The 70,583-nt window shown below is 34.8% G+C and overlaps 7 protein-coding genes across 25 annotated transcripts in view; 4 read left to right on the top strand and 3 right to left on the bottom strand.

Annotated features, from left to right (window-relative positions):
- Positions 1-4,184, top strand: part of LOC6644793 — a 4,549-nt gene extending 365 nt beyond the window's left edge. The window contains exons 2-4 of one of the 3 annotated variants that reach the window (XM_023176995.2): positions 2,007-2,091; positions 2,200-2,675; positions 3,951-4,184. In XM_023176995.2, coding sequence (XP_023032763.1) covers positions 2,007-2,091; positions 2,200-2,675; positions 3,951-4,049 — 660 coding nt within the window. In that variant the 3' untranslated portion in view covers positions 4,050-4,184. Of the gene's footprint in view, positions 1-2,006; positions 2,107-2,199; positions 2,753-3,950 lie in introns of all 3 variants that reach the window. The other 2 variants (XM_023176994.2, XM_023176996.2) reach the window with 2 other exon arrangements.
- Positions 4,185-10,635: 6,451 nt separating this feature from the next.
- LOC6644794 (troponin T, skeletal muscle) lies at positions 10,636-20,390 on the top strand. 13 transcript variants are annotated; one of them, XM_015177948.3, is made up of 10 exons: positions 10,647-10,729; positions 13,192-13,239; positions 14,249-14,293; positions 16,526-16,549; positions 17,149-17,521; positions 18,351-18,569; positions 18,631-18,723; positions 18,790-18,870; positions 18,976-19,054; positions 19,890-20,231. In XM_015177948.3, exons 2-10 carry the CDS (start codon positions 13,217-13,219, stop codon positions 20,141-20,143), a joined length of 1,191 nt encoding a protein of 396 aa, XP_015033434.1. In that variant the 5' UTR covers positions 10,647-10,729; positions 13,192-13,216; the 3' UTR covers positions 20,144-20,231. The 13 variants fall into 13 exon arrangements, with proteins under 13 accessions (XP_015033441.1, XP_015033439.1, XP_015033434.1 ...); XM_023176874.2 differs by having other exon boundaries at positions 14,252-14,293; positions 19,890-20,143; XM_015177950.3 differs by lacking the exon at positions 18,976-19,054 and adding an exon at positions 19,545-19,623 and having other exon boundaries at positions 10,648-10,729; positions 14,252-14,293; positions 17,149-17,518; positions 19,890-20,390.
- A 3,432-nt stretch (positions 20,391-23,822) lies between these two features.
- LOC6644536 (protein-tyrosine sulfotransferase) lies at positions 23,823-34,262 on the bottom strand. The gene is made up of 7 exons (XM_015177901.3): positions 34,038-34,262; positions 31,927-32,057; positions 29,282-29,522; positions 29,002-29,181; positions 28,325-28,461; positions 28,098-28,258; positions 23,823-23,916 (listed from the first exon to the last, which is right to left on the bottom strand). Exons 1-7 carry the CDS (start codon positions 34,197-34,199, stop codon positions 23,885-23,887), a joined length of 1,044 nt encoding a protein of 347 aa, XP_015033387.1. The 5' UTR covers positions 34,200-34,262; the 3' UTR covers positions 23,823-23,884.
- A 24-nt stretch (positions 34,263-34,286) lies between these two features.
- On the bottom strand, positions 34,287-46,361 carry LOC111518876. 2 transcript variants are annotated; one of them, XM_047011498.1, is made up of 2 exons: positions 46,341-46,361; positions 34,287-34,924 (listed from the first exon to the last, which is right to left on the bottom strand). In XM_047011498.1, exon 2 carries the CDS (start codon positions 34,920-34,922, stop codon positions 34,800-34,802), a length of 123 nt encoding a protein of 40 aa, XP_046867454.1. In that variant the 5' UTR covers positions 34,923-34,924; positions 46,341-46,361; the 3' UTR covers positions 34,287-34,799. The 2 variants fall into 2 exon arrangements, with proteins under 2 accessions (XP_046867454.1, XP_023032743.1); XM_023176975.2 differs by lacking the exon at positions 46,341-46,361 and adding an exon at positions 45,810-46,121.
- A 1,902-nt stretch (positions 46,362-48,263) lies between these two features.
- On the top strand, positions 48,264-58,235 carry LOC6644537 (probable citrate synthase, mitochondrial). The gene is made up of 3 exons (XM_002067576.4): positions 48,264-48,549; positions 56,002-56,979; positions 57,055-58,235. The coding sequence occupies exons 1-3, from the start codon at positions 48,505-48,507 to the stop codon at positions 57,424-57,426; spliced, it is 1,395 nt and encodes a 464-aa protein (XP_002067612.1). The 5' UTR covers positions 48,264-48,504; the 3' UTR covers positions 57,427-58,235.
- A 591-nt stretch (positions 58,236-58,826) lies between these two features.
- Positions 58,827-64,122, top strand: LOC6644538 (transmembrane GTPase Marf). Of its 4 annotated transcripts, none has more exons than XM_047011645.1 (9): positions 58,827-59,125; positions 59,458-60,146; positions 60,210-60,499; positions 60,568-60,906; positions 61,114-61,125; positions 61,387-62,313; positions 62,383-62,553; positions 62,641-62,882; positions 63,633-64,122. In XM_047011645.1, exons 2-9 carry the CDS (start codon positions 59,831-59,833, stop codon positions 63,832-63,834), a joined length of 2,499 nt encoding a protein of 832 aa, XP_046867601.1. In that variant the 5' UTR covers positions 58,827-59,125; positions 59,458-59,830; the 3' UTR covers positions 63,835-64,122. The 4 variants fall into 4 exon arrangements, with proteins under 4 accessions (XP_046867601.1, XP_015033444.1, XP_046867602.1 ...); XM_015177958.3 differs by having other exon boundaries at positions 58,828-59,125; positions 62,686-62,882; XM_047011646.1 differs by lacking the exon at positions 61,114-61,125 and having other exon boundaries at positions 58,828-59,125.
- A 3,149-nt stretch (positions 64,123-67,271) lies between these two features.
- LOC6644539 (serine/threonine-protein phosphatase 6 catalytic subunit) lies at positions 67,272-69,257 on the bottom strand. The gene is made up of 3 exons (XM_002067578.4): positions 69,013-69,257; positions 68,552-68,839; positions 67,272-67,777 (listed from the first exon to the last, which is right to left on the bottom strand). The coding sequence occupies exons 1-3, from the start codon at positions 69,175-69,177 to the stop codon at positions 67,319-67,321; spliced, it is 912 nt and encodes a 303-aa protein (XP_002067614.1). The 5' UTR covers positions 69,178-69,257; the 3' UTR covers positions 67,272-67,318.
- Positions 69,258-70,583: the final 1,326 nt, after the last annotated feature.

Below are 70,583 nucleotides of genomic sequence, written 5' to 3'. Positions count from 1 at the left end.
AAAAAAACTAAATTTCTATTGGTTGGGAAATGCAGTCTGAATCATTGTGATTTCCGGTCCGGAATCCCTTCCCCCGCCTCTATTCACGAGTATGCACTCTGATTCTTTTTGTATATTTGTAAATATATATTGAACGTTTGATTGACAATTTTAGTTAATAATTTGGACTCTGATAAGTTTTGGAATCTGTAAGACAGTTTTATAGTGCTATATCATCTCTAATCTGTACAACAGACAGACAGATGGCGCCAATGTGCCCCGCCTAGACACATTTTACAGATGCATTTGGGTCAGCCTACAACAAAAATAAAAAAAAAAAAAAAAATAACAAAAACCCCATCACAATGAACTCCATCATCATTAGCATCATCATCATCAACTACTTTGTTTGCAATTTGATAAGCCTCCTCCATAGGCAACCCCTTCACTCCCTTCACTTCACTCCTCTGCCCCCTTGAATTCATAATTCTCTAAAAACTCTCAGCTTCTGGCTCAGCAGCAGCAGCGGCTTATTCGGGCATTGATAGCAACATGATACCAAAACTAAATAACTGACATACGCATTACTTATGTTACTTCCCGCCCACCCCCTCGCCCCTCCTCTTTTGGGTTAGTCTTATCACAAAGATAAACTGCAGTGCTTGCAGGTTTTCAAATAAGCGGAAGTGTTGCAGTTACCAAAAACAAGCTGAAAAAACCAAAAAAAAAATGAAATAGATTTCTCATGGATCTTGTGATCTGCCATGCCATTTCTCTTGCCTCTTATCTTATCTATTTCTCACGCACTGTAAAACCCGTTAAGAATATACATATGTATTTACCCTTGAACTTTCCTTCATGTTTTTTCGCATGACAATTCGTTATAGAACAATTAACGTACATACGTCAAATAAATGGCAGCGACTTGGCTTAAAAGTTACGCTTATAAATGACTCATGGCCTAGGCATTAAGGCCAATTCATAATGTTGACGGCGACAGCGTGCAAATTGGTCAATTGGCGTCTATATTGACGCTGACGCTGATGCCAACAACATCGGCACCTGGCACGTGTCGTTTGGTGGACGACTAAAAAATTGTTAACAATATTAGTAACAATGCGGATGACGCACATAATATTTGTCACTTGGTTGTTGTTGTTGTTGTTTTTCTTCTCTTTTTTTCCTTTCTTCTTTTGTCTTTTGCTTTCGATCGCATGATAAAGATAAATACATATTTTCACTAAACGTGTCTCTTCTTCTCGTTGTCACAGCTGTTTCTAATGGCTCCCATAAAGATATGTTTTTTTAACATTAGAATTCTAGAGACATTTCATATTCTTTAGTACGTATATTTAAGTTAGTTTGTTAGTTAAAAGCGCAATCAAACTGCATCTATGTATAGATTATTTTATTTGTTATGGATACCCTAACTGCGGGTCTATTAGCTTTTACTGCACATTACTTAACTTTTTTTTATCCCCATGAAGCCAATTTTACAATTTGTACTCGCTTTCTACGATATATTTTTTCCTTAATTTTTCAATATTTATATTTGCTGCGCCAGAAAGTATGCTATGAATGTCTATAGAGTTGAGCTCTTGTGATTCATTTGACATTTAAATGTAATAAAAGTAGGTAATGTTTCTTTACTTTGAATTTAAAGTGACATTTTATTTGAAAAAGTTTATTTTTACAATTAAATACTTTTAAATTGTTTTAATTCAGACTTGTTCTCAAGCAATTTTGCATAGTTTTTGAATCTGATTCTCTTAATTTCATGTGAAATGTCAATGTTCACAATCTTCCTAATTTTTTGGGCAACAATCTCAACAAAACAAATGCAGTGAATTCGATTCTCCATCCTAAGGAAATCTTTGGGCAAAATCGTAAATGATAATAAACCTGAATCTCTCACAATTGAACGGTCAATGCTTAAGATGCTTTTCGTTAAACGAGAAACTGTTGTGAAATATTGTAAATTTTAGTGTAAAGCAGCAAATTAAAACCCGTAAATTTTTGATTTTTAGCATCAGGTATGGAATTTAATGGAGTTCGGTAATGCAACCTATGACTATAGTGAAGTAGATGGCTCTGGCGAGTCTTCGGGACGGGGTAAGTCGAAACGTTGTAAGTATTTAAAGACATTTCCAATACATAGATTGAACATTATTTATTGATTTTGTGTTGTATGTTTTTGTTTTTGTTTTTTTTTGGTTATAGCTGGCATTCCCATGGCTAAGGGTGCCAATTGCTCACCACAACCGACAATTGTTGAGCTGAAGCCGCCACCGGGTAGTGATTTTCATTATACACCCGCCTGCACACGTATCAATCGTTGCAATGGCTGCTGTAGCTCTGCCCTCATCTCCTGCCAGCCGACTGTGACGGAAACCGTTGAGATGCGTGTGAGGAAAATTGGTGCCGGCATTAAACCGGGAATCATTGTTGTCTCTGTGGAGCAGCATGTCTCATGTAAATGCGATTGTCGCATCAAGGCTGAAGATTGCAATAATACGCAATTGTATCGCAAGGATTTATGTCGCTGCGAATGCCAGAATACAGATGCCAGGGATAAATGCCTAAAGCAGACGGATCACAAATATTGGGACGATGCGAATTGTACATGCGGATGTCGATTATATCAGAGTTGCACAACTGGAACAATTTTCGATGAATCGCAATGCAAATGCACTGATGTGAGTGTCCCACAAACGAACGATAATGAAGGATTACGAAGATAATGATGATGATGATGATAATAATGATGATGATGGTAGTGTTGCGTTAATGGAGAATATTTGATTGTTCTGTCTGTCCTGGTGTTGGAAGTTATACACACATGTGTACATATATGTATATAGAATTTGTTCTAATTGGTTGATGGTTATTTGTTATCTATCTAACGATACTTACAAATCAAAATGTTCTTTTATTTATATACGCAAAGTGTATGTAGTTTACGTTCATAGGTTTTCATGTCAAAGTATCTCAATTTAGACAGACCAAAGAATCTTTTAGTCACATTTGGGTCAATGTATTAAAATCAGTTAAGTGATTGAGTCATTTATATGTTGTTTGTTTTAGTTAGACTAGAATTTGTTTTAGACTTTACACCTTTTTGTTTTGTTTATTTGGCCAAATTACATTCTAAATGTTACCAAATCAACATAGGTTTTACTATGACGATTTGTTTTGTAAATTGCATCAATTTGTCTGACTTTATATGTATTATAAAAAATGTTTTTTCACTGGTCATTGTATATGTGATTTGATATGTCTTTTTGTTTTTTCTCCTCAACGTTTCTCTCTATGTTTCATTTTAGATCAAAAATTTCGAGCTATATTCTTAGAAAGCAACACACATACACTAAGACACACACACACACACACACAGACATAGCCTAAGCATACACTTAAATACAGACACACACATACTTACTTTAATGGCGAATCCCCTTGGTAAGGGGAATGGGGGAAAGTAGATCCGCCACTGTCTTACGTTTATAGTTTTCTAACAGTTTTTGTTGTTGTTGAGAAGAGAACAAAAACAAAACGCATGTAAATATTTTAAATTTTAAAATTTAATCAATTTGAACAAGAAACAAAATTTCGTTTTATTTTTTTGTATTATGTTTGGTTTTGTGAATTGGTTTGACATAAATTTTCAATTAAAGGCAAATGTAACTTAATTAATGTACTGCATACACACACACACACACACACACAGACACACTTAACTCGAGTCGAGGCCAAAAAAACAGACACAACAATTTTTGTTGCATTGTGTGAGTATTTTAATGTGTCCTTTATGAAATGTAGTTATCTAAATGTCTAAACAACTAACAATCATTGGGTTTACTCTATCTATCCAGCCTTATCCATACCCTTACCTATATACCCTTACCCATATCATGCCAATTGTAACTGCAAAAACTTACTTATATTGCGTGTTTTTGTTTATTTTGGTTTAGCCTTCGGCAACGGCAACCAGCCAATTTGTGGATCGGAAACGTTTCATTGTCCAGGCTGTGCCCGTGGAGACCGATAATAGTACACTGTACAGTGTCTAGGAGAAGTAATATGGACCTAACTGTGGATTGCTAAAGGCACAAAAGGATAACACTTTTGCAGGATCCATCTGCCATATCGTACTGAAAACAAACAAACTACTAACACACACACACACACAAAGAAAACAAAACAAAAACTCTACAATATATTATTTATAGAAAAACAAAAAACACACACAAACAAAAAATGTTATATACCCATTATATATATATATATGTTATATATGTACTCCCCTCCCACTCCCGCTTTCCCTTCTAGTATGAACATTTATGTACTCTTTCAGTATTTGAATACGTTGTTTGTTTCTTTATCATTATTTTTGTTTCTTAATCTTTTAATAATTTTAAGACATGTTTCTTTGTCGCTTCATGTTAAATTCACTTTTTAAGTTTTTCCATTTTTATGTGCAAAAAAAATAAAACAAGAAATATGGATTTTGTTCCAACATTCCAAAAGAGAAGATAAAATAATGATAATAAGCAAATGAAATGTCGTTAATGTGGCTTAAATCATGCAATTATATGTAAAGCATTTTGAAACCTATTAAAATATATATATATGTACATATATTTGTACCTTTTGTATAAGAAAATTCTAAAACAAATTTCGTTTCGTTTGCCATTGAAAGATTTTCAATGGTTTAATTTGATTTTATTTCAAATCCCTCATCCATCACACCTTAAACAATGAAAAGTGAATAACTTAAGGGATAAATAATAAAGCAATTTCAACAAATCAGCATTAATATCTATCTTTCATTCCACTTTGACTTTAAATATACTTGATTTACCAAATTTATAGCAAAATTTGCCTTTTATTCGTATCTGAAATAAATAAAAGAGTTTCTAGCTATCTTTGATGTTTAAAAGTGGCACAATATAATATTGAAATGGTTCTAAAAAAGTGGCTTTTCACATTTTTAAGAGCTTCCTATTTATGCATTATAGAGATGGATTTAAAATAGATAGAACTAGAAGTGTCATCTATTCATCACCAGTTTCGGGAATTACATTTTCCGCACTTAACAGCAAAATGGAACTGGAAAACTACAAAGGAAAGATATTAAGTACTGATATTAACTGATCGAGTCGAGTTTTACAATTTATTCTTCTCAATCTGCCTATTTGAAACACGCCAATAGAAAATCAACTTCCGTTTTTCCTGTGGACTGTATTTTAGGACAATTTTTAACCGATTTTGAAGAGGGTTATACCTTTTATATCAAGCAAACACTTGAGAAATTGAGAACAAAAGCTTCCTTAACATAGAATGAGAAATTGAGTTTTAATTAGATTTTAAGTTTGTTCTTGGGTTTCAAAATTAGCAATTTTATTTCTTTAAATTTAGTTAATCAATTTTAAATATCATGTTAAATTAATATTATCATTTTCGTAAAAACGAATTTGTAAAGTTCTAAAAAGAATATCATAAATTATACCCACTGAAACACTCTGCGTATACTTTATATTTGCTTAGTTGGACGATAAAATTTTGCCTAATTGAAATGCAAGTCTGTAATTACGTATACGTAATATGCTCGAATATTGGCGGTAATAATAGGCGTTGCCAAAATAGTTCAAATTTTTTGATTATTTAAGTTTTCATGAATTGTTGTGCAAACTATTTCGGGATAAGACAATTTTGCTGAAAGATGAATTGTAAAAAAAACTTTCAGTTAAACTGGGAACTTAAATAACTTTTTTTCTATATTTAAGGAATTTGTAAACTTAATATTTCCTTTAGGATTAACGTTTCTAAGAGCATGCAAGTGAAATGTTTAAACAAATATACAGTATTTCATTTTATATGAGGGGATATATATATAGCATATAGAATACAAAATTAATGGAAATTAGCACCGATCTCAACTGTGTATTTGAGTTTAAGCAGTTGCAATAATTTTCTATATGTATATGTGTTCATTTTGCTTGTTAATGTTTCCAAAATGTAATTCAGTCGACGATTTATTTGAAAGTATGTATACGTTTTCTTCACATAGCCAAGGCATATAAGTTGAGCGCATACTTATGTATATATATAATAGAATATATGACTAGATATTCATATGTATATATATATGTATATGTATGTTAGTCGTAAACATTTCGCCCCACATAGATAGACTGAAAAATATGTGTATGAAATGTCTATGTAGAAAAAAATTGCCTTAATTTCGGAAACGAAGGCAGAACAGGCAATGCATCGCCCACACAAGGACCCCAAAATAGAAACACACATAAAAAGGCCGAAAAGAAAAGAATAAAATTAAAATGAAAATGAAAGAAGAACGAGAAGAAAATCCAACTAAAACTGTGCTATTTGTTTGTTCCCTGATTATACTCGAACTCGGACTATTGTTGTTGATGTTGAGAATGATGCGAATCGAAATCGAAGAGAAAAGCAACCAGCACACACACACACATATATATATATATATATATCCCAAAAACTTGTTTATCTATCTAAATATATTCTGCATATACAGAATATCTATATATAGATTGTATATATACATACATATATCGAGCAAAGATCAGCCCTATGAGGTCTACAACAAAATTTTTGTCACATTTCTCTGACATTTCAACTTTCAGTTCGACAATGGCAAAATGCAAAAACTTTGCGACAATCTGTAGACCATTTAACCGATTTAGCATACTATATATGTATGTATGTTTATATATATATATATATATATATACAGGGATATATGTATGTCTCAATGCAATACGGCAAAAAAAAAAAAAACACACACAGAAAGAATAAAAAAAAACATAGAAGCACACAACAATGTGTGTCTAAATTTAACAAAACAAAAAAAAAGAAAAAAAAAGGCAAAAAAAGAGAAAACCCAGTGCCATGAAAACTGAAAATCAAAACAAAAAGCGTTTGGAGAGAGATTATATCAATGAATGAATAAGATATATACAGATATTCCCTACATATATTATACATCGATATAGACAAATGTAATCGGTGATATCATAGAATAAACTCATACACATCCATACAAAATTGTATATGTATGCACTTTTATTTCATTTAAACAAAATGAATTTACAACATTGCACACAATATATAATTATCTACAATTTTAGTTAGTTTTTTCAATTTTAGTTAGTTTTTTTTTCAATTTTAGTTGAGCCTTAACTATTTTTAAGTTCAATTAGATGCAACTAAATGAATGTTTCAAAAGTTTAATGAAGAAAGTGAATAGGAATAAAAACCAAATCGTTTGTTAGCTACTATATAAGTTATTCACTTATTGCAATAGATTTTGGGTTGAATATATAAAGAACCCCTGAAAATTTCAAATTTCAATGCAAGACTTAACTTTTTGTCCTTTATAAAAGAGTTCAAATCTAATTACTTCCCCAGTCAAACCTAATCATACACAATCTATATTAAATCTAGAATTGTCATGAATGAGCTAATTTTCTAATCATAAATTATGATCCTATGGGACATGATTACGACTCCGTTTAGAGTCATTTTAAATTTTACTTGACGTTTGGCTTACATTTTCAACATAATGTGCATATGAAAGACACATTATTGAGTCTTCTTTTAATCAATCATGAAAATAATCAATTGTTGATGAATTAAATATTCGGTGGATCGTTTCAAGTTATTCGTTTCAGGCTTATAATACATTCTATATAGTAGTACCTACTACAAGTAAGTCTACATTGGATCTAATGGCAATTTGTATGAGATCAGAAATCTGTTGAAATGATATTGCTTTAGTTATCTGAATCTTGTAAAGTCATATAATTTTAAGGGTTTTCAACAGTTTCCTTAAGTATTTTGATCTTAATTCTTTCTGTTTTCTGCTTTGGAACCTAAGATAGTAGTAAAATAGTAAAAGAAATACATAAAAGACTTCTTTTGTCTGCCCGATTTTCAGTTCAATTGACATGGCTTAAAAATCAGAGTCGCCTTTTTGTTCTGAACAATTGCGATCTTTACTTAACGCTTTCGGAATCTCTTATTCGGTCAGCGGAAAAGTTTTTAAGACATCTTGTTTTTCGTGTCTTTATTTTGATTTTCTGTGACTTTCAAATAATTTGATTAATAGTTTATAATATGTTAACAGTTATAGATTTCACATGGTCATCAAATTCAGATAATGCATCACAAATTTTGTCAATTTAGCTATAGCAGTTTGATTTTGCCAAAGAAGGCCACAATTTGAAACCGGCAATCCAAATGGGATACAATTTCCAAAATTTTGAAAATTTTTGTTACTAGAAGTAAAACTAAGAAAATCTATATGACATAAATCTTTTATCAAATTTAGATTAGAATTAGAATTTAATTTGAGGTCAATTAAAAATGTGACTTTCGCATATATCTTTGGGTTTTTGAACTTGTTTTACTGTACTAATTGACTTAAAACTAGTATTTTTTTTTTCAACTAAGAAAAGAAAAAGAAAATGAATTCAATTCTTCGTTGTATGAGATACAGTAGAATCCGGTTATAACGTGGCTTAAGGGACCATTATTCGGAAGTACTAACCGAAGGCCCTTTCATATAAGTTTGTATTGGGACCAACCAATCACTCATCGATCTTTAGTCGGCATAACTACTGTAGTTTGAATCGAAATTGAAAAAAAAGAATTAGTTGGACTTTGTGGCATCGCAAAAATAACGATATAACGAATCTGAGGGAACTTGCAAAATGATTTATATAGATTTATATAGATACATATATGGCTTTTTTTTTTTTTTTGCAATGGTCTTTACATGAAAATCTATATTAAGAGTTTGTCGCTATGGCTAAGTTCTAAGGAGCTAAGATAAGTATCTAGGTTCCTTATAGCGAATTTCGAAGAAGATCCTTATATTTAGGTTCATTATAACAAAGTTCATTGTATCGCAGTTTCACTGTACTTGTTTCTGCAAGAGGGCAACGATAAATGAAAGATAAACATGCTCTGTAATCCACTTTGAAGCAAATTTTTAATCAATTTTACTTGATTTTACCTCTGAGTAATTTTTGTAAAAAAATAAATTGCGAGAAAAATAAGCCCCTATAAATGTCTCCTCTTATGCTATATAATATCAAGACAAATAAAATAAAGACTTAAAATGTAACTGAATTGTCTGGCTTATAAAAAAATGAAAGACCGAAACTAACTCTAGTTTCGGGCGGGGCTTAAACCAGAGAGTTTCGACGATTTTTGGCAGGACCTCTACCCCTTACACCGTCAAGCTGCCTGAAGTCCTCTCGGCGTTTTACCTATGTATAAGTCACCAAAGCTATAACTTTAAAGCCGATTTATTAGGAAAATATAGAATAGTGCGCCGAAATATTTCATCCAGCTTCTACAACATATCCAAAATTCATCCAAATCGGTGATTCGCATACCTGAAGTTCCCCTTGTTAGACAAACTGAACTGGGTCAAAATGAAAACTTAGAAATTTGAACTATGTTTTGCCCTTTCAAGGAACAACATTAAGACCAAATAAAATTCAGTTTTTTCATGGGCCTTATAAGGTGGGAAGCCACTTCATCTTAGGTTTAATCCTTATTTCCCAAATAGAAATGTTTATTTTGACTCAAAACTGAGAAACAGCAGTAATCAATTGATTGAGATCTCAGTTTAGATTAGATTCTCCAGTTGGTTAAAGATTACATATTTATCAATTGTAAGTCACTCATTAGATGTTCTATTTAAATTCACATATAATACACAGACATGCATATAGGATTATATATATATTTCTACAAATAAAATGTATATATTATATATATATAGAGAGAGAGAGAGAACACACAATTAAATGTATGTGAATTTTTATGCTACACGATATTTGATTCCAAAAACAAAAATCGTTTAAAAAAGCTAGCGAAATACACCAACGCACAATGTGCCCCCGATTTAGATATATATATATACAAGATATCTTCTATATTATGGGATAACGGAGGGGGTAGGCAGAGAGGGGTGCAGCGAAGTCATGGATATGGACAGATATACTATACATATGTATAAACAAACAAACAAACATACATACATCGATCTTTATACATATATATATATATATAGGAAAAGTTGCCAACTCGGCCAGCCAATTGGAAAATGTTTTTCAACATTTTTGTTGTAGTTTTGGAATTTTCCTTTCGCCTGTGTGTGTGTGTCTGTGTGTGTGTGCGTGTTATTCTTTTGCTTTTTTTTCAACAAGTTTATGTTTCAGCTGCAGCCCACCTGAAAATTGAAAAATTTTCTCAAATCTGTGTTGCCACCCACGCCCCCGTCACCCACTCTGCAGCCACCCACCAACAAGTCGCCCGACCCCTCCTCCGGCCTCAGGCCTCCCCCCTACCATCAACTGGGCCACTTGTTGCCACATCGATACGAATATATCTAGACTATTCCCACCACAATATTCGTTCTATGCCGCATTTGGGCGAGAAAGAGCACACACCAGAGATGTTAGAAAGAGAGGGGGGCAGAGATCGGTCTACATATTGCATATGTGTGTATTTACACACACATGTGGGGAAAACATCCTACCTAGCTTTTCCGCACATCACAGAAAATTCTTTAACATAACGTGTAGCAACAGTTTGGATCATCAGTCTGTTTAGTCGAACCGCAGCATTCGCTCCTACGACGTCAGCTGCTCGGACAAATTAGTTGAGATTTTCAAATTTGTTTCTTTTGCCCTAAGTAAGTTCAACATTTCTCCAAGTGTTCAAAGAATTGAAAAAAAGGAAAACCACTGATAAACAGCCAACAAAAAACGGAACAGTAATAATAATCTCAAAACCGAAAACCAAATCAAATCAAAATCATCAAATAAACTAAAGCAAAAAAAAAAAAACTATAAAAAATAAAACGAAAATCCTTGGTAACAAAAAGGACAAAAAAAAAAAGAAAACTATTACAACAAAAAACAATTTTTTTTTTCTTGTTATATAATCCTTTTTCTTCAAATTTTTTTTCAAGTGCAAATTGTTGTATAAAATCAAGTGAAACAAAAAAGGGTGACCAAAAAAAACCCAAAAACAAAACACAATTTTTTTTTCAAGTTTCTCTAAATTTTTTTTTTTTTGGTTTTCATATACATTTTTTTTTAAAATTTTTTTTCTCTTGCAATTTTAATTCTAAGACTAAATTTAAATGCCCCCGGGCAGGCTGAAAAAAAAATGGAAAAAAAAGAAAAGAAAAAAGTACAACAACAAGCAACAACAATAAAAGCAGCAATAACAACAACAACAACAAAAGCAACAGCAACGACGAGAAGCAGCAGCAGCAACTACAACAACAACAACAACTACAACAGCAACATACAGAATCAAGGAATATATATTTTAAATTGAGAGCTCACACTCGCACTCACACACACACACACACATACCAAGAGATCGAGAGCTCGAGAAAGAGAGAGAGTGTGTGTTATATGATCTGAGAAAATTTCGAAATTTTTCTTCTTATTTTTTTCCGTTTTGGTATTTTTTTTTTTCTTTTATCAATTTTTAAAAATAATCTCACCAAGTGAATGTGTGTGAGCGTGTGTGTGTGTGTGTGTGTGTGTGTGTATGTTTACCTTGGCCAAAACTCTTAGCCATATATCAGACGCCAAAAAAAACACCCACCCAACTATATAGAAATCAAGTAACGAGAGTAGAAACAGTTTTTAGCTCAAACAGAACCAATTTCGGAATGCTGGACAATTTTGGCAATTCTTAAAATAGATATAGTATATATACTATTTCCTATATATATACATATATATACAAATATACACGGCGGATCCATAATATATAGAGCAATTGTAAAAGACTTAAGAAGGAAATGTTAGATATTGAAAATGGGGAATACGAAATTCCAATAGATGGAATTATGATAGATATATGAATGGATAGGAATTATATGAAGAGCAGAAAATTTCCAGGTACTTCCAGGTAGAAAGAGAAATAGAAGTTTCCTTAAAAAAATGAAGAAACAGAAATATCAAAATTAAAAATTAAATCAAAAAACAAAGAAAAAACAACAAATTTAATAGAAAATTCGCCTATCAAATTATGTTATTTAGAGAAAAAAAACAATTAGCAAGGAAAAAAAGATAGAGATAGATAGAGAATTGTCAATAAATTATTAAAAAAAATGTTATTATTAATAATGTTGTTATTTATGATAAATGAACAGAGAGAGAGATAGGAAATAATTGTTTAAAATATAGATATAGAGAGTTAGATCTGTAGAAGATATATATAAATACTATTTGATCGAAAAAATAAGGAATCTGAAAAGTAAAAGACAAATAGAAAAAAAAAGGGAGGAAACAATCGTTTTTGCAGTCATTGAACTAATTTTTGATAATTTTTTCTTAATTGATTTTAGAGTTTCATATATAATATATATATATATATATATATGTATATATATAGTTCATGAATTAATTACCAAGGTAAATAAAAACAGAATTAAAGACTGCGACAGATTTTAAAGATTTTTCATTTTATGAATTTAAAAAGCTCTAGAAGAGCTTTCACACAGAGAAATTTAATACCATTCAAGCGGCTATTTTTAAAAAAAAGTCTCTAGAAGAAAAGGATGGATATTGTAGGCATATATAGCTATCTCTTTTGCTCTCACATTCTCTATCTATCTCTCTCGCTCATTTGATCATGCTATAGTCACACACATACACACAGAGAACACAATTAAATTTATCTTTTTTGGGGCCAAAAAAAAAGTTTTAAGTTAGACAACAAAAATTATGATGTGAGGGACAACATTGTTGCCGGCTGGTCCTATATATATATATATATACATAGACATCGAAACTTGTATATACATATATGTAGATATATGCGATATGTGTGTGTTTGTGTGTGTGTGTGTGTTATGTGAATCTCTTATGACAGGCATAGCATATATAGAAATTTACTAAATATAGATCAAGGCGAAAACAACTTTTTATACTCTATATATATATATATTCTGTATTCTGTATTCTGATTTGTTGGTTGTTGTTGTTGTTGTATTTGGGGGCTCTTCTATTACTGCTGATACTTTTCATTTTGGTTGGGATTTACCTATAGTATATAATATTCATTGTTTGTTTTATTTCTCTCTCTCTCTCTCTTACACACACTTCCTTTCTGTATTTTTATTTTTTTTAGGTTTTTTCAATCCTAAACCGTAACCATGTCCGATGATGAAGAGTACACGTAAGTAATTTAACAACTACTTAAAAAACCAAACAATAAACAATTAAGCAGAAGAAGAAGTTAAAGATGATAAACAACAAACAATCAAGGACGTATCAGAAGTTACTCAAGGATATTGAATTGTCTCAAGTTTTCAATACGCCTATTGAAATATTATATAGTTAATTAGATAATTTACATTACGCATTTATGTATGTATGTATTAATAGTAGTAGTTGTAGGTATTAATGCAGCTACCGGGAATCTACCTAAGATGTAATATGAATCTTTTCTTCTTTAAATTAATCCCATTTCCACATTTAAAACCTTTAAATATCCAAAATTTCTGCAAGTCTTTCCCTTACTGTCATGTCTGTCCCTTTCTCTCCTGTCTGTCCATTTCCCTCCTGAGATTTGTCTGCTTTCAAGAGTGATTTGAAACATTTTCTTACCAAAAATTTTAAAGTCAAGACATAGTTAAGTTTCCCGTTAGTTGCAAGAAAAACTCAAGCCACTTCGGCCAGCCGAAGAATAAGAATAAGAACTTACCAAAAAAAAATTGTATAGCAAATGATTTCCTACTACTTTATTTATACTAAACTTAATTAATGAATTTTTGAAAACAAAAAAACCCTCGACATCTGTTTGATCTGTGCTCCTTTTCCTCTTTTTGTTGTTGTCTCTCTCGACATCAATTTCTATTTTCATTTATGGATCAACCGGACCAAATCCCACCAACCACCCCCACCACCATCCACCACCACACTTTGCACCACCAAAAAATGGAATATCCTGAAATGACAATTTCATTTCCCTCCATCAACCCCTCGAAACATTATTTGTTCAATATGTTTTTTGCTAACGTTTTGTTGTCTCTTTCACCATATAAACGACACCTGACAACGAACAACGAACAACAACAACAACAATTGCACTTTGTGTGAATTTTGATTTTGCACCACACCCAAAAAACCGAAAAAACGAAAAAAAAAACCAAACACAAATTTCCTTTTAATTACGATCACGTCAGCAGCTCCGAGGAGGAGGAGGTTGTCGAGGAGACCAGAGAGGAGACGTAAGTAGCAAAACCAACAACAAGAGCAACAGCAACAACAACAACAACAACAATAAATCCCTTTTTTGTTTGTTGTTGTTGTACATATGCCAAACTCTTTTTTTTTTTTTGTTTTGTTTTTGTCTTTAGCGTATATGTATTTTATTTGTATTTGTTGTATTATTATTATTTTTTGTCCAAATTTTTTATTTTAATTGTAATTATTATTTTTTTTTATTACTGTATCCTGTCTCTCTCTCTGTCTGTTTGTGTGTGTTGTCAATGTTTGCAAATGCAAAAAGAAAACAAAATTTATATATACAAATATTGTGAAAATTTAATTTATGTATCCCTTCCCCCCTCTTTATGTAACCTCCCCAACCAACCACCACCCTTACCAAAAAAAATTACCAATTTGTTGTTATTTCTTTCTGTTTTGTGCGTGTCCTCTTTTTTTTTTTTTTGACTGTAAATAATTTGTTTATGTACATATATTTTATATAATTTTTACTTTGATTTGTTAAGTTTCCTTTTCATTTTGTTTTTTTTTGTTGTCTATTTGTTATTTTTATTATTATTATTTTTTTTTTTTGGTTTTTGTTTTCAATGTGTTGTTGTGTGTGTCACAAAAAAACAAAAAAAAAAGTTAAGAGAAATCCGTATTTACCTTCCTACCCGACCCCCGCCCAGCCCCAAACACTTCTTCTTCCCACCACAAAAGTTTACTAACGCCCCTCGCCCAAGCAAACATTTCGAGCTGCTTCAAAATCCAAATTGAAATCCAGAAATCTACACATTGGCAATATCTTTAGCTATCTCTCGATCTATCTGTATATAAAAGCTGTTCTGTGTCCTTCCAAATTTATCCCCCTCCCCCTCTCTCTCTTTGTATCTCTTTGTCTTTTCTGTCTCTCTCTTCCGCTGTTTTTGTCTTTGTCTATTAGCTGTAATTATCTGTTATTCTATATATATATAAATATCACGTATACGTATAACATGGAATGAAAAATCTTGTCAATCAAACTTTAATTGGTTAGAAATTTCTTTTTTCAAATTCTTTTTGTATCTTTTTTTGTATCTTTCTTGTACATTTTTCTTTTTTGAAAATTGCTTCATTTGTCCGTCTATTTCTTCATTTCATATTCGCATTTTCGTTTCATATTGCTTTATGACTTTCATTTCCTGATTTTTCATTCCATTCCCTACCCAATTCCCAAAAAAAAAACCAAAAAATAAACACAAAATTTTCGTAATTTTCGCCTATTGCTGGCCTGGCTTTATATATATATTTTTCTTTCTTTTTTTGAAACTTTATACGAAGAAAAATGTGTTTTCGTTTTTCCTTTTTGTTAAATCATCAATGTTTTTCTCTCTTTCTCTCTTTCTTTTTCTTCCCCAACGATTTTTCTCATTTACAGGAAGTAAGTAAATTGTGTTCATCAAATGAAAAACCAAAAAAAATAATAACAAAAATAAATTAAAAAAAAAAAAAAAGAAAATAAAGAGAGGGAATTCGCTAGAAGTTTGTTCAAAAATCATAAATCGAACAATATCTATATATATATATACATATATATATATAGGGGGATACCGAATGTTTTCCAATTGCCGACCCTCTTACCCGCCCCACTCCCCCCAAAAACGAAGATACGGAATGTATATGAATGTCTTTAAGTTTTTTATCCTTTTTGGTTAATTATTATTTTCAATTTACCAATTTTCGTATTTGCTCGATTTGCCAATTTGTCCTACAGTTCGTTTTGCTTGGAATTTAGTTGAAAAAAACCTTGATTAAACAAACAATTTTTATACTTTTTGGAACGACAACAACAACAACAATCAGCGAAAACATAAAAAAAATAAATAAAAAAAAACCAACAACAACAACAAAACAAAAACAACAAATACGTACTTTACCATATAATTTATTGTTATTTTTTTCTCTCTCTTTCTCTCTCTCTCTCTTTCATTTTGCAAATAATGGTTTACCTATATTTTTTGTTTTTTTTTCTACAAAAAATAAAAAAAACTCTCATCGTGGTTCTAAAAAAAAAAAATAAAACTATTTTTGAAAAATTTCTCTAAAAAAAAAATATACAACATACATTAAAAAACAACAACAAAAAATACTTTTATATATATATATATAATAATAATATGTATGTGTAAATGAAATCAATTAAACAATCAATCAATCAATCAATCACCAACTCCATGTTTGTTGCCACCTCAAAAAAATGCCTCACGTTATAGAAAACCACCTCAGACACCAGCCGAGTAAGTCAATGTACAAAACCAAACAACAACAACAACAACAACAAAGCCATAAAACAACAACCAATTAGAAAACTCAAAGAATGCTAACCCCAAGAAAATTAAAAAAAAAAACATAAAAAAATTAGCAACTTTTAACCAACTTAGAAAAACAAAACACACAAAAAATAAAATAAATAATTATTATTGTAAATGTATGTATTGTATGTATTTAGCCTCATTGTGTAGTCTAAACCCCCTCCCCCCACCCCAGAACCCCCGTCAACAAGAACTCACCACAACTCACCATAATACACCATGAAAATTCCCCCGTTTTTTTTTTTGCTGTATGTTTTTATAATGATATATAATATAATGACTCTTTTTTTAACTAGAATGTAGTCTAAACAAAAAAAATTAAATCTCTTTCTGTTTTTTTTTTTCTGTAGAATAGAATTGATCTAATGCTTTTCATCATTTTGATAATTGTTAATAATTTTGTAGTAATATTAAGTAGTGTGTAATAATATCTCATAATATTATTAATCGATTAATTAGCATTGATGTGTTTTGTGAAACGTGTGATATTAAAATGATCATTTGTTTTGTCTTCCGGCATGCAGAGGTGAGGGCGATCCAGAGTTCATCAAGCGTCAGGATCAGAAGCGTTCCGATCTCGATGAACAGCTGAAGGAATATATCAGCGAATGGCGCAAACAGAGATCCAAGGAGGAGGATGAGTTGAAGAAACTGAAGGAGAAGCAGGCCAAGCGTAAGGTGACCCGTGCCGAGGAGGAGCAAAAGATGGCCCAGCGCAAGAAGGAGGAGGAGGAGCGTCGCGTGCGCGAGGCTGAGGAGAAGAAGCAGCGTGAAATCGAAGAGAAGCGCATGCGTCTCGAGGAGGCCGAAAAGAAGCGTCAAGCCATGTTGCAGGCCATGAAGGACAAGGACAAGAAGGGACCCAATTTCACCATTGCCAAGAAGGAGGCAGGCGTGGTAATTATATGAGATTCCATAAATGCTGCCTACTGATACGCCCCCCAAAACGACCATTTCCTCCTTTCTTTTTTTTTTTTGTCGTTTATTTTTTTTTGATTATTATCGTTTTCGTTTCCTTTATTGTCATGAATTTTTGTTTTTGGGTTCTCTCATCATCCACACGCACACACACACACACACACATAATTTTTACTTTTTGTTTTTAAAACAAAAACCATTCATCCAATCCAAACATTTTTGTTGGTTTCGATATGTACATTTTTTTGTTTTTGTGTTTTTTTTCAATCCATTCTTAATTCATGGCTTATATCATTTTATTTCATTTTACCACAACTCACCACACACACACACAAACATACATACATACATACGCCTACCTATACAACTACAAATACATACAAAACCACAAAAAAACACACACACACACACACGAATTTTGAAACAAAAACAAAACATTTTCTGTTTCTCTTTTTATGTTCTCTCTCTCTCTTGCACAATAAACGTACCTGAAAACGAATACCAATCCGAACGCACACCCGAACACCAACACCAACACCAACACACACACACACACACACATGTTTAACTGTATCATGCGATCACTATGTTACTTTCTCTCTCTCTCTCTCTTGTGTGCATCTTGTCTATTTCTATTCTCTCACTTTTTGTGTGTGTCTCTCACTTGTTGTAACTGTACTTGTGCCTTCCTACATTACGTATACGTAACCTGCCAAAAACCGAAAACAAAAAACAAAAAAAAAAAAACACAATGAACTGTGTCCCGAAAACAAAAACAAAAAACAAAAAAAACGCATGCACATATTAGTTGGGACTCTCGTCCGCCGCCATGGAACGTAACAAGACTAAGGAACAACTGGAGGAGGAGAAGAAAATCTCGCTATCGTTCCGCATTAAGCCATTGGCCATCGAGGGCTTCGGCGAGTCCAAGCTGCGTGAGAAGGCCCAGGAATTGTGGGAGCTCATTGTCAAATTGGAAACTGAAAAGTATGACTTGGAAGAAAGGCAGAAACGTCAGGATTACGATGTAAGTAACCCACTAAAATACCAATAACCACAATCGATGCTAAATCATCAATGAATTCCAGTTGAAAGAGTTGAAGGAAAGACAGAAGCAACAGCTCAGGCACAAAGCCTTGAAGAAAGGTCTAGACCCCGAAGCTTTGACTGGCAAATACCCGGTAAGTCTACAAATTTGTAGTCCCTCTTGCAATGCTAATAACATGTCTCTCTCTCTCTGTCTCTAGCCCAAGATTCAAGTCGCCTCCAAATATGAGCGACGTGTGGATACACGCTCATATGATGACAAGAAGAAACTCTTCGAGGGTGTAAGTATTTCGTTACTTGATAGTATTACTTTCTCTCTTTTCTTTGGCCATATTTTTTGGGCAATGTTTAAAAATATTAAAACAAAATATATATATAATCTGTAGGGTTATAATACGGTCTATGCGGAAACTTTAGAAAAAACCTGGCAAGAAAGACAGGAAAGATTTACTCAGCGCTCAAAATGTAAGCGCCTAATGGGAAAAAAACGAAAAAAAAAACCGAATATGTCTACTACTCTTCTTTGTTGTTTTCTATGCTGTCTTTCTCTGTGCTATTTGTTCATTGTATTCAATTCAGATTCATTCAGATTTTGTTTCCGAATTAGAGTCCCCATTTAAATAGAGGAAAAAACGTTTGGGTCATTTTTTTTATGATTACTATTATATTTTTTTGATTATTATTTAGATTAGTTTAACTTTTGAGGCCATAGAAAATCATTCTAACTTTAATTTGTAACTTTTTCTTTGTTTTTTATTATTTTTTCTTTTTGGTTTCTTCTCTTTCTATGTTAACTTTTTCTGTTTTCAATGTCAACCTAAATTGTTGTGTGTTCAATGTTTCATAATAACATTGCACTTGCGCCACTTACACACCTACAAACAACCACAACACACACACACACACCTACACCTACACACATGCAAATGCAAACGCCCACCCACCTGACTAACAGGGCTGGGATGAAATTTCCAAGGACTCCAGCGAGAAGATCTGGAATGAGAAGAAGGAACAATACACCGGCCGTCAAAAATGTATGTAAACTTTAATAACAACAAGAAAAAACTAAAGTTAAACTTTGACAAAAAAGACTTAGAAAAACGGTTCAAAAGTAACCAAAGCAAAACACAGTCATCAAAAACAAAAACAAAAAACGAAAAAAAAAATTGAAATTTTGTTCATTATCGTTGTCGTCGTCTTCGTTATTGTCTCGTGATTTCTAATATCAATTCTATAATGAATCTGATTATATACATATATGTATGTGGTGATTGATATATTTATTTCTCTATTTCCATAGCCAAACTGCCAAAATGGTTCGGCGAACGACCAGGCAAGAAGGCCGGTGAGCCCGAGACACCCGAGGGTGAGGAGGATGCCAAGGCCGATGAGGATATCGTTGAAGACGATGAGGAGGTCGAGGAGGAGGTTGTCGAGGAAGAGGATGAGGAGGCTGAGGAGGATGAGGAGGAAGAGGAGGAGGAGGAAGAAGAGGAGGAAGAGGAGGAGGAAGAAGAGGAGGAGGAAGAAGAAGAAGAGGAGGAAGAAGAATAAATGAATTAACTATGTTTTTTTCGTAATATCAAAAACCAACAAAATACCAAAAAACAAAAAAAAAAAAAAATAATTAAACCAAAACAAAGCCAAAACAAGCAATTTTAATAAAAGTAAAAGAATGAACTAAATAGTTATTACATTAGCTATTATTCAAAAGAAACAAACAAACCAACACAGACACAACATCCACTAAGAAGATGAGTTAAAACAACATCTCAAAAAAATAAGAAAACAACAAATCTTATTTCTGTTTAGTTTTCGTTTTTGACTTTAGATTGACCGGGAAATGTACAATTTCTTTCTAGAAAGATAAAGAAAAGATGAAAAATAAACAAAGAAAAACCAAAAAAAACTAAAAAAAAAAAAAAAAGAAATGAACTTCAGATATGAAAAAGCATACCCAAAATTAATAAACGAGTCTTTGGGATCAGTTCAGGGGCGAACAGGGCCACATTAACAAAAACTGAAGGCCCCGCCCCAATCTAAGATATCTGCGTGGGGCATGGAGGTGATTTGCCCCTAAGAGCTGATGAAATGTCACATGTGCTCGTTTCGGCTTCTTCTGCAGGGGGTGGAGAGGGGCAAAATGGACCCATAGTGCAAGGAATTGTGGGCTCTCTGATGCAATACAGCAGAAGGAACTAAAGAAAAGCAAAGCCGAGGAAAGTTCTGAACGTCAGAGCTGCCAGTCTATCCTTTTTATGGGGTGTGTTTTTTCGTGGAAGGGGGCCCAAAAGTCCAAAAGATCTGTGTTCTGCTTTGGCTATTCTGAAATCATAACTCAATGTGATAACATGGCATGTATTCTCACGATAATAGACTAATCTTTTGCCATTTGTTGCTAGCCAACTTAAAAACCATTGACAAACAGGCAAACATACTGACTAGTTATAAGCTTGACGACTTATTTTGAAGAGGAAGTTCTTTAATGAGTGAACAAGTTCATTTACTCAGTATGTCACTCAATGACTCACTTGCTCAGTTCACTTACCAACTCGTTTGTTCAGGCTGTACTCACTTTATGGTATTCTGAAGTCTCTGATCAGTTCTAAAACTTTTGTGAAAAAGGATGGAAGTCCAAAAGGATCTCCTCAAATCCAAATGACTGAATTAGTGAGTTACTGAGTGAACAAGGGAATGAGTCAAAAAGGAACTTATTGAACTAGTTCAATCACTCACTGATTGATACTTAGCCACCACTTGATTTCTTTATTAAACCTAAAAGTGCCACAAGAACTTGTTTCAACTAAGAGTGCAGACATCTTCTAAGGAAAGGACTTTCCTTTATCCTTATCCTTGTTCAATCGCTGTAAGAGTATATGTTGATTGCTTTAAATCACTTTCTATTCATTGCTTGAGAGTGATTTATTCCCAGTAAAGGCAGAAATTGATTGGCTCTCAGGCTGTCTCCCACATTGCGTATACGTGATGTCATTACGTATACAACAGTTTCCTAATTCGCTTCACTTGTTGATTCAATGATTTTAATTCTCTTTTTGGTATTCATTTTTTGCACTTTATTTTTGTCATGGAAATCGTGTCTTTAATATTTATATGTATATATGTATATGTACATATATATATATATATATAGATTTGTTTAATACATTGTAAAATTATGTTTGTGTTTCATTTATATATATATACATATATATATGTATATGAATGTAGGGTTTGTATTTATCTTCTCCTTTTTTTTTTGCAGCGTACAGTTGAAAATAAAATAACAAAAAGAAATTCAATTCTTTCAAGTCATATTTATGGTTAGAGTTGGTTAGATTATTTCTATACATACATACATATATATATATGTAGAGTTATATAGTTGTTATATTTTTATTGGTTTTGTTTTATTTTTATGTCTGATTGTCTGTCAGCTGCAATTATGCTGTTTTCTTTATGCATAGGCAACTAAAACATAAGTAAATCAAAAATCAAATACACATTCAGATGGGACTGAACTACTCACATATATATGTACATCTATATGTATAAGTATATGTATATGTATATGTATATGTATGTATGTATGTTTTATTTAGCAGCAATTTATTTTATATGCGGATTAGTTTAATTAACATCCCAACATTTATTCCATTTATCATTTTGAAGCATTTCATTTGCGTTTTATTTATTGTCAGCAATTTAAAAACATTTTTTTTTTCGAGAATGCAAGGCCTATGCTATATAAATAGCAAGTAAGTACCACACCAAACTCACACACATACACACTCACACTCATACACACACACACTCACACACATACACACTCAGTGCCGGACGGACCGCTTACTTAACTTTGCCCTTTTGATTCGTAAAAATAGTTAAACTAAAATCTAAAAAACCATTCTACAAATTTAGTCTTAAAGCCTTGACGCTTTTTTGTTTTTGTTTTTCTTTTTCATTATCCTGTCCCCGTTTTTTCTTTTTTTGTTTTGCTATAATCTTTTATATATGTCACACATAATCCATTTAAAATCTATTACAACTTTTTCAATTTACATTTAGACATTTATATAGAGATTAAAATTAATTTTTACATTCAGTCAATTTATTGCAACAAAAAACAGTTTCCATTCATTTTTTTTAAATTTGAAGCTACTTTTTTTTCTTTTCTCTAATTTATTTATATATTTATGTATAATATATATTTATGTATATATATTTATGTATTTTTATATTTAAAAGCTCTCATATATTCATTCAATGTTACCCATAAAAGCTAGGAAAAAAAAACATTTTGTAGTAGGTAATAAAAAAAAAAAAGAGGACAGGGAAAGTTCAAAAATTTCACCTTAAGAAGAGATTCACAACAAAATTTCCAAAATGCATGGAAAAATTAAAAGATAAACGAAAGGAAAATAGAAATCTACAGCCCAATGGTCATCTAACAAATTAACTATATTTAGTTAAGACAATTATTTATATATATTGATAGAGAATTCTCTACATTCTCAATTTGTTTTTCTTAGTTTTTGGTGGTCTTTCGCAACTTTAGTCATCAATATTATTATTAATATTATTATTGTGGGACACGACACACAATGTGAACAGACAAATATATGTGTATGTAACTATCTCTGATCTCTATCTAACTAATCTGTTCTGAACCCATTTATACACACATACATATGATTAAGGGAATTGGATTAATGCAATGAAATATACACATATGTGTATATATATATTTTTTATATATAAATTAGAGTTTTCGTTTTTGTATGTATTTTCTATGCTTGTTCATGTTGTTTTTGTTGCTGTTGTTGTTGTTATAATGTTCACGTCGTTTGCATTGCATTCTTCCCCGTTCTCTTCTTTTGTTTTTTGCGTTTCGGGTCTCCTTTTTCCTGTTTCTGTGTGTCTCTGTGTCTACTAATTCAATGCTTGCCACGTGGCAGTCTTATGGGTATATGCGGATATCATGTATCCACCAGTGGGCCAATATCCTGATTTGCGCTCTTCTCCAGCAATGGCGGCGGCATTTGTTTTATCGTTATGACATCCTTTGCATTTGGTTGCAACAGCTGCAATGACTCTAGCCGCAATTTACGTTCCCTCTCTTGTTCCTCTTCCCTTTCGTGTTCGCTTTCATGTTCATGTTGTAGCTGCTGTTGCGGATGTTGTTTTTGTTGCTGTTGTTGTTGTTGTTGTTCCTCTGGTATCATTTTGTTAATATTATATATATTATTTGTGTTGTCCTCATTTGATTTGGTATCCATTTGCAGCACTTTCTTGGCCTTACTTTCCCACAATATTCGATTGGCTTTTAGCTAAAATATTCAAGAATTTAATACGTTTTTTGATTAATTCTGACAAATCATATATAGAAATTGATTGCTCAAAGAGTTGTTATTTTAGTTATTATTAAGTTTGTTGTCTTTGTTGTTGTTGTTGTTGTTGTTGCTGGTTTTCCTCTTCAGAATAAGAGAAATAAATAATTGATATCACAAAATAAAATGAAAACTACCAAAATTATTTACTTGTTGAAAAAAAATGTAAAAATCATTTTAAACTGAATTGGGATTATAACCAAAATCTATATAATATAAGAGTTTATATTCCAGATCTAAAAACAAAGGACGTTATTATCCTAGGAACGCAAAAAAAAAAAACACAAAAAAAAATGAAGTAAGTACATAAGTCGTCTCGCCGACACCAGTAAAATAAAAATCTCAAATTTATAATAATATATATAATCATTTACCTATGTATTTTTAAAACATTCTGTTCACATGCTTTTTACAAGCATATCTTAGTATCTCGCTCACTCAAGCATACGAGCACACTAGCGCCCCCACCAGCCAACGGCCAACTCTGGCCTTATGGAAAACTTGGCTGTTTTTAGTCTGATTTTAATCAAATTTAGTATTTTGCTGGATATTAGTATCAAATTTGAGTGTGTCAAAGGTAGAAAACTACGGGAGATAATCGAGTTTAATCAAATTGTGGGGGGCGAAAAGGGGCGTGGCAAATACATTCATCTTTACACATACAAAATGTGTACAGTTACTAAGCAAATATATACACCAAATTTGGTGTCTCTAGTTAGTATAGAGTTTGAGAAAATTGGTTTTATTTATTATGCGGGGGCGGTAGGGGGCGTTGCAAAAATTTGAAACAAACTCGATAACTGTACATATGTATTACACGAGACTACTACATACCTAACTTGGTGGCTCTAACTCTTATAGATCTAGGTGTTTATACGGACATACGGACGGACATGTCTAGATCGTCTCGGCTGTTGATGCTGATCGAGAATATATATACATTATGGGGTCGAAAAAGCATCCTTCTGCCTGTTACATACATTTTGGCGACTTTGGGTTTATGGTATAAAAAACAAATTGAGTAAAGTTCTATCCAATATTTGGAGGAATCTCCGAACGAAGGAAACTACAAACGATAAACGATTCGTTATTTATCAACCTTTCAAACTATGTATACCCATACGATAATAGTCTAAATCGATGATTCGAATCTAAATTTTCTGACGACATTCCCACTTATAAAAGATCTCATTCGACGGGTAGTCATCGATTTGGTTATACTGTGTTTATCATAAACTTTATTTACCAGATTCCCCTCCAAAGACCTTGTCATTTATTAGAATGTTTTTAAGGACTTCAAAAGACTCATATAAGATCTTTCATCTAATCTCTAAAAAAAAAAAAAAAAAACAAACTATGTATTCTATTTTATTTTTTTAGCAAGTTTTTGTTTGAACGTTTAATAATTGATTTGTTGTACATAATAATTTAAATAATTTCACGCCAACTAAATCAAATTGCAAGTCATTGAAAATGCATGAAAATTTTGCTGTCATTTTGTAAGTTTTGACACTTGAAAGTAGTAGGAGGAATATATTAAACCAAAATGTTAAACAATAATGTATTATCAAGGGCATAAACACCGAACTGTGAATACCCTTTATTATCATTCTTCTGTGCTAGAGTTTTTCTTGGTTTTCCTTCGTTTGTTTTTGCATGTTATTGTTTGGATTCTCCCAACTATTTGTTCAATTGATTGAATTTTAATGAATTTTTGTTTTTTTTTTTTGTAGAGTGTCCTTTTTGTCCTTTAGTCATCTCTCTGAGTCTGTGTCTTTAATCGATTTTGATTTATTTTTTATTTTTTTTTTTTTTGCGCATAAAGTTCATGTACAGGGTGCAATTTGCCGGCGGATTGATAAATATTATAAATGCAAAATGAGAAAAAATGCGAAAAATGTCAATTAATTAAAATATTTGCCATTAACATAAATTAAAGGCTTTTTAATGAAATTGGCGTCCTTCCAATTGATATTAATGGTGCTTGACAGCATATCAGATGCCAGATGAGGATGTCGCCGGATGGTAACATCATGGCTACATAAACTTCAATCAATCTGCCAGTTGCAGGTGCAGCAGCAGACGCAAACCCCATCTCATCTGGACTGGAGAAGCATGCGATGCCTGGGGGACCAAGTCTGCGGGTTATTAGCAGTTAACTTTCCCCCTTAACTACCTTTACCATCCTTCATGTAGTAGTACCTACATATGTACGGTGGTATGTAGGTATAAATTGTCAATTGTGGCTGGGAACCCACACACACACACACACACACATATGTAGCCTCTGCTCTTTCGTTCGTTCAGAATTTCGCAATTTCAACTGTCAAACAGAGAAATCGCAATTGTGGCAATTGGCAGATGCAAAAAAAAAAACCAGCCATAAATAAAACATTTGAAAGTCAAAGTTAAACTGAAATGGAATCGAAAAATACCTATTGTGCCTACACCTATCTCTGTCTCTGTCTCTCTCTCACTCCCTTCCGCCCCCTGTCTGTGTCTCTTGTTCTTAATTTATGAACAGTTCTCGAGTTGCAAGCGCAAATATATAACTCATCCGTACTGAACTCAACTTGACTCGACTCCAAAGACTCAACGACTCGACGACTCGTTTTCCTTCTCGAGTCTAATTAATTAACAGCTAATTTAATGCGCCGTTGGAGCAGCTGGCCGGGACACTCACACACTAACACACACACATAATTCGACAGGATGTGGATGCACAAGCAGCCCTTAAAAGAATGCCAGAAAAAGAACGAACGAACGAACGAAAAAAAGAAAATATATAATAATAATAAAAAAAACGAGGTGCCGGGTCGGATAAATAGTAAAAACGGAAACGTGGCAACATAAATGAAAGAGAGAAATCTTAGTGACTGAAAGTTAAGAGGTCATATTACCCATTTTTGCATAGAGCTTGAGGCAATTACAAATTTAAACAGTCATTGAAATTACGCCAAAGAAACTATATTAAAAGAATCTACACAACTATTTTTCCTCTCAAAATTGTTAGTACTCATGGTAAGTAGAATGAAATTATGTGCATACTTTTAGGCGGCATGTTTATTAATACCACTTCTAAGGAACGGTCTGACGGAGTGGTGGACCATTTAGCTATGTGATACGCGTAGTGTTTACCCCCTAAAGTATGCAGTAGTCTGCGGCGTGGGCCATTTGTGAAAGACATTCTCAAAGTTCTTCTTTATAGTTTTCATAAAAGGAAAATTTTCCAACTCCTTTAGGGAACAAATTGAGCCCAATTCAATTAGAATTGAATAGTGATTTTATCCTCTTTTGAATTTCATGGATTTTTTGTTTTGGTTTCTTAGGTGACCTATGCAAAGAATTGGAACAAAAAAAAAAACCTTTTTCCTGTTAACATTTTGTCTTTTATTCCTAGCTATTGTATATTTTAAGGTCTTCTTTTTCATATTCAAGTTTACCTGTTTATGCCCGAGAGAGTACAAAAACCATTTGGCTTCCTTACCCAACGTCATCATCATCATCATTATTACCGTTTTCATTCTTATCGATATGACCAGGCTGGGGCGTACATACTACAAACATATGTCAGCTCTTTCTCTCTCTCTATCTCTCTCTCTCTCTCTCTGGAGGGACCAATACCAACAACAAAAACAGCATCAAACAACAACAATACTAAAAGTAGCTGCAAGTCAAAGAAAATAGAGCAAACAAAAAAAAAAAAAGGGAAAAACAAAAAAAAAAGTGGGCTTGGGGGAGGCTAAAAAAAATATTGCAAGGGTGCAAACCGAAAAAGGCAAAGTGCAAAAAACAAACAAACACAAATCGTAGTACACACATACATAAACAGGAAGAGATATGACAAATGGGAGCAGGAACAGGAGGATGGGTGAGTAGGATGAGTATGGAAAATATGCTAGGATAACAAACCGATGAATGAAACTTGAGAGCTCGCGCTCGTGGGAGTTGGGAAAAGGTCGGGAGTTGGTTGGTTCGTTGGTTGGTTAACATGACAACGAAATCCCAATGTTTCGTGCGAGTCGGCATGTATATATCCTGGACTATCTAAACCATTTACGGAATGTGTTTGCTGCACCTTACCTTTGACGTATTATCCTCCACCCAAGCATCTGGCTTACCGTAGTCCGGCGGATTCGCATACGGATCGTAGCCCAATACAGACAACATGGGCGCTATATCGGCCATATCTCGTACAACGTCTCCGGGTATCTGGCCGACCCATTTGGACAAAGCTTCCAGATTAACTGGCTTAATCACCTGATCCGACGAACGTTCCACTCTAAAAGTGTTACATAATTTTACAATTCAACTAATTCTATTTATATACTTAGTTGTTAAAACTTACTTTGATAATGGCACACCGTTCGGTTTGTTGATAAACTCTTCATGATGTAATACCGCATCATTCCATGGCACGTCCAGAAATTTCAATATTTTACGCATCCATTCCTCCGGATGCAAAACGAGCTGCTCATAGTAAACCTGCATAACAATGAAATAAGCAAAGCAAATGGAAGATACTTGAATGCCATACACACTTTCAAAGCAAATGGTACAAAAGCCGCAATTCCACAATGTTCGTTCGTTCTATTGTAATAGAACACACGGTGAGGCACCCACAACCACACACACACACACACACACACACACATACAATATACCCTATCTCGATGTCCACTAGAAGTAGTTCAAACTGATAACACCATTTAAGGAGTAAATTCTATGCTTTTTAAGATCATCTACATTTAGGGATAAGAAATGGGTAATATTTGCCCCCAAAAGTATGCTATGGCCATCAGAAGAAGCTTAATACAGTTGTTCAAGCTATCTCTTCAAAAAGTTCGTTTTTCCAACTGTTTATTGCATACTTTAGCGGTAAACTTCCACCAATTACATTCCCAGCTTAGTCAATATTATTTTAAAATATTTTCTGTATATTGAATATGATGTATTACTTTATCATTCGGCCTTTTTGGTGGCCTTTCAATGATTCTGAGGGGAGGGGCGAGGCAAGGGACTTACCATCATACAACGGTCCTTGCCAATATCACGGCACTGTTCGTGCATCACCTCAATGGCATGGTTCCACTTCTGCATACACTGGCGGTAGCTGGTTAAATCGAAGCCGGTGATTGTCACCTTGCGAGATATAATCGAATGAACTGTCGCCCTCCCATCGCGCACCATGAATAGAAATTTTGCCTGTAACATAGAGAGACCAACCCGGTCGTATATATACATATATATGTATGTGTAACAAAGAATATGGCAAAGAGTATATATGTAGTTTGTGTATACTTACATTGGGAAATAGCTCGATTACATAGGAACCCATTTTCAGCGTCAACGGATCCTTGTTACACAAGCGCGGCGCCGGCTCACCATGTTTCGCAATGATTTCCAAGCAAAATTGTGCAATGGCACTGTTCATGACCTCTTTGGTAATGCCGGCCTCCTGCAGGCGGAGTGACTCCTTTTCGGACTTTAGCCAATGTGAACGGAGTTGTAGAATGCGCGGAATGACGCGAGTCTCCTGCCCGCAGCTGTGCAAAAGAAACCAAAGAGAGGAGAACACGATGATGATGATGATGAAACACACAAGTGTCGGGCGCTTCCAACTAGAGTCTGTGTTTATATATGGGTATTTCGCATTTCTATACTGGCTTTTTATGTATCAACAGTGAACGAACTTTCGGTTTATGATACCGACATTCACAGCAGCAGCCAAAGCAAAAGCAGGAGCAGGAGCAGGAGCAGTAGCTAACGGGAAAATCTATGTACATACATATATCCAAATTCAGTTGCCCTGATGATGCCTGTTGCAGCACTTTGTTCTCTTTTCTGATTTTCTAATGCAATCGACAAAATGGATGCGAGGAGTAAGCAAACCAACCCCCTCCCACTAGCCCTTGGCGGAAAACTCACTCAACTCAATGGTTAGAATGCCTGTAATCAAACTCGGTTTGCCAAAATTGATTACTGATTGTACAATTACCATAAATAAAATCTCGCACTTTTCTCCCCCCGCCCATAGCGTTTCTCTTGTGTTTGTATGTCTTCTCTCTCTTTCTGTGCGTGTGTGTGTGTGCGTATCTAATCAATTATGAAAATTTCGATGCGAGTCATTCACGTCTGTGGCAGAAATAGAAACATAATATTTCTCATTCAGTTTAACCAAATGTAATTGGTGAATTCATACCAAATATCAACTAGAATTTCTGTGTTTTTTTTCGAAAATTTGCACAGTTGTTGACCTCAGAAAAAAAATTAAACAATTATAATTTTCACTACAGAAACTTGAATATCTATTAAACAGTCAATTAGTAAACATTTTTTGGTTTTTCCTAAAAGTAGGCAACAAAAAGTTTTATTTGAATCGTAACCAAATTTAATCAAGCTAAACAAATCTTTAAATAACCAGAGAAAGGCTAAAGATTAAGGTATTTTCATTTTTCAAAACTTAGTTTCGGCTTTGTTTTTAATAAAATTTTACACAAAAAAAGCAATTACTTTAGATGCAACATGTTTAAATTTCTTTGTGGTTTTACTATTTAGTCTCAACATTTAATTCATCAATTTATTTTCTTAGAGCACAACAAAATACTGTTTTCATTTCACCTAAAAATATTTAGGATTAAAAGCAGCAGCGAAAAACTCAAATGATTTGTGTTTGTTTTGGCAAAAACTAATTAGTTTTCTTGCAGATAATTCGCTTGGTTTGCCCTATTGAAATGTATATTTTTGCCATTAGTACATAGTTTTATAGTTTGCATTTATTTATTTTGACTAAAGCTTTTTCATTTTAAATGGAATTGGCTTAAATAATTCCATTTATTATTCACACCTCAGCTGACAAAACTTCTGGCATTTCTATGAGATGGTGAGGACGAAAAAGAAGAACCACACACAGCAAAAAACTAACCAACGAGGAGGAACCTTTTCTACCTTGTCATGCTAATTCCTTGTCTTGGGGCCAGAAGCAAAGTTACATAAAGCCGGACCAGCCTTTCAACCAAACCACCTACCCAACCAACCACCCACCTTATTCTCCTTATCTTTGCTTGATTTCGCTTTGAATTTTTATACTCCCTACACACTATACAAATATCCCGTAAATAACAAAAAAAAATTGCTTCACTTCGCTGCGAAATAATTTAGAATTATTTAAACGAGATCTGCAAATATTTACTTAAATCTTGAGATAGTTTTCTCTTAATAAAAATCTATGAAACTAACTAAAGGGTATTTAAAGGGCGTGGCATCTAGAGTTGGCTTTTGCGAGTTTTGTCTTTTGGCGCCGCAACGGAAGTAAGTTTTTTCTCTCTCTCTCTCTCTCTCGCTCTCTCTCTCTCTCTTTCTACTCTTCTTTTTTTTTAAATAGCGGAAATTACGCTGTGCAGTCATCAGAAAAAGAGCGAGCGTGACTGCTGCTGCCATCAGAAGTAAAAAAAAAAAAAAAAAAAAAGAAAAAACAACAAATTGTTAACACAATCATAGCAACGTTGCTACAGAGCTTTTCCTCTCATACATCTCCTCCTGCGTCTCCGTCTCCGCCACCGCCCCCGCCTTGGGCTTCTGCTCCTCCTCCTGCTCACCGTTTAGCCACCATATCATCGTGATGGTGGTGGTAACGGTTAATTATTCAAGCGTAATAAAAAATTTAATAATTTAGACTATGGGCAAAAGATGTAAAAAGTCCATAGACCATCAGAAGCCATGAGTGTAAAATGGAAACAGAAACTTTATACTAAAAAAAAAAAAATTCTTAGATAAGTTCATTGCACGTTACGCCCCCTTTAATTGAGTTTGTCATTGAATTTGCATTGCACTTTTTTTACTATGTGTTCATTCCTTGACTGAAAACTCAAATATCAAGTTGAATCTGGGGTTAGAGTATAATCATTTCTACATTTCTATAGGAAGGAAAAGAGAAAATGAAAAACTTACCGCACATCAGGATGAGCATCCAACATGGCGCGCATCAATGTCGTCCCAGATCTGGGTACACCGCCTATGAATATTAATGGCATCTCACGGTTGTATGAATACTGCCGTTGATTGTCATCTGTGACGTATTTCTACAGAATGTGTGTGTGTGTGTGTGGGTGTGTGTAAGAGAAGAACAACAAAAATTGAATTAGGGAACAAAATTTTACAGGCCAAAATAATAATGATAATAACAGCTGTTACTTAAGCTCTTCCTGTTGCACTCTTTAAACGTAATAACTTTATCAAATTCAACAGACACATCGATAAAGCTTGTTATCATTCTATCAAGTAAAAATGCTCTTTGGGGCTTGTCATTGGTATTTGATCGATCTAATGACCTATTGATTTTCCCCCTCATATACACTTGTATCTCTCCCCATACCTTTTTTCCTACTCTCTACTCTTTATTATGGTCTATACTAGATAAGATATGTTGGGGTAAACAAACCTCTTTCCCCTTTCTTTCAATAAAATTGATAAGGATAAAGCGCGTAGCACAATAAATACTGGTGGAGGGGGGGACAGCAAGAGGGGAAAGTAAATTTATCAGCCAAAAATAACATTTGTTTTTTGGGGTTTTCTTAATTGAAATATAACTAAATGTGATTAATGATTTCACACTATGTCAAAAGAGCTTTAACTTGAATCGAAAACTTCTCTTATATTGAAATGGATAAGTACAAGTATAAAGTCTTGTCTATACAATCTGTTTCTCTCTCTCTCTCTTTCTCAATTTCTCAACTAAAATTTCTTGAAAATATTTGCACATCTCAATAGTGCATTCATTCGGAAGTGAAAGAGAGAGACACAGAAAGGGAAAAACAAAATTTCACACAAACTAAGACCAACAAATCTTTTGGTCGGAACTCATATTTACTGCATATAATAGTTGACCACTGCTCTAACCTTGCTACTAACAAGCTGGAAACTCGAAATGTCTATATACCAACAAAACTACGAGATGCATTTAAGAAAAAGTGATTGAAAAATATGACATAAGCAAACTAAATAAAATACATTGAAGTAGAATTGAATATGTACTGCTTACGAAATTTGTAGTTTCGCTCAATTATTTTGTAATTTCAAATTGAATTCTATTCAAATTGAACTCCAATGCAAGTTAATGTTAAAAAATCGGTTTCAATTCTCTTTTCAAACTTAGATGCATATGTCAAAACTGTTCATAAAGCTATCAAATTATAAATTAATTGGAAAATAGTTTCAACTTGGCTTTAAAATTTACAATTTGTTTGCCAACTGGGAAAATACATACAAATACATTTGTTAATTAAACATTTTTAGAACTACGCCAATGTATGTATATTGACTTTTTTATAGTCACAAATTTTGACTTTTTGTCATTTCTTTTATAATTCGAACTCGAACAAAAAGGTTTAAGTAAATATTTATGAAAATTTTTTAATTCATTTTGTTTATAATTAAATAAATGATCTACTTTAAGATATTTTGATTACCCTGGCAGCGTCTTTTCTTGTTTTGCATTAACATTTTACTATTTTCAAAGACTTCTAAAGGCAAATACAGAATCCAAAAGGATAAAGAGCTAATAGTTTATGAGTGGTTTCCGATTTATAATGATAAGATATATGTTACGTATAGCTTAATAACCGAGGCAGTTATATTCTTTGTTATGCAAATGTTTCGATCACACCTCGCATATATGTAGAATCGAAATGGAGGTAGGACGATTGCGTCATGTATGAAGAGTATGTAGCTGCTTGGTAATTCCTGGCGCTGGGATGGAGGGGGAGGGGTATGGAAAATCAGTTCTCCTCAACCCCAAACCTAATCCTCATACTTTCGAATTCTATTCTACAAAAAAAGAAAAAATTCACATTGCAAGCAGAGCTAACCGAGCTGACTTGAAAACGTTGTGTGGGCGTAACGTTTTGCTTGGTTGTTTGTAGAGTGGGCGGGCGTAGGGACACGGGGTGGGGGTCCTTTTTGGTCAGGTTTTGGTGCTTTTCGTTTGTTTGCTTGTTTATTTGTTTGGTCGGATGGTCGGTTGGATGAATGGATGGATGGATGGGTGGTCGGTTGTTACATACCTCAACGCGTACCATTTGCGAGGCAACCAATTCATTCGAGGCATCCAGCTTGAATAGACATGTTGGACGCAACTCGGTGAATTTAAATAGGAACATGGTGATGACAATGATGCCGATGAGGACCCATAGTGTCACCTTCTTGTTGCGATATGGCAGACGCATCTTAATTAACTTTTGAGCAAATGTTTTCTTCTTACAACTTCTTTTTCTTGTTTTGTTTTGTTTCGCACAAAGCAAAAATTAAATATAAATTATAATTATGAGTTGCTGTCTTGCTGCCTTTTTTTTTAATGGTGTCTTTTTGCTGTTTCCGTTTCCGTTGCTGGTTTTTGCTTTCCGTTTATTTATTTTTGCCTAGGCAAGAAGGACTTGGCCAAGTTGTACTTGGAGTTGGACCTCGTCTACTACGTCGACTACGACCGTTATGCTTCTCTTGTTCGTGTTGATGATGCTTATGGTGATGACGTTGATTGCTTTGCATTTCCTCGCCTTTATTCCTCTCTCTCTCTCTCTCTCTCTGTCTCTTTGTCCGCACAGGATCTTCTTCTTCTTGTTTTAAGCCAGGTGGTGTGAAATTAAATTCTTAAAGTTACGATCCTCCACTGTCCACTTGCCACTTTGAACTGACAACTATCAAAGTGAAATTATTATTCAAAAATGTTTCTTTTCTCTCTTGTTGTAGATTTTTCAACTGAATTCAATTTCCTTTTCTCTCTCTCTCTCTCACACACACACACACATACGCTCACTGTGTGTGTTTGCTCAGTTGTTCACAAATAGCTTCCAGCCCAGGGACTTGACGAGTTGAAATGCCAAATAGACTGGAACCAATGTTAGTGATATATACACATAATAACTCCAATTTCCAGTTATTTCCTCCGTCATAGCTGTGAAATGTAAAGAAGAAAACAAAAACAAACACACATTATAGAAGAGTAACAATGGGAAAGTCAAAAAGAAACAAAATTTATAATAAAAGACAACAAAACACCTGTTTCCTTATAGACAATGATTAATTAGAAACACAACAAACAAACTAGAATTGACAAACAACAAAAAAATAATCGATCTATGACGTGACCAAGAAACATTTTTTGATAAGAAAGAAACAAAGTGAAAAATCGGACTACAGACCCGAAAATAAAAATAAACACAGGGCATAAGCCTCTTAGTTGCCTTCCACATTTGATGTTCTCTAGTTTAAGTGCCTCGGCACTCATATTCATACACACACACACACCCCCATGTGTGTGTGTATGGAGAAGTTCTAGTCCTAGTCTCACTCTTATGTCCCTAGACGTAAACTTCTTCATTGCAAGTACAGTAAATAATGTAAATTCATCAGAGAAACTTTACAACTCTTCACTAACTAACTAATTTGAGTTGTAGGCTTAACAAATAAACACTTTAGATTACAAATCATGAAGGCCAATTCCAACTTTAAGCCTAGACTGAACATTAACTTTAACTTTCAAAACGTTAGCATACTTTTGGAGGCATTTGTCATGTCATGATTCAGTTTGGTTTTTGTATATAGCTCTCATTTGTTAGTTATTACAGAGTCTTTACTGTAGTTTTTGAGAGCTTTTGGGAGTAAATTGAAGTACTAAGAGAACCAGCAGCGCCATCCTTCAGTCTTTTTGGGCTGCCATAGACGGTTCGTTGAATGGATGGATGGATGGATGCTTCAAATGGAATGGTTCAAAAAGAGATGGTAGAGATGGAGTAACATGCACAAATACAGACGCATGACACATAGGTACATACATGACACACGCACACACACACACACACTTAACAAATCTGTCAAGTTGCAGCAATGGCAACGACAACTCAAGTGTTGCAAACGGTGTCGGCTGGTTGGAGTTGGATTGTCGGTTAAGTTTAATCTCCACAACGCTAACTAAGTGAAGATACCAGTGTTGGGTCGACCAAATGTGGTACTATTACCTGTATATGTATCTGTGTGTATGTGTACTGTTGCCAAGTGATGAAAGGTGAAAAACTATACCGTCGCACCATTTGCATTTGCCTTTTCAGTATATATATTTGAGATTACCGATACGAATACTGAATAAATCTGCATATGTCTTTCGGGTGTGCCAAAAATTAAACATTTTTTGTAGTGATTCTCAATCAGTTTTGGCTGCTTGTCTTTGTTTACTTCAACAGTTAACCACAAAATCAAATTTTAACAGCTTTAACTATTTTTTATTTAAAAGAAAACGTAAATAAAACGTCTTTAGCCAAAAGATTCACAACAAAAGTTTGCCGATTCTTATTTTTCTTTTTATAGTAACCATTTTTGGGACTAATTATGAATATTTATTGGTCTAAAGTAGCTATCGCTGTTTGTTCGAGACAAAATTTTCACTGTTTCACATATGCGGGAGAGAGGGCGGTAGGGAGTTGGGTATCTGCGTGTGACATACATTTTTCTACGACTTTAGATTATTTTTCTTCCCCCAAAAACCAGGAAAATAATAAAAAAAAAAGTCATTTCTCTCATATTTGGCATACTAAAATATGTGTGGCTTATGTGTGTGTGTGTGTGTGTGTGTCTGTGTGTGTGGGGTACACATTCATTTCTATACTATAAAGTATTTTACATGCACAATGTCTTGGAATGAGTGCAAAAACAAAAACAAAAAAACTTTTTTAGAACAAAAATTACTATTCTTACTGTCTGTGTCTCTTTCACTCTAGTTTTCTCAATCTCTCTCTCTCTCTCTCTCTCGCTTGGCCCCCACTTGTTTTCTTCTAGCAACCCCAAACAACAAGTGAAAAAGTCCTAAAAGGAAAGTTAGGGCAACGCCTTCAAGTTACCCTGCAAGCAATTTCACTCATTGAGAAATAATATCAATCCAGTTGATAAGATAACATGCTCAATATACTTTTCTCTTATGGCTAAAAGGTAAAGGGTAATACAAATATTCGATAAGCCAAAAGCGTTGCCTATTTTGTTGAATGATGAAACATGCTAAGGTGCAACATCTCTTTCTCTCTCTCTCTTTCTCTCTGCCTATTCTTCTCAGGTATCTCAGATTTGTAAGCATGTAAATTTGTTTGAGGAAAAACTAAACCATTCACCATTCACATTCAGCCCCGTCTCTAACCGAACGACTTCGGCTGGGTCTATGATTTCAAAGTACTCATTAAAGAGGGAAACTCAGCTTCATCTAGTCTAACCAAAACTAATCTCTAACATTTTTAAACATCTAAAACTTGTTCAAGCACAAATTTGTTTTGTGTAATTTGAATTGAAGTGCCCTTTGCTTAGTTTTGTACACGGTATCCCAACAATGCTTTTGCTTCAACTTGGTTAAGGTATTTTTAGTTTTCCGAAAAATCTCTTGAATTTAAATAAAAACACATGTAAGTGGCGAGGATTTAGCACTAACTACTTGAGCTATGAAGTAATTTAAAGGTATTTACATCTCATGCGATTATTTTGCATAAACATTTCAAACAAACCTCGCTCAATTTTAATTTGTGAGAACCAACAATAGACAGGCAGAGATATGTACGTTTTGTTTGTTTCACACTCCTCCACTTAAGTTTAATGGGGTTTTTGGTTTTGGCTTTGTTTTTGTTCCTGTGTGCCTATGCATATGTTGTTTCTCCAGAAGAAAAAAGATTACTGCATTGAAAAACTATAAAATGGATAGACAGAAAAAAAAAAAAACCGTCCAGGCAAAGTTAACGTAACAAAATTATAATGGAAACGAGTCGAGTTAATGGAAAAAGACACAGAGTCCCCGTCAAGTTCACTTAAATGTTAGAGAATTGACAAAACGTTTTGTTTTATTTATTGTTTAAACGATTTCTACGTGGCATGGTCAACACAATTCTGGTTTTAGTTAAAGAAGAACGTAAAGAAATTCTTGATTATGATGACTCAACCCATTGACAGTTTATCTGAGCCACAAAGAAAGGGTATATTGACTTCCACGACACGACTCTAGTTATTTTGAGTTAGTTAGGACAGTGGGTCAACACTAAAACGAACACCATTTATCTTGTGTCTTAGATAGTGCAATTTTATGTGTGGTAAAAACTAAAATGAAAATGAAATATTTGCACAGTGAAGCGAAACGCTGTTATATGAGATAAAAGAAAAAACACTAGAGGCGGAGAGGGGGCAAAAGAGGGGACCAATAGTTACCGTTAGGCATCTAAATACTAAAGCAAAAGATCGCGTGGCACCTAGCACCAAGAAAATGTGTTAATTAAAACATAACGTTTGATAATCACACAAAAACGAGAAAGAACGAGATATAAACATCTAATAATTCAATTTGTCCCCTCATAGGTGAATAAACTTAAAACATGAATAAATAAAAGAAAGCCAAAACTCTTCCAAGAGTTCAGTTTTGAAACTTTGTCTCGAAAATTAGTTTGACAAACCAAATATTGCTAACAACAAAATCCTTTTTCAAAGCTTCAATTTCAGACTGAATGAGAGATCAAAGAACATTTGTAAACTTGTTAAAATAAGCAAAATAAGTTCAGCCAGTTGCCAACTTTTTAAGTAATCTTTTGAAAAGTGTTGAAAATATCTCTGATTATGACACCCGAAACTAACGGTAAATACATTTTTGTTTCAACATGCAACTGCATTCAGTTCAGGATCAATAAGAAGCTTATACTGAAAGCCATTCAAAGGCGACTCTCGAGTTCTGAAAGACATTTTTACTTAAGAGCGGAGGGCGAGAACTGAATGGACGGTTTTGACATGAAAAACAAAAACAAAAAATGTTGTCTGCTCTTTGCAATGGCTTAAATATGTAAAAATCTAGCAAAGTGACTTTAAAATTGATTTGATTTGGCAAACAGAAACTACAAGTACATCAAGTATACGACCCACCCCCAACCACTTTTAATATTTGTACTCTTGGCCAAAACAATTTGTACTAATTGTTCAATTTTTGGCCCATATTTTGGCTTTTTGCTTCAGTTTTAATACAATCTCAAAATAAATTGTCAATTAAAAGAGAAAAAGTAATTAACACCCCAGCAAAAGCAGCTGGCAAAAAAAACCAGATATCAAAAAAATACATACATATATGTATATATATATATATAAAAACCAAAGAGAGTCATTGAACTCTAAACTGATTCTGGTCTTTGGTTCTGCAAGTGTCTTTTTGGGAGAGAGAGAGAGGGAGACAGAGAGACAGAGGCGAATTAGGGACAGAGACATCTTCTCTGGAAATGATCCCTCACTATGGGCAGGAAACTCTGAAAGTGGATCACTATTTGGCATTCCTTTTGACCAGATGGATCTTAAGCTATCAATTGAAATGTAATTTTTGATTGTTTTGTATTTCTAAAACATTATAATCCAGCCCTGCATAAAAACATATACACATGTAAACGGATTGAATTCAGAAATATATATTGAAACAATTGGCTCGATGTCGATGTCAGCAAAAAATACAACTAAACACACGAGGCAAAAACAAAAAGAAAACCCGACTTTGAAATTGTGCAACAATGTCTACACAAACTGTGAAAACTGCAAACTGCATTGTTGGCAAAATTGGTAGGAACGGGTAACAGGGAACGGAAATGGTTCGGTGGTTTGGCGGTTCGGTGGGTGGGAGGGAGGAATGCGTGCATGCGCGCTCGCCGTTTTCTATGGTGGGGTGAAAAGAATTGATAAGCACACTAGATGATTTTTTTTGTTTTTTGCTTTTCTTTTCTTTTGCCTTTACTTTTCTTTTTCAATTCTATTTTTTTTTCTTTCTTTTTTTATTTATTATGTCATTTACAATTTGAAGTTCAGTCGTTTCATCGGGTTATCAACTTAGCTTGACAAAAGAGCTTACGTGTCGCTGGGAATTTCTCGTTATTTGAAAAGCCATTAAAACAAACTTGGCTCATCCTCTTTAGGACTCTTCTCTCTCCCTCTCCCACTCGCTCATTCTCTCTCTCTCTCTCTCTCTCTCTCTCTGTCCCTCTTACTCTCTCACTCCCACACGCACTTACTTATTTCTCCTTCGTAGGAATTTTTGTCGTTCAACTTTTTAATAGAGCGTAGCAGAAGTTGACTTACACAGTATCTCCCCTCCCCCTCCAATTTTACCACTCCATCGCCTACTACTGCTCTTGCTTCTTTTTTCATCCTGACATTCATTTGCTAGGCAATTTGTTCGTTTGGCTGATTGCCTTGGCCAAGAGTAGAAAAACACCACAAAAAGAGATAATAGGAAAAATTTACAAATTTTGCATATTTCGTTTAATTTTCATTTATTATTTTATTTGAATATATATTTCTCCATACCCAAATGGGTGTAAACTGGCGTGTGTGTGTGTGCCTGAGTGTGTGAATGATAAATGCGTAAATGCTTTTTCGTTATTGCGTCAGAGGATTTTCAAAATTGGCCATGGAAATTTATATACACTTGCCAATTCAAGCTATGCGCTCCATGTGAGTATATTCAAAAACGGTATTCATGCTGAAATGACTGGTAAAACGAATTCGGGTACTTCGATTGAGTACTCGTACAACATTCACATTCAAGGAATGTTATTCGGAAAGTAATTCGAATACAAGAATATTCGAAAGTAAAGTAAAATAAAAAAAATAACATTTATTCCTTTCTACTCATTTACGTTTTTGAAGGTCGAATGTACATATTCAACTGTATTCATTTCGTCATCACTACATTCAATTAACATTCAATACGCGTGCGTTTAGCTCTTTGTTTCTTATTTTATACATTCGAAAATATTCAAATATATTCAATTGTAATCACTTGTATTCAAATATTTAAACAACAGCAAATTGTCAGCGGAATAACTTAAATAGACTTGTTTACTCAAGTGGATTTAATTGAATAATTCTATAGGCAAGAGTGTTTAAAATTCGGCATACACCTGAATACTTTGAAAAAAGTAAACCGATTCTTTTGTTTTTTATATCTTTTCTGCAGTTTCGGCTTTCTTTCTGTTATTGCTTTTGTCTGGGAAACGAATTACCGGAAAAAGCAACAGGTAAAGGTTAAAATATGCTAATACAACAATGCTGAAATTTCCCATCCACATATATACACATATATGTATAACTGGCCAAATGGTTGACGAAAACCCCAAAAAAAAAAAAAATTGTATAATCCACTCTTTTAGTTCAATTCCAAAGACGAAACAAAAAAAAAACATTTCCCAGGGTGAAGGAGGAGAGCTCAAATTGTTATATTTTCTACACATTTTGCATAGACGAGATGAATTTTTGAGATTATAATTAGTCTTATCAAGGTTTTTGTATTAGCCCTCACCCTGTTCGCCTGTCACGCTCTAAAACGCTTTACTGTAAAACTTTTGAATTCAAACGAATACAAATCTACTGAAAGAGTTATTCGAACCATCCTATGGTGGTTTATGGAAAAACCAACCAATTGGTGGTCAAAATTCTTTCAATCGAAACAATTTTTAATCAACTTGGCTAAAAATCGTCGTAGTCTTTTCCTATAACTTAAAATTGTTCGCCCCCTGGAATGAGGAAACTAAAAGGTAACAAATCTGTTTTTTTATAGATGGATTGCTCCCTTTTCCACTCTTTCCAGGTATTCAATTTATATTTCCACAGTTTGCCACTTTTCAGTTAGAATAACCTCCAAATCTGAACATTTGGTCCGTTTCTTTCTTTAGTTTACAAACAAAAGAATTTTAATCTGTGGGTCTTAATTTTTGTCAGCAAAAAAAAAAGTATTCCTTTAATTTTATTGAGAAATTTAATTGTAGATTAAAATAAAACTCAGATTCTAAACGGGTTTCCGAGAAAATTAACAGAAAGATAAACGAAGTTTTCTTTGTTTCGAAATGTGGAAATAAATCTCTGCTAGTGATTAAAGATTGATTCGCAATTTGTTCAACAGTTTAAAAAACTTAATGCAAAAAGGTAAAACATTGAAGGGAAAACTTTTAACTTTCAATCAATCAGTTAGCACAAGCACAGACACTGGGCCAGTACATGTCGGCCAGTCACTGGGTGTGAATCAAGTTTGTATAATTGAATTTTCCTATTAGTTTTATGATTTAATAGCCGAAGCGTATAACGAACACATGAGGCACAAACTCTTTTTTGTTTAATTTCATGCAGTTGAGCACAGAGAAAAAACGTTAAGAGAGAAAGAGGAAGGGAACGAGAAGAAAGACAGAGTGGAAGGGAGGGAGGTACACATCTAATAAGGGCACTTTTGGGCCACTTGTTTCTTGAAATTGAAAACCATGAAACGCATTTAAAAGATGAAGTGACAACTGGCATACTGATGATATCACACACACACACATATGGTGTATGGTGGAGGGGGGGTTCTTGGGGCAGGGGAGAGGTGAAGTGAAACAGAGTGTATAAATATAACAAGTGCCAAGTGAAATATGTACATAAAATAAGCCAACAAACAGTGAAAGAAAGACAGCCAACAGAGAGATAGAGAGATAGAGAGACAGTCTCTCTAGTGAAAGAGAAGTTAGGAGAATGGTGACAGAAGTGAGTGCGGGGGAGGAGGAGGCCAAAAAGGAGTTTTTGTTTGTTTGCAAGCTGTTCTTGTGGCAGCTGCGACTAATTGTTGATGGGTAGAAATATTTTAAACGTGGGGGGGGGGGATGAGAGAAACGGAGAGAAAGGGACCGAGGAGGAGTTAGTTGACAGACAGGACGCAAGAGGTCTCCCTGCGAAAAGTGCAACAAACTTTGAGAAACACACACAAAACTAAAACACACACACACACACACAAAGAAAACTACAGCCGAATAATGTATACCCTTTAATGTATGATCTAAAAGTTAAGCAAACTCTAAGAATTTTTCGAGAAAACCTTTTTAACTTATCTTATCGCTCATATCATCTTTTAACTAGTCTTAACACAGACATTTATATATATTGTTATTAAGTAATAAAAATATTTATAATTTATTTATTTCAATGGCAAATAAAGGTCATGAAATAAAACAATTTTTATCATTTTCATTATTAACTAGCAAATTTGTTTGTTAGTGGACCGAAAATCTTAAAAATCTCTTTCTTTCTTTCTTTCTCTTCCAACATGATAGATTTCCCTTTCTTAAATCAAAGACCTTGATCTTCCTGTGATTCAGCGATTGAAACAAGATTTCCATCTAACTAAAACCGTTTCTAGAACAGTCATATAATACAGTTGTACAATCTCAAAATCGAAATTTGGAAAAAACTAAAAAGAAAATTTAACTCACTCTCTCTTTAATTTAACTCACTCTCTTTCGTTTGATTTAAATGAAATATTTTAATAAGCTAATCAACTTAATAATAATCTAACTAAAGGCTAGATTAGCTAGTTACATTTTTGATTAGCTACTACATTGCTTTATATATATACATATACAGTGAAACCTCGATATAACGAACTTCGTTATAACGAAAAACCCAATATAACGAATTTTTTGTTAAGTCCCTTGAAAGGACTAAGGTTTTACATTTCAGTACCTATAGCGAATCAATAGATATAACGAATAATTTTGCGATCCCCCTCAGATTCGTTATATCGAGGTTTCACTGTATATATAATTTGGCAGTGTGTGTAGCTCGTCGTTTATATATGTTCACTTAGGAAGCCGCGTCAAACATAGAAAATGCCGAAAGAGAAAAAACTTGCTTGAATTTTTTAATTTTTTTTGCATTATGCATACAACTTGTGTGTCTCTCTTTCTCTCTCTCTTTTTCAGTGTGTTGTATGTGTGTGTGTGTGCTGCAACTACAGCTGCAGCATCATCATGCTGCCGGCAAAGGGCGCTTCATTTGTTTGCCACCAAAACGCAAACGCCGCGGCGTATCCACCAAACGTTTGCCTTTAAGCAACATTCGTTATACTTTTGATTTTTATTCACTATATGCAACAAAAAAAGAAAAAGGAACAAGGAAAACCAAACAGGGTATTTCAGAGAGGTAAGGACTTTCGTTCCCAGAGAGTATTCAAGGGTATAGAAGGGTCTATTAACTATGTCGCCAACAGTGTTATGAATCAACATTTCATCGTATCAGTTTGGAATTCATCTATAGAACATTTCCGATCTCGTATATCTCAATGTCCTGAAGGACTTTTCCTGAGCTGATAATGCCAGTCGATGTCAATCAATATGTTCTGCAATCTGGCAAAAGGTCTTGCCAAATTAGTCCAAATGAAACTGATAATCTACAAGTAGATTAAAAATCTCCTGTAATAATTATATTTGACATTATATGTATATTTAATATTTTTACACTCATTATTTAGTTAATGATTATTGGATTATTGGTCTTTATAGCTAATGGACAAAACCTTGAATCACAATTGCTCTAATAATAATGATAATTTCCGTATGCATAAGTAAATCAATTACATATCCAATATACAAATATATATATTTTTTAATTGCTAAATATGTACATATGTAGTTATACATTTAAATAATGAGCGAATGCAAATGATTCGTAGTTCCGTTGAATTTCTCAATCGTGACATGAAATCGTTTTCATATCAACAGCTGTTCCATACAATTGAACAACTAGACGGGAATACCCTTAACTTTACCCCTTTACCCTTGCACCTTGCACCTCCCCGAGGCAAAACCAAATCAAATGATGACGATCATGATGGTGATGATGATGAAGAAACACGCAAAGTGTATTGAAATTGAAGTGGCAAAAGGAGAAAATTGAAGTCGCAGTCGAACTCGACGTCGACGTCGAAATAAAACCGCAAATATGAAGATGACTGCGCGGCACAGTGCAAAAAACTCTTTGATAAATTACAAAAATTCAACCTAGCAGTGATAACAAGTTGTTTCTCTTTTTAGATTCATGTTTCACACAGCAAAGCGGGCAAATTATTCAAAATTAATAACTCAAAAATGATCTTGAACCTGTTTTTGGCCAATTGTCTATATAGTAATTTCAAAACGATTGCAGATATTCAACTAATCCTATCAGAATGTTAAATTAAGATGAATTAATTGAATATTTCAAATTAATTTCATTACATTTTGTAAGTTTTTTAACATGTTTTTCAACATTTTTTGAGACTCTCGAAAAATAATTTGGAATAATTGAATCTTACATACTTTACTCTCACATTATGTTAATAATTTTTATTTTTTTGTGTATTAATATATTTGGTAGAACCTTTGAAATAAAATGAATTTAAAACAAACAAACAAAATAATTTATCGAATACAGCAACTTAAAGAAATTTATTGTTTATTTATTTGCGTAACTTGAAGTGAAAGAAAGAATTAATAAGCCTTTTGTTCATTTCTATAAACGTTGTTTTAGCTGCTTTCTTTCTTTAATATTAGAATACACTTTTTGCTGTTAATTTAAACAGTTTTTAAGCACAAAGAGGCAAGGCAAAAGTATGTGAAAATATTTTCTTGGAATTTTAAGATGAAAGGGAATAAAAACAAACGTTAAATTATGATTTTTACAACCAACATTATTTAGAGCAAACTATGACCACTGTGCGACACCAACAACAACAACAACAGCAACAGGAACGACCACAAACAATTTTTGCTTAGATGACGTAGGCTCTCCCCAAGCCGCCTTTCACCCTTCCCCTTTCACTCCAGCAACTAACCATCGACACACTGAAAACAGTTGAAACGAAAGTAGAAGAAAAAAAACAGAAGTAGAAGTAGAAGAAGAAGAAGCGTTCAAACACTTTCGTATACCCAAATTTGTTTACTAACCATCATTAAATAGTTTATAATATTGAGAAAAATATATTTTAGGGGGGGTTGGGGGGGTATATTTACTCGTTTTGATTTGATTTCGTTGCCGCTGCTATCGATATTATTCATTAATCATTATTCTTCGTCGGCTGCTGCTGCTATCAAGAAGGAATCGAACTTTTGTTGTTGCACGTCTCTTGGCCCTCTGGTATCGATGGCGCGCTCGGGTGGATGGAGGGAGGGTTTTGGTGGGGGGAGGAGGAGGATTCTTCCAAGTGTTTGCACTTGTTGTACAATTCAGAATTCCTTCACTAACACACACGCACACGGAGAGACGCTAACGCACTGAAACTCACACACACGCAAAGAAGACGAGCCAAACTTTTCTTTTCTTTCCTTTTTCTTTTTTTTTTTTGTTAATTTTTATTAAACTGCAAAAACAAAAAAAAATCACCACAAAGTCAGGCAATATCAATCATTTATTTTTGGTGTTGGAAACAAATAAAAAAAACACATACACTCAGCCACATACACATTAACAAAATAAGCCAACAAGAACAACTATTAACAATATTTATCAACAAATTACAAATCCATCACAGAAAAAACACGCACACGTCTGACTTTTGGATGCCGCTGATAAACACTGAAAGAAAAAATGTTGAAAAAAAAATTCCAGATATGACAATAACATAGCAAACATTTGGAGTAGTTATTTAGAGCACGGTAACCCAATAGTCATTTGTTGAAACTGCTAAATTGTTCTAAACTGCAATGCAGTTGTTTATTAATTGAACTTGCATTTGCATTTGAGTTTTATTTAATTTTCATTATCCGAAATGTGTCCATTGAGTTCTTTAAGATTAGTTTTTAAATATTTCAACAGCTGTATATCACCAGAGATGACGGTCAAATAGCTAAATTAACAGCACTAAATGTTATCGATAGCTGATAATGAGAATATGCGCATCACTTGCGTTTTGAAAACTCACCCACACAATAGCAACAACAACAACATGTCCGTAAAGTTAGCGAAGATGTTAAGTTTGAGTTAGCGACGGTCCTCTGATAACCTTCTGTTAACTTATTTGGAATTTTTAATTTATCATTTTTTCTTTATTTACTAACTTTTTTGGATGAAATAAACTTTTATTTTATTAAGCGAATCAAAATCTATAAATTTAACTAGTTTTTTGAGGGTTTTAAAAGTTTCTAGTATTGAAAATATGCACTGGAAAAATCAGCTCCCACAAACAATGCACTATACGCCATAATGAGCGCCTTATATTCAAGAATGTCTTCAAAAAGTTTTATTAAAATCTACTGAGCAGTTTTTGAGAAAAACGCCACCTATGCTCCATACAAAAATCGTAAAAAAATTACATTCGTATTTCAGCTCGAATATCTCGGCTTAGTTGCTTGCACGGTAGCTTATTCGATTGGGGGGTACTTCAAGAGTGTCTCTACTGAGCAGTTTTTGAGAAAAAACCCCAAAAGTGTATGGGACTTTTGTGTGCAAATTTATAGATAAGGTTGGCGCGAACTCCGGAACCGGAACTAGTTGCCGGAACCATTCAACCAGTGGACTTAGCACTGCCAAGTTCTAAGGGCCACACTTATCATCGTTATCTCTCGCTGCCAGCATCAAGCAATGCCCGGTATCTTATTGGATTGGGCATAAAATAATCTATACATGGGCGAAGTTTAATAAAAATGTACTGAGCAGTTTTTGAAAAATTAGCAACAGAAATTTTAAAAAATAAGAAAAATGATGGCCGTAAGTTAATATCGATATGAAAATGCACGGTGATCGATGTATTTCATCGAATTGGTTGCCCTCTCTAAAATTGCCTGCCGGCGCATTTGAAAATTACGTTAGCTGGCAAATACATACTAGTGATGTAAGTCTCAATAAAAACATCGATATTTATTTTTCTTGAATTAATAAAGTTCACAGTTTGGTAATAATCAAAAGTTTTTATAATAGTATTTAAAATTAATCTTAATTGAATAAAGTATTAATAAAATATTGAAACCCGCTGGTCTATTCTCTTAATGTTAGCCTTATCTTTAAGAAACTATTTCGTTTACCTAATTTGGGCTTGTTCAATTTATTTTATCTGTTAACATATTGCCAGTCGGTCAAAACTCCTTTACCTTACATTTGTTGTCAATCTGAAAGAATTGCACTTAAAGTTATAATAATTATATTATAAAATTAAATAGGTGACAAATAAAAGCGATGATTTGGTAAAACATCGATACATCGCTGAACATCGACATTAACAAAAACATCGGTGAACATTGCCAAGAGAACATCGATGTTCGATGCATCAATTTTCAATATTCAATTCTTTTAATGGCGAAAGTTCAGTTTTTTACGGCGAATATTCAAATATTATTTATTTTTTACACAGTGGATTTTTTCTTTGCTATAGGTGCGCAAAAAAAAACATCGATAGCCGCGGACAAACATCGAAGTTTTCCCCACCTCTAGTATCGCGGGTTTTCCTCGTTGGCCGGACGTGCGGTGGGGCCAGTTGCCGCGCAGCTACCGTTACAGAAGGAGTGTAAGAGAGAGGTAGAGAAGGACACATTATTTTTGCGCTCACCCACAAGAAAACCACCACAAAAAAGAAAAGAACATTTTCACATCGGAAAATTGAATTTTTTTCTGTGTGTTTTGTGTGTGCAATTCGTTAAAAAAGTGACTAAAATTCAAACCTAAATCGCCTAATAGTGTTTTTTTCTCTCAAAGTTTAAGATTTGAAGTAGAATCATGTCGTTCTATCGCATCTCTGCACGCAAATTGGCTGAGGCACAGGTGAGTTTTACTTAAAAGCAGCAACATCATACAGCCGCAATTATTAAAGATAGTCATTCTAACTGTAAAGTGAGTTTACGACATTGCCCAAAGCCCGACTTCATTTCTAGTCATTGGTTGAAATTGAATAGAAAGCGCCAACTCTACACGTCACGCCAAAAATTATGCCATGTGCTTGCGATTACGAGAGTCATTCGTTTCGTTTGCTTTTGATTGTTGTTTTAGTTTTACCGTGGTTGTATAGTTTTTTTTTTTGTTGCTTTTAGCTGATAATCCTGTTGAGTGATGGACTTGATCGTCATTACCATAGTCAGCAGCATCCAAATGATCATCTTATCATCTGGTGACATTTTTACTTGGCTAGCTAACGTTTGGCAATTAGCCTATTACATAATCTTCTCGCAATGCTGAATTCGATGAAAATTTTGTTCTATTTTGGCTAAGCGAATTTTATTTTGTTAAAAATAAAATTCGTATCTCTTACGAAAGTTTAATGAACTTCTTTTTTTTGGCTGTTGTGGCTTTATTTATTTTGTGAAGCACATCAAAAAGATATTTTTGGAAATTTCCAATGAACGTTGTTCTTTAAGTCGGGCCTAAACCATGCGGCCTAAAAAAATTTGTAACTGTTACGACAACAACAAAAGCACCATCAACGCTTGTTCTCTCTCCTTCAGGTAACCAGCTAAGGGCTCTTCTCTCTCTTTTACGTGCCTCTCTCTGGGCATTGCTTATGTTTTTTTTCTGTTCTGGCTTGCTCTCTCGTTTTGTCTCTCATCCTATAGTATCTACCTACCTACCACTGAAACATTTGGGCAGCGTCGGTCTTACAGTGGCGCCAAAGATGGTCCGCGAAGGGGGTCATGAGTTTATTTGCCATTATTTGCTTAGGTGTGCAACAATTTGGCCTTATTATTAATTTTCAACACGTTCACAAGAAATGTACATTTCTAAAAGAAGATGGGCATTTCGCCTCTGTTCCCGAGTCACCACTACGCCATTGTCGTCGTTTCATTTCCCCATCATATCACATGTGTGCGTTTTTCCTTTTTGGCAAAGAACTGTTTTGGGATCTCTCTCTCTCTCTCTCTGGCAACGTCTTTTTAAGAAAATTGTCCGTCGAATGACCTTAAAGCAGAAGCGCACACCCCTACCACAATCCTCACACAAATGCATAATTGCAATATATCCCGCAGATACATAAGTCACACTCACACACACACACATTTACTTGCGTCGTGTATGTGCCAAGATTATGTAACGGCAAAACACAGGGAAAATCAATAACAACTCCCACACAAACACAAACACATAGGCAAGCCGACATATGTACATATACATATATATAAAAATAGAGAGAGAGGCCTAGCCAGGACGAGCCTCCTTTTTTTGAACTAAGCTTTTCACCGGTGGATGACCGCCTTTTCCTTCTACATATTTTCGTTTTCGTTCGATTTCTTTTTTCGCTCCTGCAAAGATTCTGTTTTCGTAATCTGAAAATGCCACATACAAGAGGAAGAGAGACATTTTGTAGGCATTTTGCCAATTTTACGCTCATCTTGAATGTATTTTGTGGGGCGTTGTTTTGTATCCTCCTCCTCTCTTCATCCACCTATAAATACATGGAACAAAAAAAAAAACAGAAACTGAGAAAATTTTACTTATTACTAGAACAAAAATTTGCATATTTTGTTTTGTTTTCTTTCTCTTCTTCTCTCTTGCTCTATCTAAATAACAAACACGCGAATGTATTTTTTTTTGTTATTTTATCATTCGTACGCTAAATGCCTACGTCATTATGATCATACGTGACGTTGATTACGTAACAAAAACTAACTAACGGCCCTTTTAACCAAATACACAAATACACCAAATGAGTGTGTGTGAGCGAACAAGATTGATTGACAGAGACGTATTAGTAAAAAAAAGGATAGTTTAACACCAGCTGATTTATTTAATGATTACATAAGTTAAAGAAAAAAGAAAAAAAAAAAAAACAACACACAAAAAAATTGATATGCAATTCAAATTTATGAGGGCCAGCTCAATTTTAAAACGTCTGAACAAAGCTCAAGTGGGCACTTTTCGCACAATTAAATTCCTGCCCACCTGCGTTCTTTTTTAAATATATATGTACGTATATAATATTCTCGTCATTGTCGTGTTGAAATTCTTTTAGTTATGCTCAAGTGGACAGATAACAATAGCTTAACCTGCCTGTCGCCTGCTCTGCCTACTTGCTGCAAAAATTTCATCGACGTCATGGAAAGTTTGTTTTGATCTAACGTGGGAGGGAGAAAGCGAGATCATGTGATTACGCTCCTGTTGTCACTCCTTGCTCACCAAATACTCTCGATTATTACAACATAGATACTCCAGACGAATCTAAATGATAGGAGTTCTATGTGTCTAAAGTCAGGATCAAGGCTGTCAAAATTACAACTATTTTTGTTTTGTTGTTATCTCTCTACAAACAAAAGCGTTTTCTTTTCTTGCTGATAAGCGCAACAAATTTTGTCAAGGCACATGATCGCAATATACAAACACAGGTAGTAAGCTCTGATACCATCACAAAAGTCCCCCCCTTTCATTATAGCCAAATATTGAAGGAAGGTGTTAACTCAATAAGTTATGATAATGAAAAAACACACGTATATGTTCATATATATATATATATATATATATATTCTCTATACATATATTATGTATTTCGCAATGCGCAAATTGTCAACAAATGTATAAATGTTTTCTTTGAATAGAACAAAACTAATTAGTTTGATGATGAAGGGGGGGATCGAGACAAAACTTGAAACGTTTACAATGACTGATGACATTGTGTGATAATAGTAAAACGAAAAAAAAAAATAAAAAACTAAAAGAGAGAACTAGAGAAGGCTAATGAGATGATTCATTAATCATATAAATAAATATACAAAATTGGATGTAATTTTGATAAGAAAGTTTTATTCCTAATGTGCATTTTGTGTATGCATTTCTATGTGGAAGAGAATTTGCATAATGCTTGACATTTTACCGTTATATGTTGACACACTCTTACATTAACCCACAAGGTGAATAATATTTACATAAACTCACTCACACTTTATGAATATTATTGAACCGCCACCGCATAGTGAGTTTACTTCGATCGATAGGATCAACAAGTATTTCCCCGTCATTTTGATTGCGATGAGTTTTTTTTTTTTTTTTTTTTGCGGATTTAAACACTCAAGATAAATTATAAACTGTATACGACGAACTTGTATTTGTGTAAGTGTTGTAAAAGACATACAGACAGACGGACAGGCGGGGGCCCTGGCAACAGCGTAGAGATCCAAATGGTTGGTAGGGGACAGATTACGTCATTTCTCCTCAATGAGATGAGATGAGATGAGAAATGAGTTGGGTATATTTACTTACTCGACAAACTGTATAAACTTAATTAAAGCATTTAATTCTGGAAGAGAAAGACGATCGACGAACTGAATGACTGACTGACTGACTGAAAGACAGACAGACTAATGGGATGTAATTACAAAAAATGTCTATAAATTGAATACAACACGAAAGGCTACTAACAACAGTCAATGCCAGAGAGAGAGAGAGAGTGAGAGAGAGAGAGAGAGAGAGAGCGGGAGAGAGAAATAGATAAACACATAGTTACAACCATATTCTATTAACCCACAAAAAAACTAAAAAATTGCATTCGCAGAGTCATGCTCGATCACCTTGATGGTAGCCAACAATTGGAAGTTGTCGTTGTCGCGTGCACAAACGAATTTGTCTTTAATATACATACATACATATATATATATACACATATATATATAGTAGATTGATTATGTAACATGATCAGATCAGAATATTACTCTACGCGCAGACGACGTCGACACTATAGCCAGCACCATGACTTTGACCACTTCCTTAATGACCATGTCACAGCTGCCCTCCCTTCCTCCCCCCATATAGTACATACATATATTTTGTCTATATACATACATATATAATGTATATAGCCTCACAGAATAAGCGATAATTGTTTGCGCGTGAGACCTTCGAAATGGAAAATATATATAAAAAACCTTTATCAGCGGGACGCGCGCGCGCCTAAGTTCTCTCTGCTCAGAAGACAATCGTCAGACGAGACCCTCCTTCTTCGGTTGGAAGACCACCCACGCCCATTGCCCACCGCCCACCTACTAATCTGATTATGTTTTTTTTATACCTACAAATTATTATTGTATGCTAAAAACGCAAGACAAAAGCGACAATGCAAGAACACGAGCGAAAATGTGTATTAAGAAATTTTTAGTTAGTTTCTGTGTGTGTGTGTGTGTAGATAAGATAAGTACGTGCGTTTAGCATGCCTTACGTAAGCCATTCTTGAAACCCCAGCAGCAGCAGCAAAGGAAAGTGTATTATAAATTCACTATCAGCAAAAGTGATTACTAAAGAAGATTGAGGTGACTTGTAGTGGGGGAGAGGGGAACTATATAATTTATGAACTAAAAATTATGACGAACTTAAGTGGAAACGAGTGCTTTACTATATCCACCAAGAGAGAGAGACAGCTGACATTTTAATGACTGTTGATATATTTCTTAATTCTGGCTAATACACACAGCGGTTGAAAAGGGGGGAAAAACAATTAGGTGAGGCAAGAGGACATAAAGTCGTTAGCTAATTTTCGCTACAACGAAAATGAATAAATATTTTGAAAAAATAAAACTCCAAAACAATTTCCATCCCGATCTCCTCCGAACTCGACCCCTATATCACTTAATCTGGACCTGACTAACAGATAAGGATTAAAGTCAAGGTCCTGTTGTGATCATCCTTGTTTTGTTATCATACTTTATAACCGATAATGTACATAGAATATGAAATAGTTTTAGGTCTTGATTGAAAGTTTTTCTTGTTGGATATTGAAATTTAAACAGTTTTTGATCGTTCTTGATTCACCCTTGAGGATTCGCCACTCTATTTAGGTGATCCTACGCCTAATATTAATTGTACTAGACACATCGTTTTAATTACAAGATAGTCTTGATCGTGTGTCGATGAAGCTAATTACTCTCTAAAATTATTCTTCATGGTCCTTTGAATACGTTGTGACGTAATGAAAATGATACTAGGTAGATGTCTCTGGCATCAATCAGATTATTAATAAATTGACAACTCAATTAGCATGTTACCCTCGTCTCGTTTCCCCTCCTGTTCCACCACATCGAAAGAGCTTTGCGGTTTATCTGACAACTTGTTATCGTTTTGTATCTAAAAACTAAGCTCTCTTAAGCCAAGATTGAATTACCTCAAAGGGTAACCACATATTACAGTGGTTGGCAAAAACCTTTTTTTTATAGCTATACACATACATACATATGTATATGTGTAGGTATATATACATATATGTACATTTAATCAATATTTAGCCATAGCGCTCATTATCGATAATTGATATGCTTGATAATAATGGCGATGATGATGCGAGCGCCATCAAATCTACATATATGTATGTAGATACCCACCTAACAAAGGTGTGCGTGTGTATATTAGTTTTTTATCAATGAAAATACAAGTTTCGGTTGTCCAACTAGTTGACTTGTGGGTGGGGGAATGGAGATTCTCTCTGTTTAAATCAATGTGCAGATGACACGAGTCAGTCCAGTCCACACACAATATGCAATTCAATTTGCACAGCAACGAAATGCCGCATCGACCGCGATCGGCGAGCGGCAAACGGCGCCACAAGTTCACTTGGTTAATTGAATTTGTTGACCCACTAGAGCCAACCAACAACACAACCAGCAACAAAATGCGGCGACTGTCAATCAAAATACAAAATACAAGCATTTGAAAATCGCACTTTGTGCTTATTCTGTCTACAGACAACTCAAACGCACAGAAAAGGAACTGAAAAAAACGGACAGACAAACAGAGCCTTTTGTGTGTGTGTGTGTGTGTGTGGATTTCCATTTCTATAAAGATCACTAACAACTTAACTGTATTTTGGAATTTTCCTTCGTTTTTTTTCTTAAACTATTTAAATGCTGTTTTACAAGTCATCACCAGACAGGTCTCAGTGACGGATTTAGTGGGTGAACTGCTCTACACTATGGAAAGAGGAAATTCTATGCTTTGGATTATCGTGCGTCTCGCTTGCACGCACAGACTTAAACGGAAAACTAACAACTTTTTTTTTCGATTTATACAATTTAGGGGGAATGGAGGAAATTACCTACTAAAGCTATTATTCTTATTAACATTGATCAAAATCAAACAAACACATATCTTCTTATGGGTTTGTTATATTAGATCTCGATTGTCTTCCTCTCTCCTCTATTAATGGATCAATCTATATCCGACTTAATCCTCAAAACATTCCCCATTTACTTGATTTCTTTTTGGAGCTAAGAGGAAAATTTCTTGCCTAAAGTGTATTCTTAAGTTCGACAATATGAATGAAGCGTAGGAATTTTTTGTACATTTTTTTTTGCGGTCAATTTAGCGTTGAACTTTCTTTAGAGAAGGGGCGCGCGTGTGGTTTGCTGTTTGCTCATCGCGTTCTCTGGGTTCTATTTTAGAGTTGACTCGCCTTCGCTCAACGTTCGTTCTCATTGGGTTGCATCTCTGGTTCATTGAACCAGTCCCCGGTCTCCAGTCGCCGACTGGGTTAGGGAACTTTCGCTTATAACACTCTCAGACCACCTTATCACTAAACTTGAATGTATATTATAAATAATTCATATATATGGAATGTTTGTTTTGCTTCATTTTCTCGAATTGCTAAATTTGTTTACATAAATGTAGAAATATTTCATTGTATGTTTGTCGATTCGAATTTCAAGGAATTTGAGTTGTGAAACATAAAGCTGATACAGGAATTTGGTTAAGGATTGAAACATTTGAAGAGTTGTCGATCGTTCTCAGGTAGTTTTTTTTCTAGAACCTTTTACAAAAAGTTTTTCATATAGAATCATCTATGTGGGGATTTAAATTGAATGAACTGGAACCTGGAAAAACTGGTTCTTTGGTTAGACATCTCTTTGAGATTTATTCGAGCAGAGAAACGTAGTAAAGAGGTGGAGAAAGAGGGACGCGAAGAGAGAGAGAGAGAGATCACTTGTCTCTCTAAGCTGAGTCATGAAAATACTTCAAGATCGATCTCCCTCCTGTTGGCTTATCATTATCTCAGTCAGACCTGACCAGACCAGACGAGATGCGTCTCGCTTGTCGTTGTCGTCGTCGTCGTCGTCGATGTTGTCGTAGTGGTCGTGGTCGTGGTCGTCGGGCAATGTCAAGCGTAAAATATTCTACAAGTACAGCTGCAGTTGATGATGATGTGATGATGTTGTGACTGTGTGGAATGGGTAGAGAGATAACGTTGCAATGGCATAACGGTAGTTAATGCAATCTCTATATATGTGTATTCTCTATCTCTCTCTTTTGTAGAAACTGCCCAGTGTGGGTTTGTATGTGCGCCAAATTTCCGCTGATGGTCGCAGCCTGCGTGACGTTTTGGCCGCCAAGGTGCCCCAGGAGCAGGAGCGTGTTAAGCACTTCCGTAAGCAGCATGGATCCACCAAAGTGGGTGAGACCACCATTGACATGATGTATGGCGGTATGCGCGGCATCAAGGCCCTCGTTACGGAGACATCTGTCCTGGATGCCGATGAGGGTATCCGTTTCCGTGGCCTCTCCATTCCCGAGTGCCAGAAGGTGTTGCCCGCTGCCGATGGCGGTACCGAACCCCTGCCCGAGGGTCTGTTCTGGCTGCTGTTGACCGGTGAAGTGCCCACCAAATCCCAAGTGCAGCAGTTGTCCCGCGAATGGGCTGAGCGTGCCGCATTACCTCAACATGTTGTCACCATGCTGAACAATATGCCAACCACTTTGCATCCAATGTCGCAATTCGCTGCCGCCGTTACGGCCCTCAATCACGACAGCAAGTTCGCCAAGGCCTATTCGGATGGTGTTCACAAGAGCAAGTACTGGGAATACGTCTATGAGGATAGCATGGATCTGATTGCCAAACTGCCAGTGGTGGCTGCCACCATCTACTGCAACACTTACCGTGGCGGCAAGGGCTCCCGGGCAATTGACTCGAGCCTGGATTGGTCTGCTAACTTTGTGAAAATGCTCGGCTACGACAACGCCCAGTTCACCGAACTGATGCGTCTCTATCTGACCATTCACAGTGATCACGAGGGTGGCAATGTATCTGCCCACACTGTGCATTTGGTTGGCTCCGCTCTCAGTGATCCTTATCTGTCATTTGCTGCCGGTATGAATGGTCTTGCTGGTCCATTGCACGGTCTGGCCAATCAGGAGGTGCTCATCTGGTTGCGTAAGCTCCAGAAGGAGGCTGGTAACAACCCATCAGAGGAGCAGTTGAAGGATTACATCTGGAAGACGCTCAAGTCTGGACAGGTAAGTGTCTGGACAGGCTCGATCATCAATTGATTGGGAAATTCCTAATGGAATGTGTGTCTTTGTTTTTTTTAGGTTGTGCCCGGCTATGGTCATGCTGTGCTCCGTAAGACCGATCCCCGTTATACCTGCCAACGTGAGTTCGCCCTCAAGCATCTGCCCGACGATGAGCTATTCCAGCTGGTGTCCAAGATCTACAAGGTGGTGCCACCAATCCTAACTGAAACCGGCAAGGTCAAGAACCCCTGGCCCAATGTAGATGCCCACTCTGGTGTCCTCCTGCAGTACTATGGCATGAAGGAAATGAACTACTACACTGTGCTCTTTGGTGTTTCCCGTGCTCTCGGTGTGCTCGCCTCTCTGGTGTGGGATCGTGCTCTGGGTCTGCCCATCGAGCGTCCCAAATCCCTGTCCACCGATTTGCTCATCAAGAGTGTACAGAAGTAAATCAGTAGAAGGAATACTAAGGCGGCTGTAAGCGTGAGAGATGAAGATGATGATGATGATGATGACGGTGGTGGAGAGAGGTTGTCGGTTGTCTAGAGAAATGCAGCAACGGCGTCGGAGGAAGGAAGTTCAATTGCAGATGCAGGAAACAAACAAGAGGAAGCAGTAACAATAGCAAAGTAATAGACGCGAGAGGAGCAGAGAAGAGGGAGTAATATGAGAATGAGATGATTATGAGTTTTGAGGTTGATGATGATAATGATCAAATGATGATCGTTTGATGAGATATTGATGATATTGATGCGTTTTTCAACGTAGTGTAGTAGTAGATGAGATGATGGAGAGGAACAGCCAACCAAAAAATATTTAACAACAACAATAAGAACAACATACAAAGCAACATGAAACTGCAACAGCAAAGAAAAACAATAAGTTGGAAATAAGGCAAAACTTATTAATTTTTAGTAGTAAAATAATAAATGAAACAAAATCACTTAATTAATTGTATAAGCAACGCTCTATATATATGTATATATATATATGTATTTATATAAATAAGTATATATTTATATATGTATATATATATGTGTAGAGAGAGGAAAACAGAGAGAGACGATATGTTTGCGCCGATTTCTTATGTTTAGCATTTTCCCTACCCTCCCTTTCCCTTCACGAAGCCTTCTCTATACTCCTCTTCCCGTCAAAAAATATAAGCCCCACCACATTTATACATTTTATTTAGTTTGTTATTTAATTACACTGTAAGCTTGAATTTTGTATAATTATAATTTTCATATTCTGTTTGTTAACATTTTGAAGAGTTATAATTTCTCCCCATCTCCTCCCTCCCCGCTCCTGGAATACAAGAACAACAAAAACAAAAAAAAAACAAGCAACAACGGAAACAACAAGATGAAGAAGCTGAAAACTAATCAACACCATTTTTTTTTTATTTTTAATTTTAACTATAATTTATTATGCAAACAAAACAAAAACCACAACAACAACAAGAAAACCCGAGTGTAAAGAAAACGAAACAAAAAAACAGAACAATAAATAATTTAAAATCAATTAGAGAGTAGTTTTTTCAAAATACGTTGCAATGACAAAGACAAACGAAACAAAAATTACAAGAGATTTGGAAATAAACCGTAGCGAAATTTCACAAACAAATTGGAGTTTGAATCATAAAATATATAATTAACAAAGTATGTATGGGAGCCCCAAAGCCTTCATGAAAATTTCATTTCAATAACCAAAATTAATATACTTTTTTGGAAGGGTATAAAAACCAATGCGAAGGCTGAGAACCAGTGCAAAGGGCTAAGTAAAAGCTTATCGAACACAGTGGCGCGCCGTTGAAATCGATAATCGTTTACCAACACTAATTTGACTTGTTGTTGCGGGGAAAAAGACTAAAATGCAAACGCGTGTTACATAAAAACAAAAATAAAATTAAACAATAACGATATTGTTATAGTTGTAATAATTAACATTTCGGCACTAATACGAATGCAACTTTCTGGCAATGCTAATGCTAATACATTGACAGGCAATCGCAGGAACGAAGGAATTCTCTCGCAAAGCACAGAGCACAATCTGGCCCATACACACAAAGTTGGCAAAGTGATCGGCTAAGCAAAACTTATTGAAAAACAAAGTATTGTACAAATAAAAAATGAGCGAAAGCAATAATCAGGTTAGTTGCAGCAGTAGCTGACTATAGCAGGTAGAGAGGAGGCAGCCGGCAGGCGGGGAGAAGGGCTGATAAGTGATTACGCACACCGAATGATGAAAAACCAAATAATTTTTTGTTTTTCTTTTGGGCAAACTTTTGCCGTACCGTTTATCAGGCCCTCTCTCTCCCTCGCATAAGCTGTCTAACAATTTGTTGCAGCGCAATTTGTTCTTATTTTTTTCTTTCTATTTGCGTTGTCTAAATTTTTATTTATGATTATTCAATTCCACTTTTATTTTTTGGTGCTCACACAAACTTGTCAATATTTTGTTTTTTCTTTTATTTCATTACAGTTTTTTTGGTCTTGATTTATTAAACACAAAAGTATAAAAAAAAAACAAAAAAATTAAAAACAAAAATAAAAAAACACAAAGTATAATCTTCGGCTCCAGGTGCAAGTGCAAGCAGGAGAGCAGATAGAAGAACAGGGAGACCGAAAGAGAGAGCTTTTTATTGCATCAGCACGTCCTTTTGTTTTTGTTATTTTACGTTTTGGTTTGCTTCACCGCTTACCGAGCAGGAGCAACAGAGGTGAAGAGAAGAAGCTGAAGAGGCTACACCTGGAACACCTGTTTTAAGGCTGCATACCTTTTGTTTTGTATGAAAATCTTCTCTTCTCTTCTTCCCCCCCTTTTAAAATTATAATTGCATCTTGTGATAAATCAAATGGCGGCCTATTTGAATCGCACCATTTCGCTGGTCACTGGCCAAACGGCACCCAACGGCAACGACGATCATAATACCTCATCGACGGATACCCTGGACTCTTCCCTATCATCATCGCGTCCCAATCTATCCTTACAACCATCGGCTTCATCAACATCGGCCAACTTTCAACCGAATCCCATGGTATCCGAAACGCGTCTATATCAACCGAATGACAAATCACCTCTCCAGATATTTGTGCGCGCCAAGAAGAAGATCAATGACATTTATGGTGAAATTGAGGAATACGTCAATGAGGCGACAACATTTATTAATGGTAAGTGCAAGAAAATTTCAAACACTGCGATTTTATCAAACTTCAATCGATTTTGTATTTTAGCTTTGCACTCAGATGCCGAAATTGTGGATAAAGCCGAACGAGAACTCTTCGAAAGCTATGTGTACAAAGTCGCCGCCATACGAGAGGTCCTGCAACGAGATCACATGAAAGTGGCGTTCTTTGGACGCACATCGAACGGCAAAAGTTCAGTGATCAATGCCATGTTGAGGGAGAAAATCTTACCAAGTGGCATCGGTCATACAACCAATTGCTTCTGTCAGGTGGAGGGCAGTGATGGCGGCGAAGCCTATTTGATCAAAGAAGGTTCCGATGAGAAGCTTAATGTGGTGGTAAATTCAAGCAAAACTTCTGCAGTAAAAATCCACAGTCTGTAGCCGTCTCTTTCTACTCTATATAGAACATTAAACAGCTGGCAAATGCCTTGTCCCAGGAAAAGCTATCAGAGAGCAGTTTGGTTCGCATATTTTGGCCACGCGAACGTTGCAGTCTTTTGCGGGATGATGTTGTCTTTGTCGATTCGCCTGGTGTGGATGTCTCTGCAAATCTGGATGATTGGATTGACAATCATTGCATTAATGCCGATGTATTTGTTCTTGTCCTTAATGCTGAATCCACCATGACCAGAGCAGAAAAGCAATTCTTTCACACGGTTTCACAGAAGCTAAGCAAACCGAATATCTTTATATTGAACAATCGCTGGGATGCCTCGGCCAATGAACCAGAAAGCCAAGAGTCGGTATGTGTGTGTGTATTTGTGTGTATATATGTACATATATTCGTAGCGTATCCTTGTAATAATATTGATGTCCATTTTCCTTCACTTTTACTCTGAGACCCGTTTCTTGTTGTTGTTTGTTGAAAAAACTTTTTTTTTTTTTGTGTCTTTCGTTTCGTTTTATTTCTTGTATCCTCTTCGCCCACCAAACATAAACAACGACTTCAGGATTTGGCTAAGGTAACAATGATGAGCTAGAAGAAAATCCCACATAGTTTCATGCATTTCATATAAAAGCTTTCGTCCTTGTTGTCGTAAAATTGGTTGAAATTAATAAATTTCTCGACTTTCCAAAATTTAGATTTAGCTTTTTAAAACTTTCTGATAAACAAATTATAAGTTTATATTTCTTTAGTTGCTCGTACCCCCCTGCCAGGTCACTCGTCTCACTCATTCAGCTCTGTGTGTCCCTCATTAATTAACAATATTTTTGTTTCTTAGGTTAAATCTCAGCATACAGAACGTTGCATTGACTTTCTGACCAAGGAACTGAAAGTGACCAACGAAAAGGAGGCAGCGGAACGTGTTTTCTTTGTATCGGCACGCGAGACTCTGCAAGCACGCATCGAAGAGTCCAAGGGTAATCCACCACATATGGGTGCCATAGCCGAAGGCTTCCAGATACGTTATTTCGAGTTCCAGGACTTTGAGCGTAAATTTGAGGAGTGCATCTCACAGAGTGCCGTAAAAACGAAATTCCAACAGCATAGCTCACGCGGCAAAAGTGTTTCCGGCGATATGCGTTCAATGTTGGATAATATCTATGAGAGGATAACCATATTTCGTAATCTAAAACAGGATCAAAAGAATCTATTGACCGAACGCATTCAGGGCACCGAGACACAAATGATGCAGGTGACACGAGAAATGAAAATGAAAATCCATAATATGGTCGAAGAGGTCGAGGAGAAAGTGTCCAAGGCATTGAATGAGGAAATCTGGCGTCTCGGAGTGCTGATTGACGAGTTCAATATGCCCTTCCATCCGGAGCGTTTGGTATTGAATATCTACAAGAAGGAAATGAATGCTCATGTCGAGAGCGGATTGGGTAGCAATTTACGTGCTCGTCTATCGATGGCATTGGCCATGAATGTGGAAGCAGCTCAATCGGAGATGACCGATCGAATGCATGCCCTGGTTCCTAATGAGCAACTCTTGGCCAGCTCCGCCAAATTGGCGGTGCGAACTCAGCCCTTCGAGATGTTGTACTCTCTGAACTGTCAGAACCTTTGCGCTGATTTCCAAGAGGATTTGGAATTCAAATTCAGTTGGGGCATTGCTGCCATGATACAGCGTTTTACCGGCAAGGTAAGAGAGCGCAGCAAAAAGAATCAACCGGCTCTAGTCAATCGTCAAAGCAGTATTGGGGTAAGTCATAACGAAGTCTCTGTAAATCTCTGGATTAACCAATAGTTTTGGTTTTTTTTTTTTGAGCAGCATAGCGTTGTCACACCAGTCAGTACGCCAGTGGAAACCACGCCCGTCTGCCTGTTGCCCACTCCTGGTGTGGGTGGCATAACACCGGAACAATTGTCGGTCATTTCTCGTTTTGCCATGTCATCGATTGGATCACAGGGCACTGTTGGTGGTCTCGTTGTTGCTGGCATTGTAAGTATCGCAAATAGTTGTAGATCGTTCCCCCGTCTACCGCAATTGCCCTCCCCCCTACCACCCTCCCTCCCTCCCTTCAAGTAGGTGCTAATGAAACGCTATGTGCTGAACACACCCGAACAATTGCAGATGCTGAAAACGATCGGTTGGCGTGTTCTAGTCGGCGTAGGTGCCCTCTACGGTTGCATCTATCTGTACGAGCGTCTCTCATGGACCAACTCGGCCAAGGAGCGCACCTTCAAAGGGCAATATGTGCGTCATGCCACCAAAAAGCTCAAAATGATTGTCGATCTGACATCGGCAAATTGCAGTCATCAAGTTCAACAGTGAGTAGCAATCAAATCATTACAAAGAAGTTTGCGAAGGAACTATGTATAGGGAAGATTAGAGAAAAGAAATCTTACAAATGGAGATCAAAAAAGAAAGCAAAGAGAATTGATATGAGTTCTGGTTCTGGAAAGAACTGTGTATGGGTCTAAAACGATATAGGGACAGTATTTAACAAGAAAGAAACACTAGGAGACAAAATAAAATGTTTTAGTTAACAAAGATGAATAATGAAGAGTAAGAGAGTCATGAAGAGAAATGAGACGTTAAGAACAATGGAGGAAATTTTCTACTTTGTTTAAAAAAGAACAATCAAAATAACAACAGATTAAGGCAAAGAAAACATTTTTTTAAAGCTTAAGGCATAAATATCGATTGAAAGATCGAAAGTACATAATTTAAAAGGGAATTTTAGGCTATACATTTGATATTATAATTGGATAATATTGTAAAGAATCAATACAACATATTGTAAAACAAAAGTTAATTTTGGATTGCAATTTCATAAGCCGCTTAAACACACAGACACAAACGTGACTAATATGGCTATATCTTTGAAAATATTTATGGGACTTTGTTACAATTTTCAAAAACAAAACAAATGTGACTATACATACATATGTATATAGGAAACTAATATCTTCGAGGGTATATTTATGCTTTTATAAAAGAGCAAATTATAGTGAACTAGAAAAAAGTTGAAAAAGAAAGAAATATATTAAACTCTTGTTCTCATTGTTGCCTCTTAGGGAACTGTCCAGCACCTTTGCACGCTTGTGCCGCACTGTGGACACTGCCACCACCGATATGAATGAAGAACTGAAGACACTGGAGTCACAGCTCAAGATTCTGGAGGCAAATCAGAAGCAATTGAAACTATTGCGTAACAAGGCCAACTACATACAAAACGAATTGGACATCTTTGAGCACAATTACATTGCGCCGCAATAGATGACATGACCAAAAAATGAAAAGGAGGCGCGGGAGCAGGAATAGGAGCAGCAACGGAATAGGAGAAGTGTGCCCCACCCCCCCACACACTTCCCCACCATTATAGAAGCTTTAAACGACAACATGACTAACAAACCTGCAGGAAAAAAGCAAAAAAAAAAAAAATTAAGGAGAAGGAGAATGAAAGAAAAGAAGGAAAACCAAACTGAGAGAGCAACAGCAACAAATTGTGGATTCCTTTACAATTCACATGCAGCATGAGAAATACTGTTATATTTTAATATTTCATTTTTTTTTGCTTGTTTGTTTTTTTTTTTTTAAATATTGTTGTTGCGGAAGTGTTTCTTTTTCATTTTTTTTTTTTGTTTTATATATTCTATATGAGAGATATTTACCTATGTATACCTATTAATATTATATTTTTTTCAATTGTAATGTTGTTGCTTAACTACACACACACACACACACACACACACATACACCCATTTAAAAGAGGAGTATACTGTGAAAGATCGTGGCCGGGTGCCATGTCTCAACAAATAGAACAAAAATAAAAAATGGAGAATCGATCCTTTCTACCCGCCCCCTCCCCCCTCCAAAAATATATCCTAACAAATGGCAATTATATATAGCTAAAAACTTATTTTGTCCAATTGGTTACAAATTTTGTTTTGTTTTAAATAGAATATTCAATTAGTTGAAAACAGAATGACGACGATGAGCTAAATGTGAGGAAAACTAAACGAAAAACTGTAAACAATAATAAAAGAAATGAAATTATGTAATTTATTTATGCAACTCTTTTTTGTAATTTATAGGCAAACATCTTTCTTTAATCGGAAAGAGTTTCAAATAGATGTGTCTAGATGTCTATCTATTGTGAAAAAAGTATTAAAGATTGGTAAAGTTCTTGTTCAATTTTCTAAGATATGTATTTGGGGAATATATACCTACATATTGAATGAGAATATTGAATATTAAATGAATCTTTTCTGTAATTATTTCAAATTTCTTTGAATATATATGAAAAAGTATACATATATACATAGTCCATATAGTCCAGTCTATCTTGGTTTCGTTATTATATAAATTTTGTATAGTACGTTTTTATAGTATATCCTTTAAGGACCATTAAACCATGTGATATCCAAAAGCATATACGAGTTAGGGATAGGATGTTGAAAAATTAACTTAAAATAGAGTACATAGAGTTTTGATTTCGACGGATTGGGTATTTTTTTAAAGTCCTTATATGTAGTTAATTCTTAAATATTCAAAGCAGAAAATGAGTCAAAAGATTGTGGCATTGTTTTTGTGTCATTACTTCCTCAAATCTCTAATTGAGATATAGAATCTACAGTTCTGATATATATACAAACTTGAACTTTAGTATTAAGGCACCTTCGAGGTCTACATTTTGTTTATAAAGGTCTTTAATTCGCTTTTTAAACTCCTCTAGTTTAGTGCATTAAATATCTTAAGGAATTTAGTTTGAATGAATATTGAAGAGATTTATTTGTCATAAATTTATAAAAATTCTGTAATCCTTGTGTACTCAGTTGTGCCCTTGTTTATTTGAGAGCTTCCCAAATCTACTTGCATCCTGTAAGAAAAAGGATTTAAGTCCATTGCTTTGTGATAAACACAGTGTCGGATTAGCCATTTAGCAGGATTAGGAAATGCTACAGGCCCCACGTTATCATAAGGCTCACTGATAAGTTGATTCAATGTTATTTTATTAACCAAATTGTGATTCTAAGCTAATTTGGTAAAAATAACAAAAATTTAATTTGAAAAATTCACTTAACCTCTGCAAATCTGTAATTTTAGTCGATTTTCAAAAATGATATCTCATTTTATTACTTTTAATATCAACTTAAATATATATCGGGATACTTATCTTATAAAGCGAGGCAAAAAATGCCTGGGAACAACAAATAGTCCATAACTTTATAAAGCTCTGATTGAAATGAAATTTTCGAAATATTTGAAAAATGCATGTCTTTTGATTTTGAAGTTAGAAAAATGTCTTTCAATCTGCATTGAAATGTCGACAACTAAATTTCTTTCCAATTTTCGCAAAAAGTCATACATAGGGCTTTTTCTTTTCGCATTAAATTTAATTTCTCCAAATGTTCAAGTGTTAAATGCCATTTAATAGAACGTCCAAAATTGCAATTAAAATGATATATAACTTTTTGATATCGGTTAGAAATAAACCATATTACAGGCTGGGAAAAAGTAGGCAAATTGAGCAAAAAATTTAGTTTAAAAATTCTAGAAAAAATGTAACATTTTGTTTACGAATAGTTTTTGATCGACTTTCATTGGAATGTGATCTTGTAATTTGCATTATATTTAGGTATTTGATTTGCTGCAGGCCCTGCGCTGGTTTAATCCGGCACTGGATCGACATCATTTAACTATTTGGATAAGTTTTTCTTTATTGCTATAAGCCTACAATCCAAGAGAGCTTGGCTTGGCTTAACAATTTAAGTCAACTTTTAAAACGTAAAACTTTTAAATTTCCTTGGTTTTTTTACCATAATATTCTGCATTGAGTTATTTTGTTTCATGACAATTGGCTATTTAAGTTGGCCTACCACCCAAAATATATACAGAAAAACATTTAGAAAATTGTCTTCTCAATTTAATCGTTTTCATTGAATCGGTTAACGAAACTTTGTTTCGTCTTTTATATAATAGATATATAATTATTTTTGTTTTTTTTTGTTTTTTTTTTTGCAGCTGCCACACAATTTGACTTTAAAATTTGATGCCTGCTTAGTTTTTGTTTTTTTTTTTCTTTCTCACTTTTTGGTTTTTATAAAATACGAAAAATTTACAAAATAAATATGTGTGTTCTTTGTTTGATTTCTTTTTTTTTTTTGTGTGTGTGTGTGTGTGTGTGTGTTGCTTGGAATACAAAATTGGTTAATTTGAGAGCGAGATAGCGAGAGAATTTATAATTAATTTAGTTTAAAGGCCTGAAAAAGTCTATATAGTGAATTCACTATTAGTAAATACAATACGTAAATGTTTATAGTTTTTTGGTTTTTTCTTTTTTTGTTTTAGTTTTGTTTTTTGTTTTTATAAACAATCTTTCACTTACAATTTTAGATATTTTATGTTTATTTATATATATCTTACTTTTGTTTTGTTTTTGTGTTGTGTTAATTATTTTAAAGATCCTACCGAGCACAATTACCAAAAATTTAACAAACGTTTTTGAGCTTACTAATAGAAAAACAACAAAAACAAAAAAAAAATAGAACTGCATATACTAGATAGTATATAAAAAAAGGAAAATTAGAAAGAGAAAAATTAAAGCCAAAATACAGCTGTTGGTGTGTAGGTGTGCGTGTGTGTGTGTGTGTGTGGTGGATTGAATTGGGCTGTGGTGTTTGGATGGTTTCTTTTTTTCAGTTGTTGTTGTAGTTGTTGTTGTTGTTGTTTTTTGTTTTGTTTTTTTTGTTTGTAAGATTCACAGAAAATATGGCGTTGTATTTTGCTTGGGTATAACACGTTCGGAATCCGGTACGGCCAAAAAGATTTTCGTCTGCCTCTGTTGCGCCGTATCGAAACTTAGAATGGCCGCAACATTGCCACAACGATAGCAATAGTTTGGGGCCGACCAAACTGTTACCAATTTACCCTCAAACATATATTTGATGCCCTCATTGACCAATTGATGGGCGCGGCATATTAAATCCAGATTGTTAATGTTCATAAAATCTTTGGTCACATTATGACCAAACAGCCAGCCGGCGCCACGTGGACTTTGGCCCCAATATTCCATATCCTCGGGATCCGACCAAACCAAATCACAGAAGGCACCCTTATACGGTATCTCACCATTTCGTTCAATGGTCCGTATTTGATCCAAAGTAATAATCTCAGGACTCAGACCGCCATGCACGCACAGCACCTCCTCGTCAATGATCTGTGGAAGACAAGATAGTAAAAGAAAAAGTTTTCATTAGATCAAATCATGTTTCAGTTATCCCAGAGTAAAAATATGATAAATTCCTCTTTGTAATTTAGATATCTGTACTTGAAAATAAAAAAGGAGTATTATTTATCCATCTCCGATCATAAAACGAGATATTTTTCAACATTCAAAGATATTTTTCAATTAAATTATGTCCGATGTGAAAATATTAAGTAGCTTTATACTTTTGTGAATTATTTGAATATTTTTAAGTTGAGATTTCGTTACAATTGGATATCTATACTTAAGAATTGCTAAAACAATCAAAAAAAGGAAGTATTATTATTTAGAAAGTTTGGACAACGTTATTTTTGTTTTATATTTTTAAGTTTTTTTTTCCGATTTATATATAGACTAACTTTAACTTTAGTATAAACTGTTTTTAAATCGGATTTCAATATTTACAACTTTAAGACATTCTTCCAAGGAATTTTCGAAGCTATTTTTAAGAAAATTTCGAAAAATTCAAGAGATTATTACTATTGTGAAGCTCATTTAAATATTTTATAAAAGGAATTCGTCATCAATTCTTGTACTTAAGACAAACTAATTTGTGGTCATGGCTAAAATACTCTCGATGGGAGTAAAAAAGTGACTTAACTGACACCTCCTAAAGGGACTACAAAAAATATAAGCCTTATCAACTGAATGAGAATAATTAGGAGCTTACAACGTGGGTAAACAATTTGAAGCAATAATTCTTTGTAACTACAATTGTATTCTTACCGCCGCTATGGTGAGCAGATCAAACACTTTGCAACAATATTTCCAGCCATTGGCATTGCCATACTTGCTAAAGCACTCATCGAAGAAGCCATAAACCTTGGTTATCTGTCGCGTTTCATGATTGCCGCGCAACAATGTTATCCGACTGGGATAGCGTGCCTTTAGGGTTAGCAGTCGTGTGAATGTCTCCAGACTGTAATAGCCACGATCCACAAAATCGCCCATGAATATGTAATTCGTGTCGGGCACTTGGCCACCAGTCCGAAATAGCTGCTCCAGGTCATAGAACTACGGAATAGAGATATGAGAGAATGTTGTTTTTGTTTTTTGTTTTTTTTTTTTTTTTTGAAATTTAATTTCATGAATGATGATTGGTGACGCCCCCTTGGCGATTGGGTTGCCAATTGTGTTGCGTTCACTCGGTGCTTGTGAGGCGAGCCACGCTCGTTCTGCTAACTAACCTGACCGTGTATGTCACCGCAGACGGTGACGGGCGTGCTCACTGGCTGTATGTTGGTCTCCTCCAATAGAATGTCGCAGACCATATCACAGAGTTTCTTTAATTCATTTTCGGGCAAGTATTTGCATTCCTTGACAATTTCAATCCATTTGTCCACATCGCCCATGATCCTATATCTTGGTCTGTTGTCTCTTTCAGGTTTTTTTTTTGTGCTGTTGCTGTTGTTGTTCTTCTTCTTGTGTGTTTGTTGTTGTTGTTTTTTTAGGGCTGAGCGAAACATCGATATAATATCGATACATCCATAGAGTATCGATACAACGAAAACTCGTTATCGGTTAATCGACATTTTGGATCAAAACCTATCGGCTAGTCGGCATTTCGGAGCAAAACCTATCGGTGAATCGACATTAACCTGACTGGGCGGGCACATTTAAAAAAATGTACTCTTGGATAAATAAACCATAATGAATGAAATATATTTTTTCTTGCCATTGCGATTATTTACTATTTTTTATTTTTCTACAAAAAAAAAGAAAACAAAATTAATTAATATTATTTAAAAATATTACTCTCGTTTGCCTTCCACCCTTTTCATTTTTGCTTGTTTGCTTTCGCCTGAAATTATTTGCAATTTGCTTTTGTTTTCGCAAGCAAATCATAATTAGCCGCTGCAAACTCACGCCCTGCCCAACTTGTAACCCCATTTTGCGACTGCTTGTTGAATTTTCATCTGATGTGCGAGCATGAAGGCATGCGTCTCGAAGTTAATCCGCCCAACCATCCACCCGCCCCCTCTCATCAACATTTGCACCCTAACCCTTTTTTCCCGAGTGTTGTTTAGAGTCTCATTAGTGACGCGAAATCTTTTTCTTTTCTTTTTTTTTCCTCGGTTCTCTTGTCTGCTGTTGGAGTTTGATGTGAAGTAGGGTGAAGGGGGATGGGGCTGGGACGTGTGGTTTGTGTGGGGGATTCGGTGGCTTTTTGGCTGACTGCCTGAAATTGAAATTGGATTTATATCTTGGCGGTGTAAAAACTATAAGCAAAAAGAAAAAAGGGTTAAACGCAGCAGCAGAAATTGTTTTTTTTTTTGCTTTTTTTGTGGGCAAAACTATTTTGAGTTATGCAAGATACTTTATTAGGGTTAGCAATTAACAAGGCTTTTGAAAATAAACAAGATCTAATTTCTTTTCGAAATTAACCAAGACAATTGTTTTCTTCTTCCAAAAAAAAAAAAACAAAATGAATATGCATTTCCCCTTGCTTAGTATCTTTGTGTGTGTGTGTGTGTGTGTTGGCCATCATTAGTGCCGTTACATTATGCTCTTCCGTTTTGGTCTACGATTTCTTCTTCTTCCGTTGCTTTGCCACTTGCATGCGTCTTTTTAGTGTCCGCTTTGCTTCCGCCAGTTCGTTTGTTTGTTGTGTCCCTTGCCATGCCCACTTCTTCTTGTAATACACTGCAACCACAAAAAAAAAAAAATAATAGAAAAAATCTATTTAATTGAGACAGCGAAAAATCGTTTAAAAAAAAAATTTCAAAATCAATCAGTGTTGGAAAACAAATAAAGAATG

The sequence above is a fragment of the Drosophila willistoni genome (assembly GCF_018902025.1).
Source record: "Drosophila willistoni isolate 14030-0811.24 chromosome XL unlocalized genomic scaffold, UCI_dwil_1.1 Seg142, whole genome shotgun sequence".
NCBI classification, from domain to species: Eukaryota; Metazoa; Arthropoda; class Insecta; order Diptera; family Drosophilidae; genus Drosophila; species Drosophila willistoni.
Note: the sequence above shows the minus strand (reverse complement) of the source record. Positions and strands in the feature narration are given on the sequence as shown.

Coding starts and splice junctions, on each gene's coding strand:
- LOC6644538 (XM_047011645.1), top strand. CDS start 59,831: ATGGCGGCCTATTTGAATCGCACCATTTCGCTGGTCACTGGCCAAACG. Junction 60,147..60,209: donor GGCGACAACATTTATTAATG/GTAAGTGCAAGA, acceptor TTTGTATTTTAG/CTTTGCACTCAGATGCCGAA. Junction 60,500..60,567: donor ATGAGAAGCTTAATGTGGTG/GTAAATTCAAGC, acceptor TACTCTATATAG/AACATTAAACAGCTGGCAAA.
- LOC111518876 (XM_047011498.1), bottom strand. CDS start 34,922: ATGACGGAGGAAATAACTGGAAATTGGAGTTATTATGTGTATATATCA.
- LOC6644536 (XM_015177901.3), bottom strand. CDS start 34,199: ATGCGTCTGCCATATCGCAACAAGAAGGTGACACTATGGGTCCTCATC. Junction 29,182..29,281: donor TAATCGAGCTATTTCCCAAT/GTAAGTATACAC, acceptor TCTATGTTACAG/GCAAAATTTCTATTCATGGT. Junction 28,259..28,324: donor AACGGTGTGCCATTATCAAA/GTAAGTTTTAAC, acceptor TAACACTTTTAG/AGTGGAACGTTCGTCGGATC.
- LOC6644794 (XM_015177947.3), top strand. CDS start 13,217: ATGTCCGATGATGAAGAGTACAC. Junction 13,240..14,248: donor TCCGATGATGAAGAGTACAC/GTAAGTAATTTA, acceptor CGATCACGTCAG/CAGCTCCGAGGAGGAGGAGG. Junction 19,624..19,889: donor ATACACCGGCCGTCAAAAAT/GTATGTAAACTT, acceptor CTATTTCCATAG/CCAAACTGCCAAAATGGTTC.
- LOC6644537 (XM_002067576.4), top strand. CDS start 48,505: ATGTCGTTCTATCGCATCTCTGCACGCAAATTGGCTGAGGCACAG. Junction 48,550..56,001: donor GCAAATTGGCTGAGGCACAG/GTGAGTTTTACT, acceptor TCTCTTTTGTAG/AAACTGCCCAGTGTGGGTTT. Junction 56,980..57,054: donor AGACGCTCAAGTCTGGACAG/GTAAGTGTCTGG, acceptor TGTTTTTTTTAG/GTTGTGCCCGGCTATGGTCA.
- LOC6644539 (XM_002067578.4), bottom strand. CDS start 69,177: ATGGGCGATGTGGACAAATGGATTGAAATTGTCAAGGAATGCAAATAC. Junction 68,840..69,012: donor GCGGTGACATACACGGTCAG/GTTAGTTAGCAG, acceptor TCTATTCCGTAG/TTCTATGACCTGGAGCAGCT. Junction 67,778..68,551: donor ATCTGCTCACCATAGCGGCG/GTAAGAATACAA, acceptor TGTCTTCCACAG/ATCATTGACGAGGAGGTGCT.